Below are 72,089 nucleotides of genomic sequence, written 5' to 3'. Positions count from 1 at the left end.
CAGTATTCTTTGCCAAGAATCTATCCAAGAATTCTCTAAGCGTCTAATCAGCTCCGTACCTTGGTTTTAGAATGAAGGAGGTCTGGTATCTCTTTCTCAGGACTCGATTTCCCAACAACCCGCAAGGGTAGCTTGGAAACACTGGAGCTGGATTTCTCGGCAAGAGAAAATACAGCGTATTTCTCAGTGCGTCTGCTGGAGGGTCGGCTTCCTTCGGCACTTGCTTCTGCGAGTTGTGTCGTGCAGGTAGATAGACGAACTGCTCCAAACCACAGTGTGTTTGCCTGGGCAAGTGTGGGCATATTTATACCTTGAAGGTGCCTAGTTTGACGTAAGGTTGGACATAATAACGTCATCAAAGACTCAGTTCTTTGAAAACTCCATGAGTTCTTGGGTAAATCAATATTCAAGCAAGGGGAAGTCCCTGACTGCTGAAGGCGGGTTTTTCCAAGAAATCGTTGTGGATTTTCGGAACTAGTGGAAGTAGCCATGCCGTATTTGGACTGCACAGGCTAAGTCTAAATATGGTTTTGAATTCTATGCCTATATAAGGATAGGGTGATTTATACCTATATATGGGCATGAATCGGAAAAATTACACTAGGGTCCTAAATTCATATACAATATTAGAAGCCACATCAATGTCGGACTGTGTCACCATTGGCTATATGTTTTTTTTTTTTTTTTTTCTGTCAGCCCCACGAACTCTCCTGTATTTCAAAGTTGTGACAGGACACTAACCTGCTTTTCTTCTTCCAGGGAGCCCCGGCGGCCGGCTGTGTGCTGATCGTCCCGGCGGGCTCACAGCGGCCGTGGGCGCCATCTTGGGGTGGGCTGGTCAGGCGAGTGACATCATCGCCACACCCCCCGAGATCCTGCCCTACTTAAACGTGCCCTATGTGTCGGCGCAGCGGACGAGCGCAGCGGGCGCGACGGATGCGCGCCGGAGTTGCACCTGAGTTAAGCCCGCCTGCGCCCGTCCGCGGCCGACCGGGGCACTGGGCATGCCACTCTGCCCGTCCCCCGTTATACACTAGTTCGGATCTTATCCATCTCCATGATCCTTTACTCCCCCCCCCTGAGTCCTCACTCAGACTTACCTCTCCGGGTTTATTAACGCCTAGAAGAGCCTTTCCTGAAATTTTTGCCCTCTCTGATGCTCCTAACCCGCCCGCTCGGGCTTTTAGGCCCAGCTCCCCCCGCTCCGTAAGGATTCGCAAACCCAAGCTCTCAGTAATTTATCTTAATACTCGCTCCTTGGTGAGCCATCAGCTAGACATATTTCACCTCCTGGGATCTGAGCAACCTGATCTCCTACTCCTTACCGAGACTTGGCTTAATGAGGACTCGTCCCCCGATATCCTGGCGGCTACTCCGCCGGGTTACTACATCCTCCAGGCAAACCGCCCCCCTGGTAAACCAGGTGGAGGCGTTGCAGCCATTATTAAACACTCAATTCGCTTCTCTCTTGTAGTCACCCCTACTATTCACATGACCGACTGTTTGGTGCTTAGGCTGGAGCAGCCAGGCTTGTCTCTTATATGTGTCCTGGTCTATCGCCCCCCCCAGCCTATGCCCAATTTTTCGGCTCAGTTCGGTGATCTCATGTTTCAACTAGCCATCAATAATACGAATATCTTGGTCCGTGGCGATTTTAATTACTGGCCCTCTGACCCTCACGAGACCCCATGCTCTCTAGCCTTTTCCGACCACATGTTGGGTCTAAATTGTTCCCAGCACATACATTCACCGACACACATTAAGGGCCATATCCTGGACCAGGTCTGGACCTCTTGCCTGGATATCTCCACTCCTCTGGTTCTTCCTTGCTTATGGTCTGACCACTCCATGATCACCTTCACTCTAGCCATGCCCCCCACTGTCACTAATGCCCTAGAGACCAATTTTTTTGCTCGCAATTGGAACAGGGCGGATCTTAGTAAACTTACCTCCCTCCTTAGCACATCCGCCCCCTCCAGCTCTGGATCTATTGACACACAAGCCCAGGACTTGACCAGCTGGCTCACCTCCGCTTCCGACTCTGTGGCACCTCTAAAGTCGGTCAGAGCCAGGCGCCGCCATGACGCCCAAAGGTGGTTCACTGAGGACCTTAAAGCCTTGAAACTTGGGCTCCGACAGGCTGAACGGCGTTGGCGCCGGGGCTATAGTTCAGATACAAAACTGAAATTTTCCATCTTACTCAAAGAGTACAAGGCAGCCATATCTTCAGCCAAGACTGTGTATTTCTCTAAAAAAATCCTGGAATCAACCAACAAATCTAAAGATATCTTCTCCATAGTAGAGGAGTTATCTAACCCTAATAGAGTTACCATTGCACCTCTCCCTTCCCAGTCACTTTGTGACTCCCTTAACCAATTTTTTATCGATAAGATAATTAAGATTAAAAACAGTATCACTGCTCAAGTCCTGCCCATCCTCCCTCTACTGGACGCTTCTTGTTTTCCACTTGACTCCTATACCATATCCCAGATCCCTCCCATTTCGAAGGAAGGCTTTCTTACTCTGTTACATAAAGTCTCCTCTGGCTCACCGAGCGATTGCTGCCCCCCCATTGTTCTCCGTGAAGCCTTCACCGTCTGCCCTGAACCCCCCCTGGCCCTCCTGAACAACTCTCTGGCCATGGGTGAGGTCCCCTGCTCTTTTAAGCAGGCAGAGGTGGTGGCTATTCTAAAGAAACCCTCGGCAGACCCCTCGATTATGAGCAATTTTCGCCCTATATCTCTTCTTCCCTTCCTCAGTAAGGTGCTGGAGTCACACGTCACCAACACCCTCAGCTCCTTTATTGAGGAATCTGGTTTTCTGGACTCCCAGCAGGCCGGGTTTAGACCTGCGCATTCCACAGAGGCTGTCATACTCTCTGTTATGGAGGTATTGCGCAGAGGGGCCGACGCTAACATCTGTCAGGCCCTGGTACTGCTGGATCTGTCGGCTGCCTTTGACACGGTCGACCATGGTATCCTTGTCGACCGTGTCAGAAAGGCCGGCATTCGGGGCATCGCCCTTGACTGGGTCCACTCTTTCCTGTCTGACCGCAAACAAGCGGTCAGGCTGTCCCAGTTTTCAGCTGACCAGGTTGGGCTAACCTGTGGCGTCCCCCAGGGATCTTCCCTGTCCCCACTTCTTTTTAATTTATACCTGGCTCCCCTGATCCGCTCCCTCCGCAGCCTGAATGTCACCGCGTTTAATTACGCGGATGACATCCAACTGGTCTTTACCATCGACCCCTCGGATCAGTCAATTTCCACTTTCCAAACCACCCTCTGTTTCATCAGTGATTGGATGAGCTTAAACCATCTTAAGCTCAACCCCGACAAGACCGAGCTGGTTCTTGTCGGGGGATCCCCTAACCCTTGGCAACCTTCCTTCTGGCCGACAAGACTGGGCAGTCCCCCTTGCCCAGTCAACTCAGCAAAAAGCCTGGGGGTCATTATCAGCAGTGACCTCTTAATGAAGTCCCAGATCAGTGCGGTAGTGTCTTCCAGCCATTTCCAGCTTAGGAAGATCCGTAAAATCTCCCGCCTCCTCACCTCCGAGGCCCTCACTCTGGCTTTGCTTGCGCTAGTCATTTCACGAATTCACTACGCAAACGCGCTCTATGTAGGCATCCCTGACTACCAAGCCAAGAGACTGCAGCTGATCCAAAACCAGGCCGCCCGCCTCATTTTTCACCAACCCAGACATCTACATGTTCGTCCCCTCTTGAAAAGCTTACATTGGCTTCCGGTCACTGCACGCTGCAAGTTTAAACTAGGCTGCATAATTTTCAAATCCCTTGCAGGCGGAGGCCCCTCATTTATCTCTTCCCTTCTTCACCCCTATGTTCCTTCTCGTAGCCTTCGTTCGTCTCAGCTGGCCTTACTGACAGTCCCCAGATTTAAGAGGAAGAAACACGGTGGCCTCAGGTTTTCTTGTTTAGCTCCTTCCTTCTGGAATGCCCTCCCTCTCTCTCTAAGGTTACCTTCCCCTTACACCAGGTTTAGATCTCTCCTTAAAACCTTCTTGTTCATTGAAGCCTACAATTAGCCCTCTATCCCTTTTCTTTTCCGCTCTCTCCACACAAGCGCCAAGAAACCTTCAGGTGTTAGCTGCGCTTTACAAGAACCTTTCACATCACATCACATCACAATGTGGCTGACACCAAAAAGTAATCAATTCTAGCATATGATTGGTGGACAGCCGAGAAGAAAGAGTATGTCTGTGTGGTGGGGTGTAACATCCTCCAAGCATCCACCAGCCCGCATCCGCAAGCCACCTAATACCTTGCGGGGAAAAGGAACCGGTAGATCCTGTCGTCTATGTCGATCTATATAAGGAAGCATCCAACACGAGATTAAAGTCACCTCCTATCACCATCTTAGCATCAGGTGTCGTCAATATGGTGCCCATTGCCTGTTTCAAGAATTGTTCCTGCTGGTCATTACGGGCCTAGAGGCATGCTAGTGTGAGGGTTTGTGATTGGAGGGAAAGACGTAATGAGAGCATACGACCCTTGATCTCAGACTGAATGTGCAAGACCTGGTCCTGAAAGTGTGTAGCAAGTAGTATAGCCACTCCCGCTTTTTTCTCTGGACCAGCCGACCAATATTGTCGCTCAAACCACTTAGATCTCCTTCTACCCCAATCCTTTTAAAGAAGGTGAGTTTCCTGCAAGAGGCATACATCACAGCGCGACACCCTCAACTATGACAATAATGCTATTCTTTTAGTAGGAGAATTTAAACCCCTCACATTTAAACTACATATTAGTACCATATCTTATCTATATTGGAAGTCGCCATTGGAGTCTTCGATGTGGCTTGTTGTGATTATGTACTAGAGTTGTGTGGCAGAGCAGGGTAAATGACACATTACAGTGCAATAAACATAAAAAACAAACAAACAGTGAAACAAAACAAACAACAGAACCAGATGGTGCACAACTTGTGATTTTGTGATAGGGGTTCATGTCGTCGGCTGTACAAGCCAGCATCTGACTAATACTGAAGGCGTGAAAGCCTCAGCTGCTGCCAGTTCTTCAGTTGTGTGCAGGTTGACCCAGGGAGACGTCCATCATCGCCTCGGCCCAGTGCCACCATCAGTAGATACCCTTTCAGTTTGCAACGCTCCATACTGGCCTTCATGTTGTAGCTGATGGGTTTCGCCGCAGTCCAATTACCATTATTTTCATTTGTCCGTGTGGTCCGATGACTGTTCCCTCACCCTAAGATGCTGCAGGAGTGCTGAGCATTCCTTGAAGCTTTCGTTCTTAGTAGGTTAGCTTAATTGTTGCAGTGATTTGCTCCCTGCGCCACGCGCCTACCCGACCCCCTCGCGGCCACCTGGGAACTATCCCGCTGTGGCGAAGTCCCTTGCCCCAGTCGCTTGGCAAGATCTCTGCTGCTTCTGACGGTGTGCGTGCCATGCGTGTCTGCCCGTTCCAGGGAAAGACCAATCGAAAGGCGTATCCCCATTTGTTTCGCACTCCCTTTTCCCTCAGAAGTTCTGTAATGGGTTTCATAGGACGTCTGCACTGTAGAGTTATTATGGAGAGGTCCTGAAAAAGTCGTATTTTATTTCCTTTGAAGGATACATGTGGATGATCATGTGTTGCAGACATAATGATCTCTTTTTGTTTGTAATTATGTAAACATGTGAGAATGTCCTGTGGAATGCCAGGTGTCAAGGAGGGCCTACCAGTTCTATGAGTGTGGTCCAACAGTATCTCTTTATCTTTTTTTTTATTTATTCATTTTATTTGTATAGTGCAACAGCTACCCACAAAGGGTTTCCCGGCGCATTTAGAAGATGAATAATTCTGCTACGGACAAAGACCAGCTTAGATGTTGAACAGCCAGGTCTTTAAGGCTTTTCTGAAGCTCATGTAATTAGTCTCATTTCGGGCTGTAATTGGCATGGAATTCCATAGCGTGGGTCCCAGAAAAGAAAAGGATTTGCCGCCCATGCGTGACCGTCTGATTTTGGGGATTATAAAATTCTTGCTGCAGAAGAGCGAAGAGCACAAGAGGGGCAATATGGATGTACCAAATTTTGAAGGTATTTTGGGGCTTTTTTTGTGGAAATTTTATGCATAAAGCAAAGCGATTTGAATTTGATTCGGTTCTCAACTTTTAACCAGTGGAGATCCCGAATGTATTTAGAGGTGGGGGTTGTGTTAGGGATTTTACATAAGAGTCTGGCTGCAGCATTTTGAACTGTCTGCAGCCTACGAATCGTAGCTTTCTTTGCCCCTAGATACAGTACATTTCCGTAATCAAGCCTGTAGGAAGGTGGATACCTGACTATGGTTACCCTAGATTTGTTTGCCTTGTGTTTAGCTGGTTTTCGACTTAGTTGGCCTGGGATCCTGCTAATCAGGGTCCCAGGCTATCTGCTCTCTCTTAAAATGGACTCCATGCACCCTAGGTGCATAACCAAATTGGTACTGGACACCTTGTCAGCCCCTGTACCATGCACTATAGGTGCCCAGGGCATAGGTTCATCCAAGGCCTACCAGGGGCTGCAGCATATCTTTTGCCACCCCTGGCTGGTACTTAAATCGACACAACTGGCTGTTCACACAGCTGGGGCAAGGTGGTGTAATCACCCCTTGCTGAGATATGGTATACCTATATCTAAACCTATATCTGGACACCCATATATACCTATCAGTCACTCCTATGGCAGGCCTTTACAATCCTGGAGGCAGAGTGCTTGGTTTTATGTGAGATGGTGCTCTAGCATGAGCTGAGCCTGTCTGCAGTGTTCGGAACCATTTCCTTACTGCTGTTCCAGTGATACTGCCATACCATATACTCTTAAGTGCATTATAATCCTCGCGGTTAATGCTAACTTTGGTTTGGCTTTATAAAAACATGTCGTGTTTGGTGTCATACATTTTGGAATACTACCCCCTCGCCAGTTCTGGCGACGGGGGTAGCATTCCACCCTTCTAGAGGGAGAAGACATGTTACTGCAAATGCGGTTAATCCTAACCAGAGCCCCAGCATCACAAAATGGATGCTGCTGCCACAGACACATGTCTGACCTCCTGCTGCTGACCGAAACTCGACAGAGGAGGCCTGATCAAAGGATCTCCTGTCACAGGGAGGTGTCACACCACCCCAGACAGGAGATAGTGGATTGTAGCATGGAGGGTTGAAAGAAACTAGACACTGCCTGGGGCACACAAGGTGTCACTGGGCAGATTCCAGTCAAACCGGTTCTGGGGCACTCCAGCCCCAGTCTTGGCGGCAAAATGGACAAAGGAAAGGGGTGTAACCACCCCCTTCCTGGGTCCCACCCATAGGAGGGACCTAGCAGGTAATCCAGCCCCCAGATTTGGAATATAGGTGGGAGCAGTGCCAATGCACATCAGATTATCCTGACTGAAACTTATGAAATGAAACTCTGGACCCTTCGACATCCTACTCGACGTAGAAGACTGAAGAATCTCCCCTGTGGTCAAGGAGTGACCACCCTGTGCAAACAGGCACCATCCAGCACCTTGACGTTTGCTTTGTTGCAGTTCCCGCTGGAACTTGAGTGACAGAGATCAACAAGAGCCAGCTTTCCTGCCTTCCAACAGCCTGATCCACAGTCTATGCAGAGCTGAGACCCGTGGAGGTGACCTGAAGCGTGGGAGCGGCCATCTTGGATAAACCACAAAGCGCTGACCGTGCAGCAACCGAGGCTCCCTCAAAGCTGTGCATTAGAGTGTGAGAAGCTCCAGCCCGGGCAGCTTGTGCACCGAAGCTCACCCCTCCACACTCGACAAGTGCTGCGTGGTGCCCTTTTGCATTTTCCTGCTTGACGTGTTGGTCCAGTTGCTTGCCCATTGGCTAGTGGCCCCTGTACCAACGAAACCTTAAATTGACACCGCTGGTCTGGTTGCTCCAGACTGGCCCTCGCTCCCCTGAAAAGGAGCACCCGCTCTGACCTTGCTGGTTCGAGTGTAAAGCCTTCTTTGAATCCTGCGTGGGTTGCCTTTGCCAAGGCTTGTTGACTCCGATCCGGAAGCCGACACCGCTGACAGCGAGAGCCTTTGTGGGACAGCTTGTGATTCACTCCAGGACATCCTCAGTGCCCCAGAGTCCACGTGGCAGCGGAGACAAGGCACCCGGCATCAACCTGATTGCACCCAACACCGCCTGGTTCCTTCCTGGTTCCTTCCTGGTCACTGGCTAGTGACCCAGACTCTATCCCCTCTGCTTTCAGGTACCCTTCAACTTCGATCCACCCTTGGATCGCACCGGACACTTCTCTTCTGGACGCCTGCAGCATCTTCATCCTCAGGCACCATCGAACTGCGTGACGAAACGCGACACAGATTGGCACCTGTGCACCCGCTTCCTGTGGGTGAGGTAACTTACTAGCGCCGGTGTTCCTACACTGGTACACACCTATAGTGCCTAAGTCTAAAGTTTGGTAGTCCTAGTCCAGTCGGAAGACTCCTTTTGCAATAACATTGTAACTTTTACGCACCATTGACTTTACATTGGTGCAAGCCGTGCTTCCCTCACTGCACCCGAATCCCGCGGGCTACTCCCGTCCTAACTGCTGTTAGTCCAGTGTAGTCCCGGCGATTCACAAGGCCCTAGGCCTTACCCCAGATCGATTAGTGATTGTTATACCACTTTTTTGATATATGGTTTGAGTGGCCACCGGCCTCATTCAAAACGTGCAACTTGTTTATGTTATACTGTGCTTTTATTTAAACGCTTGTGCTTCATTGCTCATAAAGAGTAGTGGGGATTATTCTAAGAATAAATACATATATTTTAATAATATATAACTTGTGTGGTGTCCTTTCATTTGATATTACAGGATTACATATGGTAAAACAGCTGGCTTCACATATCCTCTTGAGTTAAGCCTTTAAGGCTGCTTAGTCCATGCTACCCCTAGGATAGCTTGTCTATAAGGTTGACTTACAACCACCACCATAAGGGATTGTTTGGATTGATACAGGGTGCCCACAGAACTGTGGACATCATACATCAGGCCAACTTCTCACAAAGCCTAGATGTAATTAGTGCGTTGAATACAGTTTTCCTAGTTGATTCTGGCAGCATCCAACAAATCTTCTTTAGAAGTGTGGAGAAGTGTGGCTCAATGGTTAGAGCGGCAGACCCTGATGCAGAGGTCTAGCCCGGGACCAGGGTTCAATTCCCCGCCTCGGCGGGTCTTGGGCTCAAAATTCCACAGACCTGATAATTCTCGCCTCGTGCCTATTCCAATCATGGAGTCCCACTCTGCAACTCTGGGCAATAGCTTGCTTAATTTCCACAACGGCCCCCACAACGCTAAGGATGCCTGGCCTCCACCTTGGGGGTGCCCAGGAGTGGACACCTCACAGGGAAAGCCAGGATGGGTTCCACAGCGGTATTCGTACAAGCGCCTTGAGACCCTTGCGGGTGAGTAGTGCTCTATACAAGTATCAATTTAGAATTTATTTCAAAATGGCAAAGCAGGTAGCGGACGTTTTCACTGCTTGTTGATGCATATTAAGACAATCATCGATAATGATGCCAAGATTACGTGCTTGCATTACTGGGAGTAGGCCCATTTCTTGCGGCCAATGTTGGGGGCCCCATAGCTTTTTGTCTTTGCCCAGTATCATCACTTCGGTTTTCTCACCGTTTAGCTTGAGAACATTTTCTTGCATCCATCCTGCAATTTTCACGTGCCCTTGTTTGAGTATAGAGGGATTATCCTTATTTCCCGAGGGGAGTGAAAAGAGCAGCTGAGAATCATCAGCGTAGGAGTACATTTGTAGCCCAGTTTCTTCCACTACCTTTGCTAATGGGCACATATATAGATTGAATAGTAGTGGACTTAATATAGAGCCCTGTGGTACTCCGTGCTTGAAGACCTGGACATCAGAGCAAGCAGAGTGAGAGAAAACTTGAAAGGTACGTTCCTCCAGCAAAGATTTAATCCAATTTAAAGCCGGGCCTCTAATACCTAATAAATATAGTGTCCTCATTAATACAGTGTGTGATACCATATCAAATGCGGCACTAAGGTCTAAAAGTACCAGTGCAACCGTTTCGCCTTTATCCATCAAGGAGCGGATATTTTCAGTAACTCCCAATAGTGTCGTCTCCGTAGAGAACCCCGATCTGAAACCTGACTGATTGGGAGGCAGCAGATCCTGGGCCTTGGTGAATTCAGTTAGGGAATGGTGCACGTGTTTTTCTAAAATCTTTGAGAATATGAATAGTAGGGAAATGGGTCTAAAATTTGACGGCAGGTTAGGGTCGGCTCCAACCTTCTTTAGCAGTGGGTGAATTATGGAATGTTTCCATTTTTTTGGTACAGTTACCTCTTGTAAGGACAAGTTTAAAAGGTCTGTAATAATAACCATTGCCTTCTTGTCACGTGTCTTAAGTACTGAGCACGGTAATGGATCATTTGGTGACCCAGATTTAATTGTGCTAAGTAGCTCAATAAATGTGTCCGTGCTGAGTTTAGGCCAGTTCTCCAAAGTGTTGCTGGGGCCATGGAGGAGCAACGGATCTGTGTTATTAGGAGACTTAGTGATCAGGGCACTATGTGAGGAGGTGTCTGCTCGATAGCTATTATTCTGAGCTTGTCCTATCCCCTGATATATTTATCCACTTTACTAACAAAAAACGTGGCTAATAAGTCACATTGCTGTTTACTCAAGTCTAGTGGAGATTGTAACGTTTTAGAACCTGCCAGCTCTTTCACCATTTTAAAAAGTGCTTTTGACCGATTTAGTGCCTCCATAATTGTAGAGCACACAAAATCAGCTCTGGCCTTACTACAGAGTGCATGATATTTGTTTAGTTTAGTCTTGTACTCCCTTTTAGTTTCAGATGAGTACGTTTTCCTCCATGTACGCTCAGAATTTTTACACTTAGATTTTTCTAGCTTCAGTGTTTCTGTGAACCAGGGGGCAGGGGGTCGATGTTCTTTACATTTTAATTTAGTTTTTGGTAAGCAGGTATCTATGGCTGTCATAAGCCATTTCTGTACGGCTGTAGATAAGGTGTGGACCGATGATTTCGAACAAGGCGTGTATGAGTTTAAGAAAGTGTTCAAGGCATCAATATCTAGTTTCTTCCAGTTTCTGATAAACTGTGGTTGCTCAGGTGTGTCCCCTGCCCTTGAAATGGCAACTTGAAGTGAAAATTTCACTAGGTAGTGGTCTGACCAGCAATTTGGCAAAGCAAGGAGGGTGGTCATTTCCTTGATATTGGAGAAAACCGGGTCGAGTAAATGTCCAGCACTATGTGTGGGTCCAGTGTTCATAAGGTTTAAATTAAGGGATGCTAGATCAGCAATGAAATCTACGGCTTTTGAGCAATTAGGATTTTCTAGGTGCAGGTTCATATCACCGATAAGGGAGAAATTCGATGCCTTCATAACTAAAGGACCAATGAGTTCTGGAAGGGCTGTCACCTAGTTCGTCGCCGTTCCTGGTGGGCGATAGATGAGTACTCCAGTTAGTGTATAGTTGGGGGTGAGAGCAAGTTTGAATACAGCCGCTTCACAGTTGGAACAGGGTAGCTTAGTGAATTCACAGTTGAATTCCTTTTTAAAAAGGATGGCAATCCCTCCCCCTACTTTTAGTTCCGGGGCGACATGGAGAAACAGGCGTAGCACGTATTCTTCCAGGTGACCAGCATCTGCCTGCAGTGGAATGCCCTTAATTCGTATATTGGATCTGTGGGACCTATTCCCTAAATCCTCTAGATGATGGTTGAGATCTGCATTGTGGTCTTAGAGTTCCATGATTTCTCTGTGACATTCTTCAAGTTCTTCTTCTCTATCATCTCCAGACCTTTCAACTGAGTCCACTCTTTGTTGCAATTCATTCATGTCGTGGCGTAAGTCCTTTACTTCTTTAGAGACTTCTGTACCCAACGCCCCTATGTCATGTTGTAGGGAGCCAAAGATGGTCTCCATGAATCCCCGGGTAACGGGGTCGTTGTAGTGGTCATCCACTCTCTCCGTTTGGCTAACTGAACTGGCGACGAAGCACCTGGGTTCGACCCTGTTTTCTTAGCTGGCGGTTTAGCAAATATATCTTTAATCGTTGCCTCCTTTTTAGGCCTGGTGGATGTCATCCTGTATCTCGCCTACAGACCAGTTCTGGATTGGGGCGGAGCACCTACTAATCCACCGCGTGCAGAGGGGCAGTTCAAAGTAGCAAAGTTGCAGTTGATAAGGTGCCCACCGTCTTCAGGGCAGCTTCACCAGCCACGGTACCACTGAGCTTGTACCAGCCCGGCATCAGCCCAGTCTGCCCGTTGAGAACACCATCTGGGCCTGCTGTCACCCACCTCTCCAATGGGGGGGATGCCTGCACAATAGGGCTCCGCAATAGGTGTGTTATCGCAAAAGTTCCTGTGTGGACTCAAGTAGTTTTTGGCTCTTTGCTATGCTTCTATGGCGGTAAACAACGTTTACCACAAAACTTTTTCCCCACAGGGAATCACAACACGGTCGTTACAACGACCGCGTTGTGATTCCGCATACCATTACTCTGCAAGTCGGAACACCTTCCCTATTGTCCGCACAGACTGGAGTTGGAATAGTAAATTATACTATTCCAGCATCCAGCGCCCCCCCTCCGCAAGTCGTTGTTCCGAATTGCGGAGTAATGGTATGCGGAATCACAACGCGGATGTTGTAGCAACCGCGTTGTGATTCCTTGCGGGGAAAAAAAATGCGGCATTACATCATACATTATTCTATGGCAATTGGAAAGCCTCAATCCCCTTCCCCAAGCTCCCCAGCGCTGGTAATGCAGTCTCTTGGGGCGAAGTCTCCAGTGGGAGCGGAGTAGGTGAAGGGGGGCCAGGAGCACTGGGCCAACCACTGTGTGAGAGACAGTCAGTGCCCCCCCAGCTACAATTGGTTTTGTGTATAGCCAGGTGATCATCATAAAGCAGTCCACTAGTGTTGCAGCCCAAGCGCAGGTCTCCCACACTCCAGATGCAGGAATGACTGTGTGAGCTCCAGATCGCCACTTCGGAGGCCCGACTGTAGCCAGGCCATGCACCGCACCACAACTTCTGACTCCACGTGCAGCCCTTAGAGGTACGCCTTCAGCCGGATTCCAACTCGGAGGCGCGGAAGGCAGAGGATGGGCCAAGTCTCCAGTGGCGTTCCTCTACAGCCGCAGTCCAGGTTCACCGCTCGCCGGGTAGCTTCATCGCAATCCTCCAATCGCCATACTCCTCACACCACCATTTTGGGGTCAAGCAGCGTGTTCTCGATCCCTCCTCAAGTCGCCCGCAGGCATTACTGCTGCTGCCAACAAGACTGGCGGGCCCCGGGATGCTTCCGGCGGCTGAATCCGGTGTCCCAGAGCGTCAGGCCCCCTGGGTCCACTAATGAATAATCGGCGCGGCGTAGCCCCGCAAGTAGGCCACTGCCCGGGTGCCATCTTGGACACACCCCCCAGATCTATCTTTTTAGCTAGGAGCATTTTGCATGTTGAGATTCTTATATTGCAGAAAAAATATTACAAATATTAGAATGCAAACAATGTTGCCCAAAAGCAGGGGCTGGCTGGCTGGTTCACTAACAGTATTTATAAATAGAGAGATAGCTCTGCAATCTATCAGAAGAAAATCAATTAGCATACACACTTTATAAACTTATTTACAGAGAACATATATGCAAATATTTATTTTAGCTATTGAAGCATTGTTTTAGAACATAGAATATAATCGCAATGCTTTTCAATATGCAAAAGCACAGTTCTCTATAGTAAAAAGTGGCCACACGGTGCAAGTGAAGAGAAAAATCCCAAGGAGCCTGAACAAAGTGACCAAATTAAAAATGGCAGCAGACACAGTGGCCAGATTATTTCTTTTGAAGAATTGTACAATAGAATGTGCAGTTTAAAAAAAATGTGATAACAGTTCAATACTCCATAGCTATCATGTCATTCCTAAAGAAGTCCTTACACCATAAATTATTGATGACGTTTTGACCCTAGATGATTTGTGAGGTGATCATCAAGATGGAAATATATTTGTAGTGAGCACGGTGGAGATTAATTAGCATATATCCAGTAGTGAAGCTGCTTGCATGAGGGGAAGTGAATTGACTGGCTGAGTAGAGATGAAGACTGCAGGCCAATGATTTGGAAAAACTGAAAATGAATTTGGAATGGCAGCAATAGTGTCCACTTGGGTATGATGATCACCAGAGAAATAGTCTAGTATGTTTCTGAAACACCACAAAAACTGCTTTCGTCTTCCGATGAATGGGAAAGGAAGGGGAGGCATAGCTGTGACATACCTTGGAGGCAGTGCCCTCCAAGGAGAAAGGCAGTGCAAGTTATAATTGGCAATTTTTGTAGATCTGGCACTGCGTCAAAAACCATGGGTGGAAATTTTGGAATGTTCAAGTACCACTTAAGGAGCTCCCCTTTGATGTAATGTAGTGCAAAGCAGACCCCAACACTGTCTGCACCACAAAAGGGGCAGCTTTGTGCAGGAAAGTAAATCTGCTATCAAGAATTTATGCTACTTTGTGTCACTTTGTGGTATTGCAAAGTCTTGATAAATCTAGCTGGTCCCTTTCAATCAGGTTAGGTTACAGGAATTGTCATACATTTAACTTCTGAAATGCAAACAACACATTTGAAAAATTAGCCAGTCGATATTCCTCTTAAGCAAATGAAGTGCTTGCATTTCCATTGTAAAATGCAAGCAAATACCCTGATCAAATCAGGCGCCAATCAAGGGAGCCAGTGGAACAAAAGAGGAAACCAGGGTGGCCAGGGCACCCTTCTCCCCATGTTAGCTTCATCACTGCTGTATCCCTTCATAGGGATAAGAAAGCAAATGGATTTAAATCAATGTTCCTTGGGTTTCCACCTTGCTTACGAGTGGTAGTGATTGAAGGAAATAAAACCATTGCACTCAATTGTTTTGTACGTCTGTATAAATATATTGTCTAAACCTAGGAATGGGGGGCGTGGCCAACATGGCGGCGTGAGCGGACGTGTTTGTCCAGAGCTCCTGCCGACAGCTTCCTTTGGCACGGGCCCGGGGGCCTATCTTACAGCTGCCGGTCGGTCTGATCGGTGGACCGCACTGCACTGGTCCCGGCGATTGTGAAATTGACCTTTCCGCCGCCGCCGGTGCCCGGGGACCGGGGAACGGCGTTCAGCGGAGAGGGACTGCGGCAGAGAGACAAGGCCGCGCTGGGCGGAGGGCTGGATGAGTGGCCCGGCAGTTTAGCGGGTCCCGCGCACGACGACCTCCAGCGGGGACAGGGGCGGTGTGCGGCTGCTCCGCCCGGGAGATCCCACGGAGGGGTGTTACAGCTTCCCTGCCCGTGACCGCGATCGCAGCCACCCTCCTGACAGCGAGACTCACCAGCGGGGGTCGGCTCACTCATCGACCGCGACTGCAGCCACCATCTTGTGGAGGTGCGGCGGCGCCATCGGTGCGGCTTGGCCCTTCAAGGCACTGAGGGGGTGAGTGCAGCAGACAGGAGGCTCTGTGGGTTGGAGCACCCACTCGGATTCAGACGGCGAGGAGCGCCGTGACTAACGGTTAGGCGCGACGAGCGCAGCAGACTGCTGGGAGGCGCGCACTGCCATTTTGAGCCAGGGGACTGCAGGCACTGCGAGCAGCCACACCTAATGGAGGAGGTGAGGAACGAGGAGCGGTAGGCACGGGCCCTGTATTTCCTGGCTTTTGACTGTGAGCCCGGGGGGCCCATTGGCCCCTGAGATACAAGCAGCCCGGGCAGAGAGGTAGCGAATGGTGGGCAGCATGGCCCAGTGACCAGCGACCGGATCTCGGGGGGAGCTACTAGGGCCAGTTACCTGGGACTGGTGGAGAGGAGTAATCGCTATCCCTTGTGCCACGTGGGCGACGGAGCTGAAGGGCACTGCCCTACAAAGGGGGACTGGGATGAGACTCTGAAGAGCTGCCCCGTGCATACCCCGGGGGCCTAGGAGGTTTAGCCGTGCCGACGACCGTGAGCGAGCGGAGACTGCTCTCATCTGGAGCCCGGAGTGTCGGGGCAACTTTCCACGAGAGGCCCAGAGCTGTGGCGGATTTGGTCTACTTCTGCTGCTGCTTGCGCAGTTATGTCCTCGACGAGGAACAGGAAGGTCGGGACGGTCAAAGAGCTCTTCGCTAAAGCACAGGCGAATCAACGGTCCACGGACATGGCGGCAAGTACACCCCGGTCCGCTGGGGCGCAATCGGAGGGGTCGGAGCCTATCACCAAGGCCTTCCTGGAGTCGCTCTTCACCACCTGATGGGATGATATCCACACCCTACAAAAAGAATTTGCGGCGGAGATGAAAGAGGTGAGACGAGATGTGGATGGCATAGGGGAACGGGTGGCATGTTGCTATGTGTGTTCCTCTTTCTATGTGTGCTGCATTCTGCAGCACACATAGAAAGAGGAAAACCCCCTCTCAGGATTCTTGTTTTGCAGGAAAGTGTCCCTTACTGCACAAAAACAATCCTGCCTATGTTGGCGTTAGGCAGCAATTTGTGTGCCAACGCAGGGGGAAAGGACAGGAATGCACCATATTTCATAAATAAGGTGCATTCCTGCCCTTTCACATTGGAATAGGGCAGCGCAGCAAGAAGACTTGCAGCGCTGCCCTACGCCAATTTGATAAATGAGGACCTTAGTTTTAGCCACACCTTTGACCATGCCCCCATGCTCACAGACCTTTGGTTTGCTAAACACTGTTGAATTTATTTCCCCAATGTAAAATGGATTTGCTGTGGGAATTGGAGGAATTTATGGTTGTCAATAGTTGGCAATGATGAGTACCATGTTTGAGAAATGTTTGTCAGGAAGGGGTCCTTACGCTTAAAATATTTTGACCTGGGGATCATGGCATCAAAACGTTTGAAGACCTCTGCATTAAGGCCTTATTCGGATGTCGGTCAGAAAGCCTCTGACATGGTAGGTTTACACTCTGACCCCCATATTACAATGACGGCAGTTGGAGTGTAAACTGGCCAGAGAAACTGACTCAGTTCTGATGGCTCCAAGGAGGCAGTTGGCCAGTCGGAATGGGCACATAATCCCTTGAGGACAGAGATTCTGCCTTTGGGATTGTGATGTTGGTTGCCGTCAGCCTTTCCATGTCATCCTTTCCGATATGGAAAGTCCGTTGGAAAGTGAATTTGGGGGCCCCTAGCAAGGCCCCTTCTCCCCCTGGCCCTCCGGTGTGGTCCTAGGGGGAACCTTTGGTGCCCCCTTGAAAATCCCTTCAAACTCATATTTCTTAAAGGGAGCTTATGCTGTGGGCGGTTTCTGCCCGCTGCACAAGTTCCCATGAAGAAATGTGAGTTTGTGACTGCACCATGTGTGGTTGAATCGTAATAAGGTGGGCGGAACCGCCGACTTATGGTCAGGCGGTTTACACACCAAACAGTGTCGGTCAGAGGCAACTCTGACGACATCGTAATAAGGCCCTAAATGTATTAGAAAGTAACACTAATATAGTACAATGATACAAATAAAATATATTTAATACATTTTAAAAGAAATATAACTTTTATACTTATTAAAAAAATTAAAAGACACATGTCTATATCTATACATATATATATAGATATAGATATATTTCGTTGCATATATATAATTAAAATATTATTAAACTAATGTTTTACATTTTAATTTTAATGTAAATATTGATTTTAAATGTAATAAATAAACACACACATACATATACCCAATAACATAATAAATTAAAACAAATACCAATTTAATTATAATTAGAAAAGTAAACAACATAAAAAACTATCAATTTACTCAAACATAATAAATATTAAAACTATTATTAATTATAAATAATAAATAAATTAAACTATAAAATTCTACAAATTACATATACTATTTCCTCGCCAGTTTATACATCAGTAGGAAAAATGTTGGACTCAGGAGGGGTAAAATGAACTACTCCCACTCCACGCACTGCAAGGGTATGGAAAATGTTTAATTGCGGAGAGGTAACATATTTTATTCCCACTACAATCATTGCAACAGTTTGAAAAGTGTTGGATAGTGGAGGGGTAACATTTAGTATTCCCACTCCAGTTAACGCAACAGTAGGGAAAGTGTTAGATTGCAGAAAAGTAAAATTTTCCATTCCCACTCCAGTCAGTGCAAGAGTAGGTAAATTGTTGGACTCATGAGGGGTAAATCTAACTATTTGCCCTCCACGCAATACTGTAGGCTAAGTGCTTAATTTTGTAGAGGTCTATGTAACAGTAGGGTACGTGTTGTATTCTGGAGGGGTAAACTGTACTATTCTCACTCCTGTCAGTGCACATTTGAGAAAGTGTTGGATTGCAGAGGGGTAATATTTACTATTTCCACTACAGTCAGAGCAACAGTAGGGAAAGTGTTAGATTATGGAGGGGCAAAATGCACTATTCCCATTCCATTCAGTACAAGAGTAAGGACAATATTGGATGGAAAATGGATGAAAGATAGTCCTTCTAATGCACTCTGTGCAACATTAGAAGCAAAGATAGTCACTTCAACAAAATGAAATACCTTCAAAACAATAATTATTAACTAAAAATATAAATATGTATCTATTGAAAAAAAATATATATACATATATTAAATAAGCTAATTAAAAACTATTTACAATGCTAAATACATATCAGAAAGCAATACAATTAATATTTTACTAAACAAAATACCAAATTATGGCCCTCATTATGATGCTGGGCAGACCGCAACCAAAAGCCGGTCGGTTGCGGTCTGACGGACATTTAGCTATGCATTGTGACTGCCTTATTATGATGCGGTGGTAAAGGCAGGGCGTAGGGGGACCGACTGCTGCTTCATCGAGGGGCTCAAGGAGCCTGTCATGGCAGCTGTCGGGAAGTAATACCCTACAATGGGACAGTGCCTGCTCAGGCACCGCTGTAGGGATTATGATGTCCCTTTCATACAGACTGTCTATGGCTGCCCGACTGCCATTGAAAAGGTGTCGAAATTGGCTTTGGGGGTCTCTAGCAGGGTCCACGTCCCCCAGCGGCCTCCACTATGAGGCCTGGGGGGCATCTGTGGTGCCAATCCCCAAACATCCATGCACCTTATGGCAAGCCCTATGTCGTGCTGGCACAAGGTGCATGAATATTTGATTACATGTCCTTTAGCATTGCGGGTTATGCCCTTTTCCAATCGCCAGCACATGCCGCAATAATAAAGATCATGTTTCCGATCACCGTGCTGGCGGTCGCACCCTAATGCGGCGTATGGGACCTCCGACTCCTTGAGACGGTCCCATTACTACAGTGATGTTGGTTGGACTCTCGTCCGACCGGCATCATAATTAGGGCCTATATTCCCACTGTAATAACAACAAATAAATCCAATCTTATTTAAATTGAAACTGTACAACACAATTTTCACATACAATAATAATTTACAATTTCTTTTACTAGTTTAACATTTGTTATTACTTAAATACCTTTCCAACTTATACCTCTATAACCTACAAAACACAAATTAAACCATTAGATAAATAATAATAAAATGTACACATTTCACATATTTAAACATCTATTACAATATTTTTAATTACCTTTCCACCATTTATCCGTACAAAATAAACAACCTACATCTAATAAATACATTTAAAAAATATTAATTGCATATCTTATTTATAGTTTTCTCAATTAAAATAAGTAATAATAATTAACTAATACATTATTTATATATCATTACCTTCCCACCCTTTACTCCTAAAAATGCAACAACTCACACCTAATATATACCTTAAGCAATATCCTAATTATGCATTTAATTGACATATTTATCATATAAATAATTATTAAAAATTACAATTATAATTTGTAATGAATGTAATTAATTTCCTACTCTCCCTTTAGCTATACAAAAGCAACACAATTTATTATGTAGCACAATTTACATATTTAATTACCTGTAAACGTATTAGTATTAATAATACATTAATTATTAATTCATATAAATCCCATCCTATCCCCCTGTAGAACCCACAACCCGCACCTAAAACTTACATTGAAAGAAAAACCTCCACAATTAACATAAATGTTTATCAATTAAGTAATTTATATTAATTGTGTTCATACACTGCTGCAGTATGACAGGGATGAACGCGCCGTCAGCATGCTGTGTGTATAACTGCCATCTGTGTATACCTTAAATAAATCTTCCTTTCCAGCACCAATATTAAAGATATTTACCAAGATTAAACACTGACAGTAATGTACAAGGTGTTTATAGGCCTGCCCACTGCACATGGAAATTGCGAAACTGTTGCACACTTATTTAAAGAGAAGCAAAATTGTTGTTACTGAAATGGCCTGAGTCATTGAAACTTATACTGGTATCCCCATCTTCAGTGTTGTGATGCTCGTCTGTGTCCTGGTGCAACCATTCTAGCAACAGCCCACAATTCGGAATGTCTGCATTCTTCTGTTGAACATAATAGTTTTGAGACATTGTCTTCCATTTAAAAGGCCAGTGTGACAGTGAGGCGGTCACAAAGTTGCTGCATTTCCTCTTTTGTTAAAGTCAGTATGTCCAATATAAAGAACCCATCCATCAGAGGTCTCAGCCACCTTCCAGCTTCCCAGCTCCAACTCTCCTCCAGTTTGAATACTCACATTCTCATTCTGGAGAACTCAATACACTACCATTCCTGAAAGCCTTGCTTAGCATACCCCAGCCAGCTGCCTGCAGCTGTACTAGAATATGACACATTGCTGTTCCACATTTCACTTCCAATGCCTGAGACTAAACGGAAGCTTTCTTCAAAGGTTGAGTTTCTTGCCATAGGCACTTAACATATGTGCATGACGATCAACTCACATCTACCAAAGAGTGGGTAAGTCGCTTTTAGATGTACGCATGTGGCACTCAACTTAGATGTATTCTATCAAAGGAGGAGAAAGCGTCTCGGTGGGCAAGTCTACCTTTCCGGTAAAATGTAGTCTGCAATCTTGGTTTGTGTTTAGAACAGGCTCTCTCTCTGGAAATTCAGGAAGCAACCGTCTCATGTAATTTGTTTTCCATCTCAAAGTACTGAGATGGACTCTGCTTTTTATTGAGTCACATCTTCATGTCGCTGTTGTAAAGGCATTTATTTAATGACAGTCAGGTAATGGAAATAGCATTTACTTAGAGACCTCTGTGGAGATGATAGATCAGCTACAATTGGTGCACTATAGAAGTATGGACCACTTAAAATCCCCAGGAGAGTTAACCATTTAACCTCCTTTTTGAGAGCTGTTCATTGGCTGCCTACAAGACAAGCATCGGCAAAGCCATTAGGTCAAATTTTTGTGACCTACTAACTTTGGCAATTTTTATTGGCAATGCTGAACAGCATCAGTAAAAAACAGTGATTTGCGCCAAAAAATGAAAAAAAGGCACGGTGTATGGTCACATCATTCTGTAGGTAGAGACATGTGGTCATCATGAATGCATACGACAACAGGATCACGGGGGTGCCATTTTCTTTAATTTTTTATTGACTGATCTATGATAGTGGGTGCCACCTACATTGGTCAATAAGAAAAGAACTGCAACTGTGTGAAAGTGCTTTTGTGAAGGATCAGGAGGAGATTTCGACCTTGACCTAATATATATATATATATATTTAAAAAATATATACTTGAAAAAAGAATGCCAGAGGTGGTGGGTAATGAAGGAGTGGGTGGGGGCAAGTTGTGGTAAGGCAACAACAAGTGTGCAGGGGGCACAAGGGAGAGAGAAACACAGTGAGGATGGAAAAACCCATGAAGGAGACAGCAACACGGAGGCAGGGTAGACAAACACATGGAGTGCGTAACCAAAAAAAATAAGCAGTCCCCTAAATGTGAGCAATGAAAGGACGCAAGTCAGCTAGTCAAGAGAATTGTAAAGAGGCTATGCTCCTGGGCAGGGACAAACACAAGGTAGACAAGGAAAGACATCAAATAAAGAACAAGAAAATGAGAGTGACAATAAAGAACCTTTGTAAGTTCTTGGTAAGCACACATTAGGTCTTGCACAACTAGGCAGCTTGAGCTGTCTGGTAGGCTCGACTCTGTTTAGAGCTTCAACTCACCTAGCTTCATGGTGCCTAAATGCAGCTAGTAGATCCGCTGCCTTTTGCAGAGATCTGATGATTTGTCCCAGCTACAGGTGCCTTCCTCCAGGGCAGGGAAGCTGGGAGAGAGGCCTGTTAAAGTTTAGGAAGGCATTGGAGACCTGTCTATTTTTGTCTGAAATCTTTCGGAACATCTAGTTGGACTACTCTCATCGCCTAGAAATCTAAATGGTGGTTTGAACATAACACAACACAACACCCCAATTAGTCAAATTGATAAAACTGAAAACACTTTCAAATTATCAATATTTAGAAGGTTGAATGAATTGAAGGGTGAAAGAATGACCTGATGGAAAATTGAAAGAATAGGTGAATGGATAGAGGGTTGGGTTGATAACTGGATGAAGGGAAGGATGGAAAGGGGAGAAAACCTACTAGGAGGCTTGTGGCCACTCTCTTGGCTTCGGTCGGTGCTTCTGGCTACATACTTTCCCCCTCCCCCGCCTCTAGGCCCCCCTCATCCACTCCACATCTGCCCCTGTCTCCTCTCCGTTCAAACCTACACGATATGGTACTAAGGGCTGGTTCTAGGATTTGCGAGGCCCTGGGCTAAAAGGGAATGTGCGAGGCCCCTCTAATGTAGATAAGTGGCCCCTTTCAAGGAAACCATTCACAGACACTGTGGGAGGCCCATTGTCCAGCATTTTGCCCCCCCACACTTTTACCTTTCAGCCCACAAGCATTTCTCACACCTTCAGTTCGACAGGTGTGAGAATTGCTTGTGGGCTTGAAGTTAAAACTGTAGGGGTGCCAAAATGCTGGACAATGGGCCTCCCACAGTGTCTTTGAATAGGTCTCCTTGCAATTGAAGGGAGCGTCTCCCTCCCCTATGCCTCAAGACACCATCCCTGAGAGGCCCGGGGAGGGGGGCCCCTCCGAGGGACCTTAATTGCAAGGCAACACCTTTCTTTGAAATGGATCGCCAGGTAAACAACAGGACACACCACCAGTGCGTGGCCCCATGCTGGTGGGCTGAGTGCGAGGCCCTGGGCAGCTGCCCACACTGCTCATGCCTAGCGCCGGCCCTGATGGTACTTCTCGGACGTATTAGAATACTGATTCAGGTCGAAATTGACATATGGGTCGGAATCGAGATTCCTGTAGGGCTCAGAATTAGGCCCTAAATGTACATTTCTTGACGTTGGCAATATATGACTCAACTAGTAAATTTCTGTGGATAAATAATAGGAAAAAAATCCTTTTTTTTTCGCTAATGAGTTGGCAGTGCTAGTGTAAGTGGTCTGACATACCACAGAAATAAGAACGAAAACATATGTAAACGAAACCTTAAATGTATCAGACATCAAGCCAACAGATACAAGAATAATATGCAAGGATGAATATTGCTAATGTAGCAATCAAACGTAGCATGGGCTCTAGGAAATAAATAATAATGACAACACATCAACCTGGAAAATTGCAACTGCTGCAGGCACCAGAAATTAAATAAGCAAATAAGACACAAGAGATATCTGAATATAACTATTTCTGATACAGAAACAGATCAACAGCTTTAATTGGAACAAAATATACATTTATGTGTGAGAAAATCTACATTCTCTAAGGTTATTGTTATGTTTAGTACACTAAAGCATGTCCAAACATATCCAAAGTAGAATTGTGCTATACAAAAAATGTTTTTTGGAGATGGACTTCTTTTTAATCATCTGACTTTGACCCAGAGCAAGAGAAAGAAAAGCAGACTAGGGCAAAAAAGGAGGAAGGTAAAGATTGGAAGCATTGACAAAGGTAGAAAGCAGGGATAAAAAGAACCTAAAAGAGTGATCGACAGTTACTGCGCGTGTATACTGTTGGTGTACAGATCATGAGTTATAACTAAGACAAGACCCTCATCAAAACCAGCATTCAGCAGTGCAGTGACAGGACGTCAGGTGAACATTGTGTCCCTGAACAGAGATTTTTTGCCAAATAAAGCTGTGTCTGGCTAGAACCCTGAATGGCGGGATCAGCTATTGTGTACAGGAGCGAGCATACAGTCTCAAATACAGCAGGGTGTAGCATTGTACACCCCATGTATTTTGCTGCCCAGCTTAACTGATATTAACAACGTTGCTTCTCCGAATATTTACCAGTTCAGGAGCTGCTGAATAATACCTTGCTGCTCTCGCCAAAGAAACACCAGCATGCAGATCTTGTGCCAAATTCTCTATTGGGAAGACAGAGTACTTTGGGTGCAGCCAGCATAAGTGATCCCTCTTTAGGGAAATTAGCTGTCCCAGACCCTCTGGACATTGTCAGGAGTCACAGAAACATTTCCTTAGGGACAAATACTATGTATGTATGTATGTATGTATGTATGTATGCATGTATGTATGTATGTATGTATATATATATATATATATATATATATATACATATACATATATATATATTACCTACTGGCGGTCGCCAGTAGGTATATATAGTTAGGATTTTTTCTCTATGGGTTTTTTGAAAATTCTATGTCTAATAACTTTGGCGTTTGTGGACGGAATTGGCTGAAATTTTCAGGAAAATGGCACATTTTGTTTCTGAGCAGCCCCTGAAAATTTTGGGGGGGTTCGTCAAGGGGGGGCCGAGAAAAAAGGGGGGTCCCAAAACGCGTTTTTCCCATGTTAATTTCCATAGGGCGGTTGGCCTCACTTTTAGCCCGAACGGCTGAATGGATTTGCACGAAACTTGGCAAAATTGTAGGGACTGGTAGCCCGATGTGCCTTTTGTAGGTCTCAATATATGTGCTCCAGTGGATTTTGAGAAATTAACGTTTAAAAAAAGATATATATCTGTAACAGCGGACCGGGCAGCGCTCTGGTTCGCGGACTTTTCGCGCAACGGAGCTTTGTGAAGTGAAGCTGATTGGTTCTCCGGCGTCTGTCAACATTCCAAACAGTCCGTAGCGGCGCCATCTTGTCTCTCGGTAGGATCGAGAGACAAGAGGAGGCCAAAGCGAAGGGGCAAATGACCATAAGGGGGCATAGTACATTGTCGCTCACCCCCTAGGTTTGATGTGGAGGTTTTAAAAGGGCCCCGCGGGGCAAAAAAAAATAAAAATAATAATAATCGAACAGCTGAATGGATTTGCACGAAACTTGGCAAAATTGTAGGGACTGGTAGCCCGATGTGCCTTTGCTAGATCTCAATATATGTGCTCCAGTGGATTTTGAGAAATTAACGTTAAAAAAAAAGTATATATCTGTAACAGCGCACCGCTTCGCGTACTTTTCGCGTTACGGAGCTTTGCGAAGCGAAGCTGATTGGCTCTCCGGTGTCTGTAAACATTCCAAACAGTCCGTAGCGGCCGCCATCTTGTCTCTCGGTAGGATCGAACAGCTGAATGGATTTGCACGAAACTTGGAAAAATTGTAGGGACTGGTAGCCCGATGTGCCTTTGCTAGGTCTCAATATATGTGCTTCAGTGCATTTTGAGAAATTAACGTTCAGAAACAAGATATATATCTGTAACAGCGCTCCGCTTCGCGGAGATAAAATTATATGTGTATTACCTAGCTGTTGCTTTTGTTGATTATTTTTTTTATTTTTTTATTTTTTAAGGATTGTTTATTGTGTTTCATAATTTATTAAACTTTCTAACGCGGCGCGTCATATGACGCATTACGCGACAACGCAGGTCCAGAATATAGTCAAAATGTCTCCACCAACCAGCGGACGGCACACAACCCCTTTCAGCAGGCTAAATAGTTCTGTTAAATGACAACAGAAGGGACAGGCAACAAGAACCATCAGTCAAAGAGGGGAGGGCAAGTTCTTCTCTACCGGGTCACGTTGGAGCGCTACCGGAACTGATCGAATTGGTAGTCTACAGTGTTTCTGGATGTTTCAGACTGAAGCTGGCGTTAGCATGAGAGCACCACCATTTCGTAGCTCCGTCGTGGCCATTCCACAAGCAATCATGCTAGGCGCTCCCCACCAGAAGCCTGCGGGAGTCGGGGGCCCCCAAGACTTTTGTAGAATCTTCAAGGATGAGGGGACGCTTTCGAGAATGGAGCCCAAGCTCTAGCAGACAAGCGTCCGAGTTCCAAGGTGTCGCAGGCCCATTTAGTGGACCACGCCCAAATCTGAAGAGATGGCCGCCATTTTGAGAGTCCTGTGGCAGCCGCCTATCGCTGCACCGCAAGAGCGGGAGCAACTCAAGTACATGGTGAGCGAGACGCTGTAGTCGAAAGAGCGGGCGGTAAACAGCTGAATAGCGGAAGAGGCACAGTGTAGCAAAAGCGGGCTGAATGGCAAATGAAACGGAAAAGGGGTGCCCCACTACAGCGTGTCTTTAGGTGAAACGGATTGTGGGACAAGGTGAAGAATGGAAGAGTCACCAAAAGGAAAAAAGTTCCGCTTGACCCCGGGAGCCGGCCACCTATGTCGGGGGCGATCTCAGGCCACACCAGGGCAACACGACTTGGGGAGGGGGCCGGAGCCAAGCGCCCCCTCCGAGTCCGCGACATGACACCGTCCCTCGGGGGCCTCCGTCAAGCGGTTCAGGGTGGCACCGCATCACAACAGCCCCCACTTACTTTAAGAATAGTGAAGATGAAGCAATTGCAAATAGGCTTCAGACAATGTTACAAGCACTCCTCAAAACTTTGAACTTTCAGAGTGCATGAGTTGGGACAGCGAGGGGTGATTTGGTTTCTCGGACTGTTTTTCTGGTCTCTCACCACTGGCATACTTTAACGTTTTCTTGTTTCTAGGACATTAATAGGTTTTATCATTACGTTATGTTATCGTTTCTTTGTTTGTTGTTTAATAAAAGTTCATGTTCATCAGTGGCCTACTGATTTTCGTTTTCCTATTTTTTTCTTTCCAGGTTGTTTCATGGTAAAGTTTCTGTTAACAGGATACAGTGATCACTTCGTTATTATTGCATATGTCCTTTTCACTAGGGGTGCTCTCTGGTCGGGCCAGATGACGTATCTCTAGTAAATGGTCCGGGTGAAAAAGGTGCATCAATCAGTGGGGAGTAGATAGGCATGACAGATTACAACGGGGGAGAAAGGTCCGCATTACGTACCCTTTCACTACTTGCAAAGATTTTCCTACGTTTATTTGCAAACAGGGAATACCTCCAAAAAGAACTAATTCCCAAACAGTCAATGTTCGGACAATCAATCAATCAATGAGGAATGAAATAGGTACAACGTGTTAAAGGCTTGCGTTACCTACCCTTCACTATCTGCAAAGGGAGAGAGAATATTCCTATTCTTCCTCGTTTGCAGGTAGAGAAGATCCTTAAGAGAATTAACTTCGAACAATTCAATGCTCGATTGAAAAAATCAACAAGGGGTACTGTGAACACAAATGAACGCCGCTTATGTACATACGCATTGCTATTTTCAACAGGTTGTTCCTAATGTTTCTATTTTAGCGAGGTCAAAAAGAGATCCCATTAGTGGCCTACTGATTTTGCTCGATTCCTTTTGTTTTTTTACACGATTTTTCGCTATCTGCAAAGACTAAACAGAGTATTGCGACTCTGTGCTTGTTTGTAAATAGAGAATGAACCAAAGAGAACAATCAATCAAATGGAGAGAGAAGCAGGCACGACGTATTACAAAGGGGGCAAAGGGCTGCGTTAACTACCCTTCACTATCTGCAAAGAGAGAGTACTCCTAATAGAAATGAGGGGTGGGGGGCAGCATTCAAAGCAGATCAGTGTGCATAAACACAAAAATGTTTTTACTTACCACGTACTTGACATTCGACAGCTTATGATATTTGCTATTAAAAAACCATTGAAATTCACTGAAAAAACCATAGGTTATAGACCATATATAGTTAGGAATTAGCATTTACAAAACCTTGAAAATTCACTGAAAAAACCATAGGTTATAGACCATATATAGTTAGGAATTAGCATTTAAAAAACCTTATTTTACTCACACAAAACCATTGAAATTCCATATATAGTTAGTTGCACTAACTATATATCGCGCACCCGCAATCCACTGCTGATCATGTCACATATTACATCATTCATGACATGGTCAGTGACATCACTGATGACATCACTGATGACATCTCAAATGACATCACTGATGACATCACTGATGACATCTCATTTGACATCATTCTTGTGCTAATACGATAAACCTCTTCAGACTCTAATATAACCTTAGATACACTCAGTGTAAACAGACACTCACACACTGCCACTTATCCATGGAGTTACTCACACACCCAGTCAGTCATGCAAAGAAACAATCTCACCTCCATTTCTTCAACTATACAGTTAAACACACCTTACTTATTGAAACATATACTAACACATATTTACTCTCTTATACAATCCCTGATACAAGTTCACAATGATCGATACAACCACTCACTCATTCAGTGGCTCTCATGCACAGTTATTTATATATGCCAACTCTCACATGTACTGTGTTTTACATATGTACTTACTATGACATGTAGCATTGAGATATCCATTCACTCATCAATACACTCATGCACACAGTCAACTGCCCATGTAGCTGTTTCCACATGCACTCTTGAACTCATACACCTAGTGAATAAACTGCTCACACATCTATGCATAGAGTCACACACCTTCCAGCCACCCCCACACAAACTCAATCTCCCATAGAAATACTTGGGCAACCAATTAATAACATATATAGCCTCTCGTATAGCTAATGATCAACACATGCAGCAGTTTACAGAACAACAGACATAATGATGCACAAATTAAGACAGTTTAGTCACTAACCCATGCATTCAGTGAGACACATTTAATCACTCACTCATACAGTCAGTCATGCACCTACTAAATCCTTCATCCAGACACTTATACATCCACTCAAGACATATTTTAACTTTACAGAAAAATACAGTCACTGGATGTTGTCATCAGTGATGTCATCAGTGATGTCATTTGAGATGTCATCAGTGATGTCATCAGTGATGTCACTGACCATGTCATGAATGATGTAATATGTGACATGATCAGCAGTGGATTGCGGGTGCGCGATATATAGTTAGTGCAACTAACTATATATGGAATTTCAATGGTTTTGTGTGAGTAAAATAAGGTTTTTTAAATGCTAATTCCTAACTATATATGGCCTATAACCTATGGTTTTTTCAGTGAATATATATATATATATATATATATATATATATATATATATATATATATATATGCAAAAAAGGAGAGAACTCTGGGTAGTTTTCAAGTTTAGGCGGAAAGCAGCTCCTGTTAGAGCGCTCTCAACGCCATCGATACTCTAGATCTGCTCACCTCAAATGTCTGCTTTTCTATCACAGTCTTTAAGCATAGGATTAGCACAGTGCCATCCTTGCCGAGATAGAAAAGGACAAAGTATTTTTCCATTTCTACAGCAAAGTCTTTAAGCATAGGACTAGCACAGTGCTGTCCTTGCCGAGCTGTTTGGCAAAAGCCATTTATCACTCCAGGCACAGTACAAAGCCTACAAAGGTAGGACATATGTAGAAAGAGTAAGAAAGGCGCAGAAAGAAGCAAGAGAAATGCAGAAAGAAGCAACAGAAGTCCAGAAGTCCGGAAAGTTGAAGAAAGGTGCAGAACGAAGCAAGAGATGTGCACAAAGAACCAACAGAGGAGCAGAAAGTGTCTGTTGCAAAGTCATCCTGTGCCCCCAACGTTTTGCTGACGGGTACTGGAGGTAACTGACTCTGACTAACCGGGCCTGGAGCCAGTGCTATGCTGAAAGGCAGTTAGAATACAGTGAAAACAACTACATATATTAGGGAACACTCGGCGCTGGGGTACCCCTGTGATTAACATGACCTCCCCTGTAAGGCCCTAGTGCATAATAGAGCAGGGGGATTAAAACTACCTCTAAGAGATGCAGAAGGAGGCAAGATAAGTACAGAAAGAAGCAATACAGGTGCCGAAAGAGGCAAGAGAGGTACAGAAAAAGCAAGTGAAGTGCAGAAAGAGGCAAGTGAGGTGCAGAAAGAAGCAAGAGCAGTGCAGAAAGAACCAACAGAGGCAAAAGGGGTGCAGAAAGGGAAGGAGAGGTGCAAAAAGAGGCAGGAGATGTGCAGAAAGAGGCAGGGGGGGCAGAAAGAAGGAAGAGAAGTACAGTAGAGGCAGTTAAGGTGCAGATAGAAGCAAGAGCAGTGCAGAGAGAACCGACAGAGGTGCAGAACGAGGGAAGAGAGGTGGAGAGAGAGGCAAGAGGGGTGCAGAAAAGGGTAGGATGGGTGGGTGCACAAAGAGGCAAGAGAGGTACAGAAAAAGGCAGGGTGGGTGCAGAATGAAGGAAGAGAAGTGCAGAAGAAGCCAAGAAAAGTACAGAATGTGGCAAAAGAGGTACATAATGAGACAACAGGGGTGCAGAAAAAAGCAATACAGGTGCAGAAAAGAGCAAGTGAGGTGCAGAAAGAGCCAACAGCGGTGCAAAAAGAGGCAAGAGAAGTGCACAAAGAGGGAAGAGAATTGCTGAAAGAAGCAACAGATGTGTAAAAAGAAGCAAGAAAAGTGCAGAAAGAGGCAAGTGAGATGCAAAAACAGGCTGGAAAGGTACAGAAAGACGGAAGACGAGTGCAGGTAGAGACAAGAGGGGTACAGAAAGAAGAAAATGAGGTGCAAAAAGAGGCAACAATCGTGCAGAAATAAGTAAGAGGGGTTCAGCAAAAGGCAAGAAACGTGCAGAAAGAGGTAAAAGAGGTATATAAAGAGACAACAGGGGTGCAGAAAGAAGCAAGACAGTGCAGAAAGAAGCATGGAAAGTGCAGAATGAAGCAACAGGGGTGCAGAAAGAGGCAAGAGAAGTGTAGAAACAGGCAAAAGAAGTGCAGAAAGAGGCAAGAGAATTGCTGAAAGAAGCAACAGAGGTGAAGAAAGAAGCAAGAAAAGTGCAGAAAGAGGCAAGTCAGATGCAAAAACAGGCAGGAAAGGTACAGAAAGTGGGAAGGTGAGTGCATAAAGAGACAACAGGGGTGCAGAAAGAAGCAAATGAGGTGCAGAAAGAGGCAACAGACATGCAGAAAGAGGCAACAGACATGCAGAGAAAGGAAAGAGAACTGCAGAAAAAGGCAAGAAAAGTGCAGAGCGAGGCAAAAGAGGTACATAAAGAGACAACAGGGGTGCAGAAAGAAGCAAGAGAGGTGTGGAAAGAAGCATGGAAAGTGCAGAATAAAGCAACAGGGGTACAGAAAGAGGCAAGAGAAGTGTAGAAAGGAGCAAATGAGGTGGAGAAAGAGCCAACAGAGGTGCAAAAAAGAGACAAACAGGTGCAGAAACAGGCAGGAGAAGTGCATAAAGAGGCAAGAGAATTGCTGAAAGACGCAACAGAGGTGTACAAAGAAGCAAGAAAAGTGCAGAAAGAGGCAAGTGAGATGCAAAAACAGGCAGGAAAAGTACAGAAAGAGGGAAGACGAGTGCGGAAAGAGACAACAGGGGGGCACAAAGAAGCAAATGAGGTGCTTAAATAGGCAACCGTGGGGCAGAAGAGGGAAGAGAGGTGCAGAAAAAGGTAAGAAAAGTACAGAAAGAGTCAAAAGAGGTGCATATAGAGACAACAGGGGTGCAGAAAGAAGCAAGACAGGAGCAGAAAGAAGCATGGAAAGTGCAGAATGAAGCAGCAGGGGTGTAGAAAGAGGCAAGAGAAGTGAAGAAACAGGCAAGGGGAGTGCACAAAGAGGCAGGAGAATTGCAGAAAGAAGCAACAATGGTGTAGAAAGAAGCAAGAAAAGTGCAGAAAGAGGCACGTGAGGAGCAAAAACAGGCAGCAAAGGTACAGAAAGAGGGAAGACGAGTGCAGAAAGAGACAACAGGGGTGCATAAAGAAGTGAATGAGGTGCAGAAAGAGGCAACAGACGTGCAGAAAGAGGGAAGAGAGGTGCCAAAAAAGGCAAGACAAGTGCAGAAAGAGGCAACAGAGGTACCTAAAGAGACAACAGAGGTGCAGAAAGAAGCAAGACACGTGCAGAAAGAAGCATGGAAAGTGCAGAATAAAGCAAAGGGGTGCAGAAAGAGGCAAGAGAAGTACAGAAAGAGGCAAGTGAGATGCAAAAACAGGCAGGAAAGGTACAGAAATAGGGAAAGCGAGTGCAGAAAGAGACAACGGGGTACAGAAAGAAGCAAATGAGGTGTAGACAGAGGCAACAGACATGCAGAAAGAGGGAAGAGAGGTGCAGAAAAACAAGAAAAGTGCAGAAAGAGGCAAAAGGTGTATAGAAAGAGACAGCAGGGGTGCAGAAAGAAGCAAGACAGGTGCAGAAAGAAGCATGGAAAGTGCAGAATGAAGCAACAGGGGTGCAGAAAGATCCAAGAGAAGTGTAGAATGGAGCAAGTGAGGTACAGAAAGAGCCAACAGAGGTGCAAAAAGAGGCAAGAAAGGTGTAGAAACAGGCAAGGGAATTGCTGAAAGAAGCAACAGAGGTGTAGAAAGAAGCAAGAAAAGTACAGAAAGAGACAACAGGGGTGAAGAAAGAAGCACATGAGGTGCACAAAGAGGCAACAGACATGCAGAAAGAGGGAAGAGAGGTACACAAAGTAACTGATGTTTGCAGAATGAGGTCATGAGAAATTCAGAAAAAGAAAGAAATGTGAGAGTGGCTTGCACACCCGGATACGCTGACTCTGAGCACTATTTAAAGACACATTGGCTCCATTGATTAGCAGATCCCCCGAAAGAGATTGCAAGTGGGGTATTGGATACAGTGTGATTGCGCTGGGCTATATAGCGTATTGTAGTAGCTTTCACGTTTAAACAGCACCCTTGCTGAAGTTACCAGAAGGTATATACCAGAGGTGATCTGCATCAAGTAACTGAAGGCCTGCAGCATGGCACACGGGTGGTGCGGGGGCTGAGGTAGGAAGCGCGAAGGTGGTCGTCAGCACCCTCCCCCCCCTCGCCTATTGCCTGCTCTCACCTTGCGGGGTTCCACACTAAATCCCTCTTTGTCGGTTAGTGCGGTTGTTCATACTGCCTGTATGAAAAATACTTGCATTTTCATTGGTAGAATTGGTTTTGGGGGATCTTGTCTGTTGACCTTTTACCACTAATTTCACTATTCTAAGTCTTTCAAAGTCATTATTACATTACTGTTGGATCTTTCCTGCCCCTATCACCCCTTACACCTCTACTTACCTCTGCTGTCATTGGTCTCCCTACTGCAACCTCCGGAGCAACACCTGCAGCCGGTTTGACATAAGCAGAAACTCTATTGAGAAGCACGGGCGCTAGGCGCTGACGTGGTACCCTGCACTCGTCCCCTGTGCTGCTGGGGGTGTATGTTTGGTGCTGCCTTATTGCCCCCGTGTGCTTGTGCTAACCCCCAAAGCTTGGTTCCTGCAACCGATCTACTTACATGTAAGCAGTATGGATCCAGGCAACCCCTGTCTCCCTTGGAATGCATTGAGCCAAACTCCGACTTTGACCTCTGCACCTAGCTGCCCATGTGCCGCTGGTGGTGCAGATTTTGTACTCACCTGACCCTTTGCCCTTGCTGACCTTTTGTCCTGAAGAATGGAACTGTAAGTGTGATAATTACCTGTATGACGGCCTAAGTGTTTTACTCGTAGCATAACACTGAACTGTTGTAAAAATATTCAAAGTGTCAACTTTTGAAAGTGAAAAGTTTTTTATTTAAAAAATCTGATTGTGAAGATCTAAACCTTAAAATAAAATACAAAGTATATTTTTCTAAATTGGTGTGGATATCCTTTTTGAGTCATGTGTCTATTATTGATCAAGGTTGAGCAATAAATGTCTTACGCTCCTCTGTGTTAGGCCTAAGGCTTCTCTCCCAAACTTCAATGAATAGAGCATTTTGGGTTTTACATAGAGCCCTGTACACTTTTGGTGGAACCCCTGGACTATGTGCACTTTATTACCACCTAGTGGCAATATCATATACAGAGCCAGATTCCTACACTTTTTCACATAATTCACTTTCAAAACTCCTCTCACTTTACAGTCAGAGAAAAAAATTAAACACCAATGCTGCAGCAATTAATTAGAAGACATAGCCAGATATTTGACCTCTGTCTGTGAAGCACTTTCAAATGTGAAAAGTTAAACACAGAACTTATAGCCATCTTTATTTTTATCTAGGACTTTCCCGAACCACCAAAAATGACACAAAGTGTGATTGAGGATGACACCTTTTCATTGTGCCATTCACCTATGCCTACGATCAAACACCAATGTGCACAGACACCCATAGAGCCCACTGCTTTAGACATAGCTACAAGTTGATTATTTTTGACAAATGGATTGCGTGATTCATACATACAGAGAACCCTTTCTTTGTGATACTGTTAAATGCCCAGGTTTTAGACAGGAAACCTGGTGACTCGATACTGAGGCCTGCCTGGAGCCCACCGAGGTGAGATATCAATTGGAATTTGCTCCACTGCCCTACATCATATACAGAGGTATCTGAGAGGGGCAGACCTAGACCGGGAGGCTGAAGGAGAGGCATGTGGCAGCACTGATGGATGAACGGTACACGCCTGGGACCTGTGGCTTGTGGGAGGTGACCCTCTGGGCGATGCTGCCTTTGTGGTAGTGAAGACCGGATGCCATATGACAACACTAAGGATCTACTGGGACAGGCCGGCATGTTAAAATGTAAATGAAGACTTCGGCTGGAGGTGGCTATTCTCCTTACTGCTGTGCTCAACCAGAATACCCATTGTTGTGCACTGAGGAACTTTGACTACAGAAGGTGCTCGAGACCGATGGAAGGATGCCTTGATCGGCTTGCTAAACAGAAACAGAGCATTGCAGTCACAGATGCCCAAGGAGGTAGGAATTTCCTACAGCAGACCAATGGCTTTGAATACTCCTAGGTGTAAAAACGAGTGAGAGGCACTCTACTATACTGTGGTGCATAGGTAAGGGTCTGATTATTTGGGTCCGGTGCCCTCCCCCTTACTCCCCTTTATTTTACAAAGTGTATCCCAGAGTTGGTGGTGGGCTGCTCCCTTCCTGGCCTGACTCAGTACCACTTCCCCAGCTCGAGCAGGGGATGGCAGAACAATAGACATCCTGTCACAGGGAGGTGTGACCTCCTCCCAGACAGGATTTAGTGTATTAGGGCTGGGTGGGCGTGCTTGCCAGTGACTGAAAGTCTGCATGAGGGGCACATTTGGTGTCCCTGTGCATAGTCCAGTTCAAACCAGTCCTTCGGAGCTGTCGGCTCCCACTCTGGTGCGAAACTGGACAAAGGACTTGGGAGTAACATCCCCACTGTCCAGACCCTCCCCTGGGAGGGTCCCCCTGAATCTTGCCAACCCTCTTCCCTGGGTACTTTAGGGCTTACCTAACTGTAGGGCCCTAGATTCGACGTGGACAAGATTCTGAACCAGAAACCACTGAACTTCGACCATCTGGACACTCTAGACTTTGCTGGACTTCGTTTGGGCCCAACTTTTTCTCCCACTCAGTCTGCTGCATCGTCTGTGCCCGTGCACCATACCGGATTGGTTCAGGACCTGTGGAGCATCAAGGACAACCGAAGATATCTCCCTTGGAGTGAAGGAGCCACTTCCCTGCATTCGCAGGCACCGCAACACTGTAGTTTGGTCTGCTGATCCTGAGCTCCTATGGACTCTGAATGCTTCAGCAACACAGGAGGTGGGTTTCTACATCCCTCAAAGTCCGAGCTGCCTTCTCACAAAGTTTGCGGTCAGAATCCCTCGTGGGGGCCTCAATACCCGAACTCTTGTACTTTGTGTACATTTGCAAGTGCATATGCTTTTTGGTGTTTCCTAAACAAGTGCATTGGGCTCCGAGTAGCCCCAGCCTCTGGCACCATTTCCTACCAAGTAAATTGACCTCCTTGCACTGAGTACTCCGGGGGCCGTTGTTTGATGAAATCGCTTGAGGTCCCATCGCGACTCCTGTTCCTCCGGCCTGTGGGTCCACTTGTGTGTCAACTCTGCTTTTCATGGGCTCCCCTGGTTGTTTTAGGCTCACCCTGACTCCCCTGTGTTTGGTGAGTTTCCTGGACCTTGCTGGTCCGACAGGTACATATCCTTCACCTTCTTCGTGGGTTACCGTTGCCAAGGCTTGTTGGTGCTCCCACCAGACACCAACCCCTCAGCACGCAACATCCTTTGTGGGACAGCTTGCATCCGGCTCCTGGTTGTCCTCAATGTCTCCAGGTCCCTGCAGCTGCTACAAGGACTCCATCAACCAACCAGAAGCACCCAACATCGGTGGGCATTCGTCTACCGAGCCCCTGGTCACTCCTAAGTGACCCAGACTCTGTCCCCTCTGCTTTCAGGTACTTTTCGACAAGAATCCACCTTTGGATTCCAATTTGCACTTTTCTTCCTTTCAGCAGCAGCTCTTCTTCGAAGTCCTCCATTGGGTTTGATTGTGGTTTCCGACACCAATTCAGACCTATGCACCTGGCTTTCCTGGGAAAGGTAACTTGGGCACCCTGGTATCCAAGGGTGTGGTGGCTCTCCAACCTCCTATCTTCCACGGGGTTTCTTTGAAGTCCACTGGGAAGGGTCCTTAAACTCTAAAACTTCAACTGCGACTTTCCCATAGAATTGTACGCAGCACGCAGTCGTGTTCCCACACTGCACCTGTCCTCCGTGGGGTCCTTATCTACTCACCTTGGGTAGTTCCTTGGGGTCCCAGCGATTCTATGTCTTCTCGACCCTGTCTTGAACCGAGTCGTGGTTCTTATACCACTTATTTAGTATATGGTTTGGTCCCCCCCCGAGTCCACTGTGTATTAGTGCTATTTACTGTCATTTCTGTGCTTAAGTATTGTGTGCTTTGTGATTATCTCTGTGTAGGTGATACAGTTTTTTTCGCCTGTTTTGGAATGTTTTGTGCGCATTTTGCATTTATGCGCAGAAAAGGAACAGCAGGCCCAGACTATAGGTGTATACCTATGGAGGCAGGCTATGGAAGGCCAGCTGGTATTAAGTAATTACAATCCGCCTTGAAAATCGTTCCGCCTACTCATTACTTGCTGCTTTCTCCCATTATTGTGCTTGTGTGTTTATATTTCTCGCAGTGGACCAAAAAAATAATGGAAAAGCAAAGGAGAACAAGTCCGTATAGAATAGAAGTAGCACAATATTATCTGGCGCTGGACCTGCTGTCTTTAAGGTTTTCCCAGTGAGTCCTTTTTCACTGGCCCAACAGTTGCAGTACCTAGTTTTTTCATCAAAATGCCCCTAGTTTTCCTAAATTTCTTTTTCACCTATTTTATTTTTCCCGCAGAGCGTCTCTTCTGCCTGTATCTCCTTATGGGGGGACTTGTTTAACTTGATGAGATCACATAACCTCACACTGCTGTCCAGTTGTGGTCCAGCTGTTCCTCCCCTCACCTCACCTCCAAGTTTCCCGATCTGTAGTGGGAGGGGGAGGGAGAAGAAGGACCCTGTGTGGTATTTACATCATACCAGAAGCAGAGGCAGTAGCGGAGTCAGCGTTCAAAGCCAGGACTGAAGTTGGCCTCAGGAGCCGATAGGCCAAGGGCTCTACACAGTGGACTGAAGACACAAGTGACCATGGAACGGTAAAGCTGTGTGACACCCTCTCGGCAACTGAGGGCCAGTGGAGTCAGCGAAGTCAGCGGAGCCAGGACCGGACCCGCCAGTAGTCAGTCAGTCAGTTGTCAGCCATCCTCATCCTCGTTAATGGCGAGATGGTGCGACCTTGCACTCAAGCAGTTCTCCCCCATCAGAGCCGGTGTTGAAGACGTACGATAGCAGGATACCAACTGTCTGTCTGCATCGGGTGGTCAGAGAGAGACTGGAAGCAGGAAACTGGAAGTGGGTGGGGCATAGGGTGAGCCTGCCGGCTCTAGCTGCTACTTGTGTGGGCCACACCTGCCATCAAAAGCTTGACAACACCCCGTGTAGGTTATACTGTGTTGTACAAGATAGTAATGTATCAATAAATACATGTTTTTATACCGACTGTGTGGTTCTCCTTTCATTTAACCAACACTTTAAGGTTGCATTTTGGTAAAACAAGCTGCTTAACATTCCTTCAAGACTAATCCTGAGTGCTGCTCTCCACAGCTACCACTTGGATAGCTTTCTAAGGTTATGTTTGACCTCTTAAATCACCATTAGGGTTGTTTGGACTGGTGCAAAGTGCCCACTTTAATTATTGGACTACATATACCAGGCCAACTTCTCACATTGGTGTGCAGCGATTGGGATTCAAGCCTGCATTGTTTTAACAGATAAATCTTTGTATTGATTAACTGAAAAACCACTAGTACTAGGTACATAAAATACTAGCTTAGAATAAGTAAGTTCTACTGAATTTAGGATTGGGTAAACCAAGGGTCTAGCACACCCTTTCTCTGACCTCAGAGAGTTTAGTTCCTACTAGGTTAGTAGGTGCAACACTTAACCACACTTAGTATGTCTATTAAACGAGATGCCTGTGGCACTCTGCCTTCTAGATACAGTGGTGTACAATAGGGGGGGTTATACCCAGAAGAGGTCAGAGGGACCTGGGTTGAATAGTAATATGAGGAAGGGGTCCCAATGAGATGGACAACACAAAGTAAAATTGAATAAAGACAAAGAATCACTTGAACATGAAATTAAACCTCATTGTTTTAATCACAATGGGTAAAACATGGTTAATCACAACATCAGTCCATTAATTTGTGAGAAAGGTGGAGCAAGGCCCCGGAGGGAGGGAAGGGACGTGATATCGTGAGGATACAGTGATAAGGAAGGGTTGGTAAGTGACAGAATAATCAGTATTTCCAATCGAATACTTTTGATGGTTACAATATAAGTACAAAACAAAAACGAAAATAATCCACTTTAAAATCAAGCAAAATCGTACTCCAAACAGTACAATGTATGAACATTTGGGGCGTGGAGTCGATGATTAGGACGGGTAGCTGTCGACGTTTCGACCCTCTCTTAGGCAGGAAAATTTGTTATCCTTGCAATGGGGTCTTCTTCAGGACGAAAGAAGGGGCAGACCACCTAATTAATGTATACAAATACTGACATTATTCAAAATATCTAAAATGTGAATTCTAATCACCATTAATTAATGAGACAAGCACAGGGAAATATATCGCATATATGGACGGGAAAACATGCATGATCATGTCGTTAATATAGATTGGCTCCACCGTGGTTGGACTAGGAATAAAAAAGAGTGCGCTAGGAAAGTCAGTTGTCCGATGCCAAGTGGTGTAAGATTGGCACGGTAGTATCTAACAGGGTATAAAGAGTCCAACATTATCGTGTGAGGAATTGATCCTAATGAGCCCCATCGTGATCGAGGGGACTTGATACATAGAGGGTGCGTCTGATGCTGTTGACCCGTCACCCGAAAGATGTGCGCTGTGCACAAAACGTTTACCAAGGACTGGGAAAGGGGTGCATGCCATTACCTTAGTCGAGTAATATTCGGGTTTGGTATCGATCTAGGACCACGAGTCAATTAGTAGTGTACCGTCAATAAAAGACATCGGACTGATGTTCCTAGGATGAGGCCGGAAAATTAGCGTTAAAATGTAAGGCAGACACACTTATTAACAGTAGTTCTACACGATGTTTAGAAAAAACTCACCCCGTCGGACTAGTCTATGCACGTGGGAATTGGGATAGAGTGCCGGATGAATCGCCAGATGGATGTCGGCGGGAATCAATTAGACGCTCCTAAGGGGCCAGTATATTCGCATTAGACTGCATATCCTTTACACATTGTAAAAATATCAAAAATGTGGAACAATGGGTCGAGACTTACCCCGTCGGAGTATCAAGTCACCGAGGGAGCAGGAGCCGGAGTAATTGCCGGATAATTCTTGAAGGAATCTGGGCGGGAATCAAGAGAAGGGGATGTTAAGGGAAAAGCGCTACCACATTAATGAAAGTGAGTGCGCTGGGTATGCCCGTGAAGAACGCTTACCGAGGGCTGAATGAATCAAGCCAGCGACGGATCCAAGTCGAGTTCGCAATGGCGAAACTCAGTTCCTGCTTGGATATGTTGCCAGGGTAACGCGATCACGTGGTCGTGTGCTCGTCAATGAAGCTGGAGAAAAGACTCCGCTCGTGACAGAGAGTAGAATTGTGACCCACTGCAAATCCTAGTATAAAATCGCCACCGTTGGCAAGGGAATTTATCAGGGATATGGAGATTACAAAACCGATAAGATGATTTGTCTATTAATTCAGTGAATTACTACAGATTGACAGAAATTCAGTGAATTTTGCGAGTGCCAGTTTCTAGATACACTTAATATCGTGTGAGGTACAGTGACCAAGAGGAAAGCATTATAGGTATTTAGTGGGGTGATATTACCATCGTACACCCAATTCATTCATGGAAAGTAATAACCAATAATTGTCACGTTACACACACGTAATGACCACAGGTTCAAGATTGAAGAATTGCATAGGTGCCCATTACTGTATACAATGGCGTACCTCTCACAAGAGGGTAAAGGCCAATTCTTGTCGGCTATAAAGCACATTAATCACATTCAGTGTACATCATTAATTATGCGCCGGTCGGCGTACCTCTTCCACGAGGGTAAAGGCCTTGGCGGTTGTAAAATACATAATTACTGCATGGTAGTATGGTAGCCAATTGCGATTGAAGAATTGCATAGGTGCCCATTACTGTATACAATGGCGTAACTCTCACAAGAGGGTAAAGGCCAATTCTTGTCGGCTGTAAAGCACATTAATCACATTCAGTGTACATCATTAATTAAGCGCCGGTCGGCGTACCTCTTCCACAAGGGTAAAGGCCTTGGCGGTTGTAAAATACATAATTACTGCATGGTAGCCAATTGTGAAAAAGAGCTATCTTGTTCATTCAAACCTTTTTCAATGGAGTCGAAGAAAAACGTCCATTTTAGTTCACGAGTGTTTAGAATGCATGCAACATTACCACCCCGGGGGCCCAGGACAGCCTTTTCTATCACAACCCATCTAAGGCTATCTGGTGGGTGTGCGGCCGTTGTGAAATGATCGACCAATGGGGCTCCTTGAACAGAGCATCTGATTCTGCTCATATGTTGAAGTATGCGGACCTTAATTTTCTGCTGGGTTTGTCCGATATATATCAGTTGGCAAGGGCATATTATCGCATAAATTACATTCGAGGAGTTGCAGTTGGTATGTGCCTTTAACTGAATTTTGCGTTGGCAATGTTGGAACTCCTTCCCTTGGATGGTGGTATCACAGGCTTTACAATTGCCACACTTAGAGTGGCCAGTCACTGGAGGTAGGTTCCATAGGTTGGTAATGGTAGGATCCTGAGGTGTGGGTAAGAGGGATCTCACCACAAAGTCTTTTACGCTTTTAGCTTTTTTAAAAGCGTGTAGTGGTTTGGCAGATTGGTTGATGTCCTCTGCGATCAATTGCCAATGGTGATTTATAATCTTCTTGATTTCATTACTCCTGGTGTTGAATGTAGTAACACAGACAATCCTTGGTTCTTGTTGGCTCATGTTGTTCTTGGGCGATAGTAGTTCTTCACGAGGATAGAACCATGCTCTTTTTCTGGATCGTTTCACCAAACGTTTCGGGTACCCTCTAGTCAGCAGACGGCTGGTGATCTCCTCAGACTCCGTCAGATAGTGTTCTTTGTTGGAACAGTTTCTGCGGATACGCAGAAACTGACCGAAGGGCAGATTGTCCCTGAGGGCTCTGGGATGGTGGCTGTCGTAATATAACAGGGAGTTCCTTTCCGCTGGTTTTCTATATAGTGTCGTCAGTAAAATCCCTGCATTTGCATAGATGGTTAGGTCTAGGAAATTGATCCTGTGATTGTCAGATTGTATCGTGAATTTCAAAAATTCGGATTGAAGGTTCAGCCAGTTAAAAAAGGAAAGTAATTGGTCTGGGTTGCCATCCCAGATGATGAGGACATCATCAATATAGCGCATCCAGAGACCGAGTTGGTCTCTGAATGGATTGACTGGATTTAGTATGGTGTCTTCCTCAAAGGCGGCCATGTACAGAATGGCTACATCTGGAGCAAAGGGAGCCCCCATCGCTACCCCAGACGTTTGAATGTAAAATTTGTTTTTGAAAATGAAAAAATTCTTGGTCATAGCAATCCGGAGTAAGGACACAATGAACTCAGTCGGAACTTGGACTGGTGCCTGACGTCGTTGTAGACAGCGTGTGATAACGTTAAGGGCTTCACATTGCGGTATGGATGTATAGAGCGACACCACGTCGCATGTCACCAACAATTGAAGCTCTGGGTTGAAGGGGGAGTTTTCAACAATGTTGATTGTGTGCATCGTGTCACGTAGGTAGGTGGGAGTGGACTCAGCCAAGGGTTTAAAAAAGAAATCAATATATTTGCCGAGTGGCTCAAAAATAGAGCCACATCCAGACACGATTGGTCTACCTGGTGGGTTATCCATGCTCTTGTGGATCTTGGGGATTGTATATATAGTAGCCAAACGAGGGTGTTTCTGATTCAAAAAATTGAATTCGGATTCAGAGAGGAAGCCCATGTCTAATCCCGCTTGTGTTATTTCCAGAATTTCTTGGGCTATTGCTCTAGAAGGGTCAGCTCGCAGTTGTTGGTAGCTGACTCCGTCATTCAATTGTCGAAATATTTCTGTTTCGTAGGCAGTCACGTCTTGAACAACAATTGCTCCCCCTTTATCCGCCGGTTTGATGACCACTTGGTCATTGTTGGCAAGTGATAGTAAGGCCGCTTTGTGTTCTTTGCTGGTGTTATAACGGACATATGTTTTGGTCTGTAGAAGTTGTTGAACATCCCGCCATACTACCTCTTCAAACGCCAGAATCTTGTTTGACATAATGCTATTGTAAGGAACGAAGGTAGATGGAAGTTTTAGGCCGGTCACTGATGGTTTGGTTCGTGGTTCTGAATTTCGGAAAAAGTATTTAAGCCTGATCTTGCGAAAAAACTGATAGAGTTCTGACCGGACAGTAAAGTTGTCGGGGTTATTGGTGGGAACATATGATAACCCTTTCTCCAGTACTTTGGTCTCATTGTCACTAAGAGTCTGTCTCGATATGTTGACAACAGGGCTACCGGTCAAAGGAGCCCCACCTAGTAGTTTCATTTCTAGAGGTACCTTGGAGACCTTCACCATCTGTATGTCTTGTTGCGGGTAACTCGCTCTCCGTGTTGATCCGGCTGGAACTGAACCTGTTTTTGTGGTTGACCACGTCCTCCATCCCAATTGCCTGTATTGGGTTGAAAACCACGTTGGTTGCCTCTGGGCCAATGGTTTGCCCTGCCCCGCGGTGGGCGCCATGACCAATGACGCTGGCCTAAAAAAGGATAATGTTGTTGCTGTTGTTGTCCGTAGTCGGGGCCGTAGAATTGATTACTGGTACTAGGCTGTTCCTGTTCTCCTTCAGAACTGTACGAGGAATCCGAAAAGGTTTGGTAGTTTCGTCTGACCCTATATGATCCTCGACCACGATTGGTAAAACGGCCCTGGTTGTCCTGGCGGAAGTAATCTTCCTGCAGGTACGGGTAGGTCTTTTTCTTATCGTACAATCTTATGTCACGTGCTAATTTCTCTAATTTGCGATTTTGGGTTGTTAAATCAAAATCCTTTAGTGTGGCTTCAAGGTTGTGAAGAGTTTCCTTGGCGTTTGTAAAGTTGGCATCCGCTGCTATCTCTGTTTTGAGGGCCTTAATCTCGGCGCTAATCACCCGGACTTGGTCGGCGGCAGTCTCCACTCCTAAGACCATCCAATGCCGAGAGCAATTGTTGGCGACGTGGCTAAACCCTTCCTTGAACTTGGGGACCTCTATGAATATGGCTGGTTCTATCTTGATCTGAAGCCCAACTGGAATGATGTTCTCCTTTAGATACCGTGTCAGAAAGTGACCATGCCATCTGGTGCGGACAAGCTTCTTTTCTAGTCGCTCTAGACGAGAGATCTTCTCTTTAAGTGTAAAGTCAATGGTTGGAATTTCGTCGGAGACAAAAAAATTGTTTGGATTTTCCAACAGTTTGTCTATATAATCCTCAGAGTAGGACAAAAGTTCCCTTTCTACCATGATGTGCTTGGTCCAACTTAATTGGACATAAGAAAAAACCTCGCAGAATAGTGTCTGCTCGAAGTAGTGTACAATAGGGGGGGTTATACCCAGAAGAGGTCAGAGGGACCTGGGTTGAATAGTAATATGAGGAAGGGGTCCCAATGAGATGGACAACACAAAGTAAAATTGAATAAAGACAAAGAATCACTTGAACATGAAATTAAACCTCATTGTTTTAATCACAATGGGTAAAACATGGTTAATCACAACATCAGTCCATTAATTTGTGAGAAAGGTGGAGCAAGGCCCCGGAGGGAGGGAAGGGACGTGATATCGTGAGGATACAGTGATAAGGAAGGGTTGGTAAGTGACAGAATAATCAGTATTTCCAATCGAATACTTTTGATGGTTACAATATAAGTACAAAACAAAAACGAAAATAATCCACTTTAAAATCAAGCAAAATCGTACTCCAAACAGTACAATGTATGAACATTTGGGGCGTGGAGTCGATGATTAGGACGGGTAGCTGTCGACGTTTCGACCCTCTCTTAGGCAGGAAAATTTGTTATCCTTGCAATGGGGTCTTCTTCAGGACGAAAGAAGGGGCAGACCACCTAATTAATGTATACAAATACTGACATTATTCAAAATATCTAAAATGTGAATTCTAATCACCATTAATTAATGAGACAAGCACAGGGAAATATATCGCATATATGGACGGGAAAACATGCATGATCATGTCGTTAATATAGATTGGCTCCACCGTGGTTGGACTAGGATTAAAAAAGAGTGCGCTAGGAAAGTCAGTTGTCCGATGCCAAGTGGTGTAAGATTGGCACGGTAGTATCTAACAGGGTATAAAGAGTCCAACATTATCGTGTGAGGAATTGATCCTAATGAGCCCCATCGTGATCGAGGGGACTTGATACATAGAGGGTGCGTCTGATGCTGTTGACCCGTCACCCGAAAGATGTGCGCTGTGCACAAAACGTTTACCAAGGACTGGGAAAGGGGTGCATGCCATTACCTTAGTCGAGTAATATTCGGGTTTGGTATCGATCTAGGACCACGAGTCAATTAGTAGTGTACCGTCAATAAAAGACATCGGACTGATGTTCCTAGGATGAGGCCGGAAAATTAGCGTTAAAATGTAAGGCAGACACACTTATTAACAGTAGTTATACACGATGTTTAGAAAAAACTCACCCCGTCGGACTAGTCTATGCACGTGGGAATTGGGATAGAGTGCCGGATGAATCGCCAGATGGATGTCGGCGGGAATCAATTAGACGCTCCTAAGGGGCCAGTATATTCGCATTAGACTGCATATCCTTTACACATTGTAAAAATATCAAAAATGTGGAACAATGGGTCGAGACTTACCCCGTCGGAGTATCAAGTCACCGAGGGAGCAGGAGCCGGAGTAATTGCCGGATAATTCTTGAAGGAATCTGGGCGGGAATCAAGAGAAGGGGATGTTAAGGGAAAAGCGCTACCACATTAATGAAAGTGAGTGCGCTGGGTATGCCCGTGAAGAACGCTTACCGAGGGCTGAATGAATCAAGCCAGCGACGGATCCAAGTCGAGTTCGCAATGGCGAAACTCAGTTCCTGCTTGGATATGTTGCCAGGGTAACGCGATCACGTGGTCGTGTGCTCGTCAATGAAGCTGGAGAAAAGACTCCGCTCGTGACAGAGAGTAGAATTGTAACCCACTGCAAATCCTAGTATAAAATCGCCACCGTTGGCAAGGGAATTTATCAGGGATATGGAGATTACAAAACCGATAAGATGATTTGTCTATTAATTCAGTGAATTACTACAGATTGACAGAAATTCAGTGAATTTTGCGAGTGCCAGTTTCTAGATACACTTAATATCGTGTGAGGTACAGTGACCAAGAGGAAAGCATTATAGGTATTTAGTGGGGCGATATTACCATCGTACACCCAATTCATTCATGGAAAGTAATAACCAATAATTGTCACGTTACACACACGTAATGACCACAGGTTCAAGATTGAAGAATTGCATAGGTGCCCATTACTGTATACAATGGCGTACCTCTCACAAGAGGGTAAAGGCCAATTCTTGTCGGCTATAAAGCACATTAATCACATTCAGTGTACATCATTAATTATGCGCCGGTCGGCGTACCTCTTCCACGAGGGTAAAGGCCTTGGCGGTTGTAAAATACATAATTACTGCATGGTAGTATGGTAGCCAATTGCGATTGAAGAATTGCATAGGTGCCCATTACTGTATACAATGGCGTAACTCTCACAAGAGGGTAAAGGCCAATTCTTGTCGGCTGTAAAGCACATTAATCACATTCAGTGTACATCATTAATTAAGCGCCGGTCGGCGTACCTCTTCCACAAGGGTAAAGGCCTTGGCGGTTGTAAAATACATAATTACTGCATGGTAGCCAATTGTGAAAAAGAGCTATCTTGTTCATTCAAACCTTTTTCAATGGAGTCGAAGAAAAACGTCCATTTTAGTTCACGAGTGTTTAGAATGCATGCAACATTACCACCCCGGGGGCCCAGGACAGCCTTTTCTATCACAACCCATCTAAGGCTATCTGGTGGGTGTGCGGCCGTTGTGAAATGATCGACCAATGGGGCTCCTTGAACAGAGCATCTGATTCTGCTCATATGTTGAAGTATGCGGACCTTAATTTTCTGCTGGGTTTGTCCGATATATATCAGTTGGCAAGGGCATATTATCGCATAAATTACATTCGAGGAGTTGCAGTTGGTATGTGCCTTTAACTGAATTTTGCGTTGGCAATGTTGGAACTCCTTCCCTTGGATGGTGGTATCACAGGCTTTACAATTGCCACACTTAGAGTGGCCAGTCACTGGAGGTAGGTTCCATAGGTTGGTAATGGTAGGATCCTGAGGTGTGGGTAAGAGGGATCTCACCACAAAGTCTTTTACGCTTTTAGCTTTTTTAAAAGCGTGTAGTGGTTTGGCAGATTGGTTGATGTCCTCTGCGATCAATTGCCAATGGTGATTTATAATCTTCTTGATTTCATTACTCCTGGTGTTGAATGTAGTAACACAGACAATCCTTGGTTCTTGTTGTTCAGCCCTCGGTAAGCGTTCTTCACGGGCATACCCAGCGCACTCACTTTCATTAATGTGGTAGCGCTTTTCCCTTAACATTCTCTTGATTCCCGCCCAGATTCCTTCAAGAATTATCCGGCAATTACTCCGGCTCCTGCTCCCTCGGTGACTTGATACTCCGACGGGGTAAGTCTCGACCCATTGTTCCACATTTTTGATATTTTTACAATGTGTAAAGGATATGCAGTCTAATGCGAATATACTGGCCCCTTAGGAGCGTCTAATTGATTCCCGCCGACATCCATCTGGCGATTCATCCGGCACTCTATCCCAATTCCCACGTGCATAGACTAGTCCGACGGGGTGAGTTTTTTCTAAACATCGTGTATAACTACTGTTAATAAGTGTGTCTGCCTTTCATTTTAACGCTAATTTTCCGGCCTCATCCTAGGAACATCAGTCCGATGTCTTTTATTGACGGTACACTACTAATTGACTCGTGGTCCTAGATCGATACCAAACCCGAATATTACTCGACTAAGGTAATGGCATGCACCCCTTTCCCAGTCCTTGGTAAACGTTTTGTGCACAGCGCACATCTTTCAGGTGACGGGTCAACAGCATCAGACGCACCCTCTATGTATCAAGTCCCCTCGATCACGATGGGGCTCATTAGGATCAATTCCTCACACGATAATGTTGGACTCTTTATACCCTGTTAGATACTACCGTGCCAATCTTACACCACTTGGCATCGGACAACTGACTTTCCTAGCGCACTCTTTTTTAATCCTAGTCCAACCACGGTGGAGCCAATCTATATTAACGACATGATCATGCATGTTTTCCCGTCCATATATGCAATATATTTCCCTGTGCTTGTCTCATTAATTAATGGTGATTAGAATTCACATTTTAGATATTTTGAATAATGTCAGTATTTGTATACATTAATTAGGTGGTCTGCCCCTTCTTTCGTCCTGAAGAAGACCCCATTGCAAGGATAACAAATTTTCCTGCCTAAGAGAGGGTCGAAACGTCGACAGCTACCCGTCCTAATCATCGACTCCACGCCCCAAATGTTCATACATTGTACTGTTTGGAGTACGATTTTGCTTGATTTTAAAGTGGATTATTTTCGTTTTTGTTTTGTACTTATATTGTAACCATCAAAAGTATTCGATTGGAAATACTGATTATTCTGTCACTTACCAACCCTTCCTTATCACTGTATCCTCACGATATCATGTCCCTTCCCTCCCTCCGGGGCCTTGCTCCACCTTTCTCACAAATTAATGGACTGATGTTGTGATTAGCCAAGTTTTACCCATTGTGATTAAAACAATGAGGTTTAATTTCATGTTCAAGGGATTCTTTGTCTTTATTCAATTTTACTTTGTGTTGTCCATCTCATTGGGACCCCTTCTAGATACAGTGAGCTTTCGTTGCAAGAACTGAAAGCCCTGTCTGCCTCTAGAAAGTTGAAGACGGGGAGAAGTGCCAACACTCATCGCCTAGTAGAGGTGTTACTACTTGATGACTTAAGGAAACCCCAGCAGATGAACAGGAGAGAGTCGGTGGGACAGGAAAAGAGGGTAGGTCTGGAGGTGACACCTTCTATGACTTGGACCAGATATGATACTAAGAATCCTCATGCATAATAAATGAGGTTAGTTTCAAAGAAACCAATTAACATTTATTAAGCACAGAACTGTGTAAAAGGTCAGCGCTAGAACCGTTATGTATAGCAAGGTAGGACAATGTAGGCGAAAGGTCGCTTTACTACTTAGGCCTAGTTCATGAAACATAACAATATTAATTTCTAAAAACACCGACACACAGGGGTCCATCTCCGGCACAAAAAAGATGAGAGCTGGTGTGTGAGTGCACATTCACCCATAAAGTGTGAGCAGACAATTTACACCAGGATCGTTCCTCGCCCTGTGGTATGGAAAGATAGGAAACACTATTGAAGATCACCCACTATTGGTATTATACCCCCACCCGACTGGCCAAGTGGAAACCTGCCAGTAACGGCAAGCATTGGTGACACTGTGGACATCAAGGGACTCTAACTCACATCCTATGGCATTGCCCGAAATTTCAAACGTTTTGGTCAGAGATAATAACGGACCTCAAGTACATATACAATACCGATCTTCAACGGCTATATATTACTGGACCTCTTCAATGCATCAACTTACCCACTGTGCTCGTCCCTGGATGAGCTCTCACTCTGGCCCTCTGCATGGCGAAACAGGTCACCCAGGGTGAGTGAGGGACAACTATATACCAATAAAATTAGAATGGTTAATAGGCTTTGGCATCTCCTGGGCATGGAAAAACAAACAGCAGTGATAGAGCGGAAATTACCCTTATTTGACAAAACGAGAGGACTGTGCCCGATATCTATTACATGAATTTAGGGAATTGATCTGCCCGAGGTTCTTGAGGGTGCTTTGCCTTACACAGTCATTGCAGAAGCCATTAAACATTGATGCCCTTCCAGCAACATAGCTTCACATTGCTAGACAAACTGCTTAACCTACTTTACCTTTGAGGAATGTTGAGAGTTATCACTCACTATTGTTGATGATGTTCTATATTTTTCTTTATTTCCAGTGTTCCCTTGCCTTGCGCCTTTTCTTTTTGCTACTAGTCTTGTGACCACTGGCCGTGAATGTAAGTGCAGGCAATTTGTAATGTTCATGTACCTTCCTTGAAATTTTATGAAACAGATTTAAACCATAAAACGGCTATGAACTATGTTAAAATCCATAATAAGCAGAAACAAAGGGGCCAAAACAAATGTATAATAAATGCACACCAACTCCCTTTGAACGTGGGGAAAATGTGTGGCTTAGCTGAGTTTACTAAATTCTCCAAAACAAATGCAAGATTGTTAGAGCTCGGAAAGGCGCTTATCTCCCTGCCCTTTTTTGAATGCACCATAAGAAGCCCATTTGCTATCATGCATTGGGCTTGATTTTATCTAGATCTATGGGGCGAGCACACAGATTACAATTGAAATCAATGGCTAGTATAAGCTTATTTCAACCAATGCCCTGCTCCACCAGAAAGTCAATAGCCGGGCATTTACTGTGGAGGTACTTAGAAGCCCCGGTTGGGCCCTGCTTTCGCATTATAAATGTTGAGCAACGCCACATATATGGAGCCGTGGACATGCAGCGTTAATGCCTGAAACAAATATTACTGCCAGTTAAGATCTTTAGCTTGTCCATAAATCCAATTCCACAAAAATAATTTGTCCCCCTTTAGCCCTCGCCATCGCTGTCGCTGCTGCTGGCAAAAGATAAGTCTTGCATCATTCTAGGAAAACAAGATTATTTACTTCCTAGGTTTCTTGCCAACAGATGACAGAGTATGTCCTAACAAACTGAAGAACCGGGTTTTAGAACCCAGCGGCGCCAGGGACACTCCCAAAGTCTTCAGGTTCTCCTGTCTTGGCAAACAGAGACACGGAATACTTCTAGGTGGTGTCAGAGATCAAATTTATTAGCTGCAGCTAGTAACAGTAATCTCCGCAATACAACACGGTGTACAACTCAAGAAACTGTTCAATTTCATAGAGCAAGACATCAGTATTTATACACAATATTCTCATTATAAATGTACACCCACTGCGCAAAATTCTGACCAATAGGACACATTTTCTCACTGAGTATCATATTAACAAAAACCCAATTTACAGTAACCCAACCCAAAAGTTAATTATTAGGAATGTCCCAAATTCAATTTCCACAAGCCGGACAAACCCATAATTGAAAGCACTACCCATGTAAAGGAAAGAAACAATTCAGATGCTGATTAGGATAAGATATGTGCAAGGAAACTAAAAGTTAACGAGGTCCTGAACATTGATTGGCAATCTCAGACAAGAATCAAACCAAGGGAAATTGGCTTCGTGAAGGGTCAGTTTCAGGTGAAGAGGTCAGCGTCCTGCAGTTCACTCACAAGTCAGAAAGGGCAAGTTAATATGTACATGGACAACGAAGCCCATGCAACTTTGTTCGTTCGTTTACTTCCAAGACCTACGTGAGGGCAACATAAACTGGCGTCTCGAGCAACGCAAACAAAATGGAGTCCGGTCCCGAAAACCATGGAACATCAGACCCTCCTTTTGCCATTACGTAGGCAATGACCTAAACTCACGTCAATCTGAATCCAGGTCTATATCTATTCTCATCAGGTCATCGAGGTGTTGCTGTAACATCATCTTATTATCCTTCGCTTCTCTCGGGACTGGTCTTCTCACACAGATTGTAGCACAAAGACTACAAATGGCGGGACCACACTGGATGCATAAGCAACACGAGAAAAGGATCGCTAAAGCCATACCAAGGAACGTTAGAATCTTCCATCCCCATTTGGACAGCAGTTCCCAAAACCTTCCTATCAACGACCAGTTCCCTTCGTCTACATGTATAGACTCAGCAGGCTTATGTAACCTCAAGATGGCTTGGTACACTGTCGGGGCGTTATCTGGTATGAAAACGCAGCAACTAGACCCGATCAATTTACATGCTCCACCTCTATCTGCAAGTATAATGTCTAAAGCAAAGCGGTTCTGTAATGTCATAAGGCGATCCGCTTGAAGCTCGGCTGTAATATTGCTAAGGGCACCTGCAGTCTCATTTATAGTGGCCTCGACCACTCTCGTAAGCTGACGAATATTTCTACCATTAGCCATAGGACCCCAAAAGGGCAGGAAACCCTTAAAGAAGTCTCCAACTTCTTGTCCTGCAGTATCTTTCTCATCGATAACACCTCTACCATATCTTGTCTTATGGTAATTAAAAGCAGCTGTGTATGTAGGAGGAAGCAAAAATGCCACATAACATGTGCCTGAAAAATCAGAAGGCAACCATGTATATGCTCTATCATAACAAACAAAATACATGCCTTTGGCTGGCACGAACGGTGGAGATTTCTGGGATGTATAGACATAGGTGTGAACACACACACTCCTACCAAACTGAGCTCTCGGATTCTGACCATTGCCTTGCAGACAAAGATGACCTCGGTGGGGTACGATCCAAATTGGAGGAGACCTTTTCTGTCTCTCTTTCTCTGTCAGACTAATGCTATATCTCGTCTTGTTCCAACAATATATGCTTGTACCTCATCTTTAGGGATAGTGTTATATGCATCAATATCTCTGACCATATCTACTATTCCCTGTATCAAGGCATTATTATTCGCACTATCTTTGACAGAACGTACAGGAGATGCTTCATTCGCCTAGATAAACATTGACTGGAGTGCCCATGCTAACCCATTAGGCGAAAAAGGCAAAACCAAATATGGCATTCCCTTATCAGTCGTATGTGGCATAAGACCACACACCCAACAATTTGTGGTATTTACAACTCGCTGATGCTGATGTAACATCTGTATAAACAAATTGTTCACAAATTCTAATCTTCGTGTCTGTTCATATTCAGGCAACGTATGAAACTCATGTGGGAAAACAGTAGGAAAAGAAAGAGTAGTTTGGGAGGTAGATGCAAATGTCTGTTGTGATGCATAGAAAATCCAACCCACACAAACCAACGTAATGTTCAAAAGTATAAGAAATCACATTATTAAAAACATTTGCTACGAACCAATATACACATTTTTGCTCTGAAATCAAATCTTTTAACACCCTTGTTGAACTCAAAAGACTCCATCCTCTAACGTGCTGCTCACGGCAATTTTCCCTCTTCACTTAAGTGTGCGTCAAGATCGCACTAACGACCCTGAACCGCAGACCTTGCGTCAATACACGGCTCACCCCTTAAGAACTTATACCGTGACCCTGCAGCTGAGTCCGGATGGTGACTCGAAAAAGTAAAAAAAAAATCTTGATCTGACAAGGTGTAATTCACTACATAAAATGTTTTAGATTTATTTGTCCATTTCAAACGTCCTTTTTCGATCTCAGATTGTAGCGCTCTTTGCCAGGCACAGTCTGATCCTTAAAGAGGAGTTCCGGATTCATTGTGTCAAGGACGGAGGCACAGCAGCTTGCAGAACATCATCATCCTCGCGTTCTGACTGAGTCCATGTCCAATGTGCATCACTAAAAGAAAAGGCACAAATCTGGGAACTTTCTGACAATCTGTGTCAGCTATACCATCCCTCACCCACTGATCATACGGTAAAGGCAACGGAACTTTTTTCGTATGGGTGGCATGCACCCACTTCTTTTTACCAGCTACTCTAACAGCAGTCCGGGTTACCAACAACACCAGAAAAGGTCCAGTCCATCTCGGTTCCAAGTTCTTGGATCGCTGAAAATTTCTGATTAGAACTGAATCTCCAGGTTGGATAACGTGCCCCGGATCTGTAGTAGCTGTCGGCAAACTGTCATAGACCTGTTGGTGGAGAACAAGTAATTTAGCAGTCAAGTCATGTAAGTAATCCACCAACATAGGGTACTCAATACTGCTGTATTCTTTTGGACGAGGCACACCCTAAACATTCGCTGGACAACCAAACACTATTTCGTATGGGCTAAGTCCCACACGAGAATGCACAGTCGTACTTGTTGACAAAAGAGCCAACGGCAAGGCATCTGGCCATGTAAGACCAGTGCTCGCTTGAATCTTAGTCAGTTTCAGCTTTAATGTGCCGTTATAGCATTCAACAAGACCTGCTGACTGGGGGTGATTCGCAGCGTGGAACTTTTGCCTTATCCCTATTCCAGCACACACTTTCTTCATAATTTGACCCACAAATTCACTTCCATTGTCCGACCATACAATTCTCGGCAAACCATACCTAGAGAAATACTCTTTGAGCAAAACCTTGGCTGTAGACAAGGCAGTAGTATCCTTTAGAGGGTAGGCCTCTATCCATCTGGAAAAGGCGCAAACAACCACAAGGACATACTTCAGGTTGTTGCATCTCTCCATGTGAATGTAATCTAGCTGTATCACTTCAAATGGATACGTCGGAGGAGCAAAATGACCAGCTGGAGTTGGAGTTCCCTTGCCAGGATTATACTTCAGACAAATCATGCAATGCTTCACAACATTCTCAGCACATTTCGGAATTCCAGCATTCTGCCATACTGGAGCCAACAACTTACATATCCCTTTTGCACTGATATGAGCCATTCCATGTGCCATAGTAACCACTGGGAGCACATGCGCATCAGGCAACAACCATCGCTGGTGTTCTGACAACTCAACCCAACAACCTGTCGAATCCAACTTACTCGTACTCTCTCTCCACGTACTCACTTCTTTCTCCGTAGCTACAGCCTGAATCATCTTCACACTTTCTATTGTGTCTTCACACATTCCACTTTCCACAACCCATCTTGCAGGACCTGCCACGTACATACGGCTCATCATGTCTCTCGCCGTTTCCTTTGCAACTTCATCTGCAAACGCATTCCCTCGACCTACATCATCCACAACTTTCTTATGCGCACTACACTTCACAATTGCAATCTGCTTCGGGAGAGTGAGTGATTCCAAAAGTTTATTTTTTATTTTTTTAAAAAGACTTTTATTGTACCTTATTACCAAAACACAGCATTTGGCCTACAACCCAATGCAAGGGACGGCCGCGAATTGAATCCAAATCCACAGTCAATCGACCTGGCAGAACAAATGTCTGTAAGTAACAGCATAATGTCACACCAAGTGAACAGTAATAACGAATGTCATGTAGTACCATCATATAGGATACAATCAGTCTCAGTTTTTGGCATAAACAAGAACAACTAAGTACCGCAACAACCCCCCTCCCTGAGCCCCCAAAAACCAAGCAGGTCATCAGTCAATTATGCAGCATAGAACAGCAGAGCAAGATAAAAGTCATCCAAGGCCTAAAGGAGGTATCATAACACTTAGCAATCTGGTGATGAAGTTATACACAAAGCAGAAGTGTTTTGTAACGGAAAAGGATCTATCCCAGAGATCCGAGTGCGGGTCTAAGAGCTACCAATGCAACCCTACTATGGATACCTTCCTTATTAGTAGACGCATCCTATGTCATTCACACAACCCGACATTGGCCTTCCAGACAGTCAAATCACCCATCAAGCTTTCCAGCCTCCGGCCCCGCACAGCGTAGGACATTTTAATGAGCATCCTGCTTAGATAACATGTATGCGGTGTAAGGCCCCCAGACATCACGTGGACGTGAAACTGCAGGTAACTTGTTGTATCTTGAGTTTCCCTGCTGCTCAGCTAGTATGCATGAGATGTGGAATGTTGATGAATGGAATGTGAATGTGTTGTGAATGTCAGTTGGGTGAGGGCTGAGCAGCAGGACAGCTGCTCTTGATGGGGTTAACTTGATAACTTAACATCATATATCTTAATAAAGTAGCATATAATCTATCATGAAGAATCCATCTTCTTATTGATTACTTCATTTGGCGATTGTTGTGAAAAGAATCTACGCGTGCAACTAAAAAGAAGCTGATTAGAAAACGAGAAACGGACTGAAACAGAGTAGTGAAGTCAAAGCTAATTGTGACTGAAACCGGAAGAGTTTAAAAAAAAAAGAAGAAAACGAAATCTGGAGGTAAATGACTTTAAACACTGACTAAAAGTATTTGTGGTAACGCGATCTGGCACTCAAACCCCATCAGTGACCCTACTATCGGTCGCCCGAAAACCCAGTGTGCCAGATCTTCTAGCGATAATAATAGGCTTAACACCAGCCGATGAGTAATTTGCTAGTGGTTCAAGGGCTGGAAATCGTGCATCTGTGCAGATTGAAGGATAATTACCAGCTGCTGTGTGGTGCCAATGTAAAGATCAAGCCTCGGAGAGTGAAATACATGGAAACCAGCAGTTACCTAGTTTGTTTATGTTCGGAGGCGATAATCGAGCCTCAGCTGACTCAGGTGATAGATGACTGATAACCATCGATCTGTGCGACCTGTCTGTGTATAATAAGGAATTAACACCAGCTGCTGTGTACTGAGATTATTATTGTTCAGGGGCAGAAAATCGAGCCTCAAGGGAAAATATGTGAAGGCTGTTTATGGTGTTGAATGTGACTTTTGCCGTGATGACAACGGTGAGATGCTTGAAGTTACCGTGAAAAAGGAAAAGGAAGAAAGAGGGAAAATTTCAACAATGTTCACTGTTTGGGAGAGAAAACGGTTACAGTTTTCATTTAAATATTTATCACGAGACAGTAGATTGCAGGTTTACCTCATCTGTAGTCTTAAGCGTCATTCAAAGTGACGACACTCCATTCGCCTCTGACGCTCATGAGACATTGTTTGGTGCGTGTTTGTGCCATGAACCAGCCGGCACGACGTAGATGTGCGTGCATCCATTTTGAGACGAGGAAATCCCAGTAAAGTCAACAGTTTGATACCATGATGAGGTTAGGAGTATGCCTCCGCACTGTGTGGTGTATCAGGTAATGGATTTCCTTTTATTTAAAGCTAGTGTTGCTAGAAGGAGTTAAGTGGAGCGTTTCGGGGTATTATTAAAACAGTGAATATCATCTTTAAAGAAACGAGCAAAAAGGTGTTATGTGAAGGATGTCATCACAGGATTTACATTGGAGATGAACGATGCTCAGCAGATATCAGTAGCGCGTTGTCAAAGGATAAGAGCCCAGTCATGAAGTAAAGAGGAATAGTTAATGGCGATACCAAGCTGCGAACAATGTGATTGATGTTATTAGACATGTGTTCAAGTAAAGGATGCCGGTCCGAGAGTCAAGATAGAGTCATTATTGGAAACGTTTTGGAAGCAGAAACTTCGGCCTAACAGACATTATGACAAGTTAAAAGTCTCAAGAATTGAACTGGGTTGGCGGACGCAGAGAGTACTTTCAGTGCTTGTTGAAGACGAGGAGGAGAGGCCAACATCGGAAATAAGTTGTAGAAGCACTTGAGTGGTGTCATGTTGTTAGTCCACTTAAGGGTTGTGTATGAGTGGAGTCAAGATGTTTGGCCACTCTTTGTTTGGTGTTATGTATGAGCTGTTTGCAGAATGGTTTGTTCTTTCATTATTAGTGAAGTTTGGTAGTAAGTGATAGTGTCACCTAGAGCTGTTTCACAACAAATGTTGTGTGTGAGTTGTATCAAGGTGTTAGACAACTCATTAGCTTGTGTTTTAAAATGGGGTATGTGTATGTGATCACCCCTTGTTAGTGTTGGTTGGTTGTAGGTGTTCATGTCACTCAGAGCTGTTTCACAACTAATGTTGTGTGTGAGTTGTATCAAGTTGTTAGGCAACTCATTGGTTTCTGTGTGTGGAGACTATGGTGTATGTAGTCACCCCGTATAGGAGATGACTATGCTGTATATAGTCAGTTTTTTTTTAAGGTATTGAGTGGTGTTTGATACCCGTCGCATGAATGAGCTATGTGAGTGCTTGTTCTTGGTCTTAGGTGTGCATGTTATTTCCCGACGCATGAATGAGTTATGTAAGTGCTTGTTCTGGGTCTGAGGGATGCACGTTGTTTTGTGGCGCATGATTGAGCCATGTGAGTGCTTGTTCTTGGTCTTAAGTGTGCATGTTGTTTCCCGACGCATGAATGAGTTATGTAAGTGCTTGTTCTGGGTCTGAGGTATGCACGTTGTTTTGTGGCGCATGAATGAGCTATGTGAGTGCTTGTTTTTTTTGTCTGAGGTGAGCATGTTGTTTCCTGATATGTCTGTTCTTAAGGTTTGTTCCTCTGTGTCTCCCTTGTTATACTGGTCTGGCCAACTGGTATGATTTGTGGCATATGGACGTAGGATGTGGGTTAGTTGTTATTTCAGGAAGTGATGTTATGCTCTCTTCAGACTGTAGTGCGCGAGATGAGTTAAAAATGTATTGTATGCACTATTAAAAATGTCATCCTTTTTTATTGCTCAATGCAGTTGCTCCCATAACGAAGGGAGATATGTTGTATCTTGAGTTTCCCTGCTGCTCAGCTAGTATGCATGAGATGTGGAATGTTGATGAATGGAATGTGAATGTGTTGTGAATGTCAGTTGGGTGAGGGCTGAGCAGCAGGACAGCTGCTCTTGATGGGGTTAACTTGATAACTTAACATCATATATCTTAATAAAGTAGCATATAATCTATCATGAAGAATCCATCTTCTTATTGATTACTTCATAACTCTTCATAATAACAAGTCAGTTGATCTCGACAATATGCCATATCACGCAACCATTCTTTGATGACTGGCGCTCGTCTTCCACCCCAACACACAGCCACCTTACGCTTAGCAATCTGCAGTGCTAGCACAACCAAGCGTCTCTGGCCAGCCGGCACCCCAGAGGCCATCCCCAGTAAACATAAGCGTGGGTCAGCAGCAATTGCAATTGACGTCATTTCAGAGAGCGCCGTCGTTACAGCCAACCAGAACTCATGCACACGAACACACCCCCAGGCCAAGTGGAGAAAGTCCGCGCCCTCCTGTCCGCACCTTACACAATCAGACGATTCTCGCAGACCATACCGAAACAATTGTACAGGCGTGTAATACCATTGGTGTAAAAACTTATAGTGGAGTAGGCGTAAATTACCATTAGCTGCAAAGCCGCCAGTCGCAGAACAACATTCAGCCCACTCCTCATCAGTCAACGGTTCAGTCAAACAACCATCCCACCTGGCTTTAGCAGCCACCCCGCCTCCACCCTCATCCTCCTGTGACACCCGATACAGGCGCGATATCAGTTTCACCCGATCCGTCGTCGTATAGAGCAACTGTAAGGCACCCAGCACCGGCGGCTCATCCGGAAAAGTAGGATAAAGAGCACGCAGCGCAGCCCGCAGTCGGACATATACAAATGTGCCCATGGTTGTGTTAGACACCCGCGCCACCATATTCTGCAACGATAGAAAACGAGCCCCCGGAAAAACATCACCCATAGTGTGTATCCCGGCGTCCTGCAGCAATTGTAAGGCTCCCATTTCACTTGAGACCGATATATCTGTGTGATACAGTAATGGCATACCCGGGGCAAATAGCGGCATTCTATGCGAACGCTTGCCTAAGTTCTCCCATGCCTTACTTGTACATTGTACCGTATCCACTTCCCCTCTGTCAAACACCGTATGCGTATTCACGATCATCGCCTTTAAAGGCAATGGATGCACTGCGCTCGCTTCTAGTGCTACGTGCGGTGTAAACGGCGGCGCCGACAGCCAGTAGATAGCAAAATGCGCCTGAGCGCACAGATAATATAGTCGCATGTCCGGCACTGCATAGCCTCCCAGCTCATAAGGCTTAATTAATATATCCCATTTCACACGCGGCTTCTTTATGGCCCATGCCAATGTAATTAACAAGGACTGCAACTGTACAAAAAAATGCAACGTCAGGGCGATAGGTACATTCACAAAATAATACAGAAATTTGGGAAGGACCACCATTTTGATCAGCGACACCCGATCAGCAAACGTAAGTGGCAAGCGAATCCAGCGGGCCACCTGATCCTCCAATTTGGAGATAGCCACACCATAGTTTGCTCTAATCACCTCCTGGGAGTCCCGGTGCATCCAGACCCCCAGGTAACGGACAGGTTCCGATGCCCATGCCAGCGGAAATTCCAGTGGGAACGGCTGCGTGACATCTGTAAGAGGCAATAGTATGGATTTGTCCCAATTTATAGACAAACCAGAATAGTGCGCAAACCTAATGAATTCTCGCAGTATTCTTTCAAAATTTTGAGCAGGTTCCCTCACATACAACACCATATCGTCGGCGTACATTGATACCGCCAGAGATCTGAGAGGGAAACGCAGTGCAGCGTCCGCATATCTCTGTCTCAAAATGCACGCCAAAGGCTCCATCAGTATCGCGAACAGTAAAGGTGATAGAGGGCAACCCTGCCTAGTCCCCCTCTTCACCTCAAATGGTGCAGACACATGACCGTTCACCCGTACCCTTGCCATCGGTTTGGTGTATAGCAAAGTGATCAGGGATGTAAAAAAAATGGTACTCCCATGCGATGCAGTATTGTGATCATATATCGCCAGGCAATGGAGTCAAACGCTTTTGCAGCGTCTAAAAGCACCGCTACCGCAGCGAGATCGGGTTTAAGAAGATGTAAAACAGCAAACAGCGCTCTCAGATTATGTGTTGTGGAGCGAAGAGGCACAAACCCGGACTGGTCCGGCAGCACCATATTCGGTAGCACAAGTCGCAGTCTGGTTGCCAGAACCTTGGCTATAATCTTAACGTCCGTGTTCATCAAGGACAGCGGTCGATATGACTCGCATCTATCCAATGGCTTGCCCGGTTTCGGTAAAGCCACCAGCAATGCCTCCCTCATCGTTGCTGGTAATTGACCCTGCTCTAAGGCTTCTTCCAGGACCATCGCCAATCGAGGCAGTAGTAAATCAACATACTCCTTATAGAATTCAGATGGCAAGCCATCCGTTCCAGCAGCTTTTCCATTCGGCAGAGCTGCTATGGCGTCTCGAAACTCCCCCTCCGTGATGGGTTCCATTAAGAAATCTTGTTGTCCCTTCGATAGCCATACCAATGCAATGTCTTCAAGATACCGCGCTATCTCTTCCTCCCCCGCCGTCTCTCCATACTCATACATATTCTCATAGTATCGCACAAAGCAATCCAGTATTCCTTTCACATTAGGGACAGAGGACTCACCATCCCTTAGTTCCTGTACACTACAGTGCTTAGCCCACGGTTCCTTAATTCTGTCCGCCAGTCCGCGGCCCGGACGGCCTCCCTCGCCATAATAGCGAGCCCTGGACCGTTTGGACAGAAATTGAACCTCCTGCTCTGCCAATTCATTATACTCCATGACTTTCTGTCGTATAGTGGCTAAGAGAGAGGCAGCCGGCTGTTGTTCATAGCGCCGCTCAAGGCTTACCAATTCACACTCCAGCCTGTCCAAGGAACCCCTCAGTGACTTGAGCACCTGCGCCTGCATTCCTATACACGCTCCCCTTACCGTCACCTTAAAGGCCTCCCATACCGTTCCCATATCATCAACAGAGCCAACATTCCTGTCAAAAAATTCTTCCACAACTGTCCGCAGTTCCTCACGCATCACCTGATCTTGTAAAACACCAGCCGGCAGTCGCCATGCAAATGGAGCAGGTGCGTACGATGGCAACCACACTTCCATACATACTGGAGCATGATCCGACAGAGTTCGAGGCAGATGGACAGTGTTCATCACCCAGCCGCTAACATCCCGTGTCACCAACCAATAGTCCAGCCGCGACCACGTGTCATGTGCCGATGTGTAGCAAGTACCCTCTCTCACCCCCTGATGCTGCAATCGCCACACATCCACTAACCCCAGGTCAGTCATTCCATTTCGCACTGCCTCAGCTGCTCGCCTATGCAGGGATGATCGATCTTCCTTCCTGTCCAATACTGCATCCAATGTCACATTTAGATCCCCCCCACATATTATCGCTGAGGGTGGCAAAGCATATACCTTGTTCCATAGATTGACATAGAATTCCGGGTCGTCAATATTTGGACCATAGATAGTGACCATGGTGACCAGGGTACCACAAAGTTTCCCATGCAAAATAATATACCTACCCTCGTTATCAACTTCCTCGTATAAGGAAACAAAGGGTACGCCTTTTTTTATGAGAATCATCACCCCACGGGCATAGGAGGAATAAGTCGACGCCAATCTAGTACCCGCCCATTGCCTAGCCACTGTTTCCGCTGCCCGCCCTCTCAGATGTGTCTCCTGAAGGAAGGCCACCTGCACTCCATGTCTGTTCAAAAAGGCCACAACTTGTCTCGTTTTTTGCGGGCGATTCAATCCCCTCACATTCCATGTAAACCAAGTAATCTTGCCCCCTTCAACCATAGGGTCCCCCCTTCCCGAAATCTTGTAGCACATTATGCGAGCTCACCCACATATACCAGGTGCAAAGTAAGAGGTAATAGATCCAACACCCCTCTGCAAGCATCATTCTGTAGTTATAGCCGTGCTCCAACCAGAAAAGTCGTTGCTCATCCTCCCGACCTCCAGACTCCCCGCTCAAGCCAAACAGACTAATGACCCAGACCCAGCATCCCCAAACAACCCCTGCCCACCCCCCACTCACTTCAGCTCCCCCAACCTGCCAAAGCTGTCCCCCCCACCCCAAACCCCATGCCCACAACCCAACTGCAAACTTATAGTGGGGTCCTCCCATATGCGGGGGCATAGAGTCACACAGCTCCGTCATCAGAGTGAACGGGAGAGGACCGAGGTCTTCAAATTAACTGCCCACCCCTGCCACACTTGCTACATTTCTCCACCCTTATCAGGTTTCTACAGCGTAACTGAAATTAATAGTATAGACTGTGACACATACAAAGTCACCGCATAGTAAATTTTACTGCTACAACAGTGCGATCAACAGTGTGCGTCAGCAATCATCCGGCTATCAGCTCAAACGTTTCAATTGGTAGAACCCCTATTCATGACAGTAGGATTAGAAAAACATTTAGAATATGCAGTTAGAAAATCACTCATAGCAGAAAATGTCAACTAAATGGATTGCGTTCCCCCCGATAATCAGACCCGCACAGGCCTCCATCCCATAACCACTCAAAAGCCAGACAGAGCAGAATTTCAACTGATAATAATGTCCCAGCAGAGTGCAACGGCAGTTCGGTCAAACTGAGGTAGGTTCCCTAAGATGACTGACCCACCAATATACACGCTAAGAGTCTATGTCGTCTTGCAGCTCCTCCTCCGTATCCTGCACCGCAGCAGCCTCACGCTTTCGTTTCTTTTGTTTTTTAGCATAATCCATGGCCGCCTTCGGTGAAGTGAAAATTTTGTTATCAGAAGGAGCCCCAATCCTCAGGCGAGCCGGGTACAGCATGGCATATTGTATTTCTTCCGCTCGGAGAAGTTGTTTCACCGCGTTAAATTCTTTCCGCGCCGTTTGCACTGCCATTGTGAAGTCGGGAAAGAATTCTAGTTTATTGCCCTGATGTTCAATGGTGTCCTTTTCCCGTGCAAGTCGTAATATAACATCCCTGTCCTTATAATTGAGTATACGGGCAATTATTGGGCGTGGTGGCGCTCCAACCGGCGGCTTCTTCGCCAATGAACGATGCGCACGTTCCACTATGAACACCCGGGACAAATGCTCAGCCCCAAATATGTCGACCAGTAGTCTCTCCATAAAGTCTTCCATTTTGCCCACATTTGTGGATTCCGGCAGTCCCAGGACGCGGATGTTGTTGCGCCGGGATCTCCCTTCCAACTCCTCATTCTTAGCTTGTATGACCGCCAACACCCGTTCCATATTGAAAACCTTGTGGTCGCCGTGGAAAGGCCGTCTTCCGTGGCCGATACCCTCTGCTCCACCTCCCCCATCCGCTCATTTTGCCTGTCGAATTGCGTAGCCATGTGATCAAGTCTATGGTTGACTGCCTCCATAGTGCCCTCAATGGACTGCAATGTCTTTTGCATAGCCACCAGGGTGGCCTCCAAATTTGGCATCCCCCCCGAAGCCCCCGCCGTTTCAATGTCTGAGGGCGCTTGCGAGGCATTCATCGCCGTTTTTTTAGCCTCAAAGGTAATCTTGGGTTGATTCCTCTCTGGCCTGCCCATTGTAGCACCAGTCCGCCACCACCAATGTCACAGCGCCGATAACCTCGACAAGATTCAAAAGCGAGGGAAAAATATCCCGCCTCAGCAAGCAAGCATCTGTTGCAATCCCAATCAAATTTCAAAATTAATGGCGCAGACAGAACCAGTGCAGCAGCAAATAAGGCCTCAATGCCACGGGTGATTCACCACCAGCAACCAGCACAACTCGAATAAAAGGCCTCAGATCGCACCACAAGGCTCCAGCTCCGTTTAACAGGTCTCAGGCAGGTAGCAAGGCCCCCCGCGGCCCTCGTGGACAGGGATTGCTGTCAGCACTGGCCGCTTCCACACTATCGCCGCGCAGCAGGCCTCCCGTTCCTCAGCAAAGAAGGCCTCAATGTTACGTGAGACACACCGCCAGCAACCCGTTCCAACTCCTATTTGCAGGCCACAGGCAGGTAACTAGGCCCCCCGCGGCTCCCGCGGCCAAGGATCACTGTCGGGTCTGGCTGCTTCCACTCTATCTCCGCTCAGCAGGCCTCCTGGTCCGCCCCCTACCCCCGCCAGCCGCGGCTCGCACAGCGCAGCCCAGCACGGCCCTGCGCCGCCTCCGCAGCCCCGGACTGTCCCAGGCCGCCGCCCCACTCACCGCCACCAGCAAGGGCGAGCGCTAGCACCGGAGTCCGCCGCTCCGCACCGTCTCGGTCCAAGGTGACACCGCCCGCCGCCAGGCGCCGTTGTCCTCTCCTCCGCTAGTGCACCGCTCCGCAATCCGCAGTGGCTCTCCTCAAGCGTCGGACTCCGAGCTCACCCAGCAGCCGCAGGACGCCTCAGACCGGTCCCTGGCTCCACGCGGGAGATCCGCCCAGCATCGGCACTTGTCACCGGAGGTGGTTTCGGCTCTCAAACAACCGCTGATGTCGCCTCTTGGGCTCAGGCAGACACTGTGTACAAATCTGCGTGTGGCAAAGGCAGGATGTCAGGATTGATGCAGGATATTAACTCGGCCCGGCGGAGCCTCACAGATGTGCGGCCATCTTGCCCGGCGCCCTCTAGCGCCCCCAGTGATTCCAAAAGTTCATTCACTAACTGCCCATGTTGAATTTTTGTGCCATGGGAAGTAAGGAATCCTCTTTCTCTCCACAAACGTCCAAAACTATGGGCAACACCAAACGCATACTGGCTATCAGTATAAACATTCACTCGCTTTCCCTCTGACAACACACACGCTTGTGTCAATGCAATCAACTCTGCTGCTTGCGCAGAATTCTGTGCTATGCGTGCTGTCTCAACAACTGTATGTAAAGTTGTGACGGCATATGCTGCAGTCGTTTCACCATTCGGAAGCTTGAAACACGAACCATCTACCCATAAGGTACCATCGACATTCTGCAGAGGAGTATCTTTTAGGTCAATCCTAGCTTTCGTTTCTTCCTCTGTACGAAGAAAACAATCATGCTGTTCTTGAGCATCCGTCTCTGTAGAGATTGGCAACAACGTAGCTGGATTCAACACATTGCATCTTCTAATGTGAACATGACTAGCTAAAAGTGTCAACTCGTAACCTGAAATACGTGCACTAGTAAGGTGCTGTGTCTTGGTCCTGTTCAATAAAGTATCCACTGCATGTGGGACCATCACAATCAACATATTATCCAATACCAAACCAGCAGACTGTCGGATAGAAACAGCCGCTGCCTCTGTAGCTCTCAAACAGCTCGGCAACGCCTTAGCAACTGGGTCTAACGTAGCTGAAAAATACGCACATGGACGCTGCTTATCTCCGAACTGTTGAGTCAACACTGACAATGCACAACCTTCTCTCTCTTGAACATACAACGTGAAAGGTTTACTGTAGTCCGGAGTACCCAATACCGGAGCCGAACACAATGCATCACGTAATTCAGAAAAACTTTTCTGACACTCATCAGACCAAGGGAGAGGATGCGGAGTATCTTTAAGAGTCAGCGCCAACAGAGGTTTTGCTAGCAGGGAAAAATTAGGGATCAATTGTCTACAATACGAGGTGATACCTAAGAAAGCACACACTTCTCTCTGTGTGGATGGCACACTCATTTGCGCAATCGTTTGAATTTGTTCTGGGGTCAACCTTCTTCCCTCCTTCGACAAGAGATGACCTAAGTAGGTTACTTCTTGGCGACAATATTGCAACTTTGAAGGTGACACTTTATGATGGAGGTCAGACAAATACCGCAACAGAGAAAGAGTAGCCTCTTTACAAATCTTTTCGTCATCAGCAGTAATCAATAGATCATCAACGTACTGGATAAGAGTAGCACCAGTAGGCAACACAAAGCTATCAAGCTGAGTTTTCAACGCCTGACTATAGATGGAGGGACTTTCAAAATAACCTTGGGGAGCTCTCTTAAAGCGGAAGCTTCGTCCTCCTAATGAGAAGCCAAAAATATCCCTACTCTCCTCAGCAATCGGAATGCTAAAGAAAGCATTCTTCAAGTCGATGACAGAAAACCAGGCTGCTGAAGCAGGAATCAGAGTCAACAAAGCAGTGATATCGGGAACAACAGGAAACTGTGGCACCACAATCTTGTTGACCTCTCGAAGGTCGATCACAAACCGGTACACAGGTGGCTAAGAAGCATCAGTACGCTTAAGGACAGGCAAAACAGGACTGTTACACACGTTACCTCTCGTTTCTTCAACCACACCCTTCTCAACCAAATCATAGACGATCGCTAGAAGAGCTCTCTCGCCATCGCTAGAGATTTTATATTGGGGAATACGAGGTAGCCTAGCATTCGATTTGAGGGTGACAACGTAAGGTGGAATCTGCAAAAGACCAACATCATTAGGACCTGTAGCCCAAAGTGTATCAGGAAGAGAACGCAATTCCAGTGGAAGACAATCTTTAGACAAATACATCGGAGAAATCACTTTCTTACCTAGGGTAAGATGTACTCCCGAAGGAGAACTATGTAATGTCGCATACAATCTTTTCAGCAAGTCCAAACCCAACAGATTCTCATTACAACCAGTCGTTAAAATAAGAGGAGTTTCCAATTCACAAGGGCCAATAGAAAGGGTCAAAGGATTAGAAATGGGTTACAAACTGGGGCGCCTGAAAATCCTACGGAAACATTGGTCAAGCCAGACAAAGGTGCGCCAGGAGGTTTAGAGTGCATAATAGAACTCTTCGTTGCACCAGTATCCAAAAGAAAAGGTTGTACCACACCTGATGTAGTCACTTCAACATAAGGTCCACTCTGATCTACTGGAACTGACACTACTCCCTCTCTTTGCCCAGGGCTGTCCTAACTATCATTATAACTAGCACTCTCACTATCGACATAATAATCATCAACATAGTACTGTGCAGACTGACCAGTCGGAACATTCTGTCTGTCAAAGTAATTCGCAGAATTCTGTAGGGAAGAGGAATGCTCATTCTGGGGTAACACACCACGTCCCCTACCCCTAGGAGCTTGCTGGAAACCACCACGACCTCTCTGACCAGATATGCCATTCGCACGCTGTAACAGAGCCGGGCAACTATTCTTAAAATTACCTTCCTCTCTACAATAAGCACACTGATTAGGTCCAGGAAATAATCGCTGAGCATAAAGCTCAGGTTTCTGTAACAATCTCGGGAACTGTGGAGGTTGCTGAAACTGAGGCTGATTCTGACGAGGCGAATAAGCTTGCTGCAAAAGAACCTTCTTCTTTAGATCTTTAGTTTTCTTCTCTGCTTTATCCTTCTCATCTTTATCCCTATTCTCATAATATTGTGCAGTAGCCAATATCTGGGCCGACGAAGAAACAGCCCATGAACTCTCAGAGTCCTTTAACTTATTAGAAAGTTCGGGAAGCAAATTAAAGACAAATTTGTCCACGAACAACCTTTGACCACCTTCCGTACTCATGTCCTGACCACTATGATCGATAAACGTTTCCTCAAACCTAGTGAAGAAATCAGACACACTCTCGTCTTTCTTTTGTTTCATGCTGCTAACTTGTCCCAATTCACTCGCAAAGCAGGCATCATAGTTTTCATTAGATTAATGATCCTACCATTTTTAATTCTGCAACTAAGGGCTCAGTCAGGGCGGCAGTCCTTCATAGCCGTTGGAAAGCGGGAAGCCTCGCAGAAAAGACCTTCGGTCCACGTCGACATGCAGAGGTCAATGAAGTGGCGGCCTTCCTCCAGAATTTCCTCACGTGGCTCCTCACGATCCTCGGGCTTGGACCGGTACCGCTGAAGTCGCCCCACCGTTGGGCGTCAACTGAAGAACCGGGTTTTAGAACCCAGCGGCGCCAGGGACACGCCAAAAGTCTTCGGGTTCTCCTGTCTTGGCAAACAGAGACACGGAATACTTCTAGGTGGCGTCAGAGATCAAATTTATTAGCTGCAGCTAGTAACAGTAATCTCAGCAATACAACACCGTGTACAACTCAAGAAACTGTTCAATTTCATAGAGCAAGACCGGAGGCTACCATTATGCATATAACTTTTAATGCAACTCCAAACAGCCGCATATGTCACAAAGCAATAGTTCCAATGGAACATTCCTAACAAAACAATTCTAGTAAGCACTAGGCAATCAGCCTCTTTTAAATGCGGCTCCAAGCAGATAAGTCATGCTTTCTCTTACTCTCTTCTGACATTGTTTCTTATGTTTTTTATCACTACTTTTAACATGTATGTATTTACTATTTATGTATTTACTTTTAACATGTATTTACTATTTACTTTTAACATGTATTTACTCTTAACAGGTAGGTATTTACCCTAATACTGTTACCTTCTCCTAATATTAGTTGGTAAAATTGTAATGTTTACTTAAATTGCTTACTGTCCTTCACTCGGCACAGATTGCTTTCTTTCAGGCCTTCCGGAAGGCTTTGTTTCCTTCCCCTTGCCTGTTCGGGCCTCCGACCTCCAATTTATGGAGGTCGGCTTCCCCTCGATGTCTCTGTTCTTTCCCGTTTCTTTCCTTCACCTAAACTAATTACCGATTGTTCTTTCCAATCCCGGCTGGTTTTTATTTGCCTTTATGTCCCGTCTTTGCCGTTCGAAAACCCGAAGAAAGGCCCTTAGCAACACACGCGCTGCGTGTTGTGCCTGCCAACTTGCTTTCCTCGGACCGCGGGCTCACAATGAGCGTCTCCGAGCAACCAGCTGATCGCGATCGGGAAACTGCCAGTTTTTCCGACGCGATCAGCTGATTTTCACAAAGGGCCTCGCTTTGCACACATTTTAAGGCTTTTTTAAGCTAAGAACTAGCTTAATTTAAACAGATTCTCAGTCCATTTATATCAAATATTCCACATATTAAAAAAAAAAAAGGGGGGGGGGAATACTATTTAATTCATATTTAAAAAAAAAAAAAGAGGAGATCAGGAGAGAATTATTTATTATTTATTATTATACCTTCCTTCTCTTATCCATAATGTCTGATTCAGACTCAGAACAAGACAATGTTTCTCTCCCCAATATTGACAATGAGGCATTTAAATCTCTTATTCATAGAGAAATGCGATCTTGTATGTTCTCTACACTCTCCAAAGTCATGGCATCTAAGAGATCCCTTTCTCCCGAAGAGGAGGATGAATTTCAAGAGGGACTCGATAATGATAATGACCTCACTGATCTAAGGGGTAAAAAGACTAAAAAAATTAAAAATATTGACTCTACCCCTAAGAGCACTATTTCAGGTCCTAGTACCTCGGGTGTCCCCAGCGGCACAACATATCAAGGTGTCCATCGCGGCACAACAGATAAAGGTGTCCACCGCGGCACAAATTTTAAAGGTGTCCTCAGCGGCACAACCTATCCAAGTGCTCGAAATAATGATTCCATCTGCCATGATGATTTTGATAACCTTGTCCATGATGACTATAATGATACTACCTCAGATTTCCCTGATGAATACATCCTCGATTTGGATGAGGATGACCAAGATTTTGAATCTATTGATGATAATTTACCCTCCTCCTCAAAGGATAGCATCTTAGACCCTCTTGGTCAAGAAATGTTTTCTCCTCTTAACATTAGACATCCTAGGAGCTCTGATTGGACTCCTTTGGAACACGTTAGCCAATTTATCACCAAGTGGATCAGGAATCCTCTTGAGAGAAATACTCGCAACCTCTTACGGATGCAATGCTCAAGACCTTCTATTGAAGGCAAAGTCTGCCAAACACCCAATCTCGATCCAGAGTTGATAAAATATCTCTTCAAACTCGGTAGGGATCCCAGGAAGGGTACAGAGAGATCCCTTAAAATTTGTCAGGACCGAGTTCTTGATATCTTAGGCCCCCCTCACCAAAATTATTGATGCCGCTGAAGATAGTCACATCAATGGCTCAACCTTAGATACTAATCTTATCCGTGGTTGGAGTCAAAGGGCACTAGTCCTTTTAGGAAACGCAAATGCTGGTCTCAACTCCGAAAGAAGGAGGGTTGTGCTTACTAAAATTAGCCCAAAGTTGAGCGACTTAGCTGATAAAGAGCTCTCTCTCAATCCTAAAGGGCTACTTTTTGGTGAAGACCTAATCAAGACTCTAGGTAGATATGTGTCAACCTTTACTGCCCTAGATAGAGCTCATCAGAATATGAAGAAAGTCTTCAACCCCAATACTAATAACCTTTTTGGCAGGGCCGGAAGAAGGGGACAATCTTTCGGACGTTTTAATCGTAGGCCCTACGGTAGATCCAGAGGCTACGACACTAGAGGCAGTTACCAATCCTCCTACTAATCTCAATTTTACCCTTCAAGAGGAAGAGGCTTCCGTTCGAGAGGTTCCAGACCAAGAGGAGGACCTAACGACAACAACCCACAAAGTAAGTGTTTCAATTCCTTCTTCCCCTCCCACGAAAGTGGGGGGCAGACTGAAATTCTTTCTCCACAACTGGAAACTTATCACTGTAGATCCATGGGTTCTGAACACCGTTACCGGTTTTACAATAGATTTCATAGATACCCCAATCCAACTTTCTTTCCCAAGAGTAATGTCTCTTTCTCCAGATCAAGAACTGATTATAGAAGAGGAGATTTCTTCAATGCTCCAGAAAGGCGCAGTTATAGAAGTCTCCATGGATTTTCTGAGGTTTGTAAGTACTCTCTTTCTTGTGGAAAAAAAGGACAAAGGTTGGAGACCCGTCATAAATCTCAGGGAACTCAACAAGTTCCTTGTTTACAGACATTTCAAGATGGAAGGTATCCATCTTTTGAGAGATCTCTTGTTAGAAGGAGACTGGTTAGTCAAACTAGATCTCAACGACGCCTATTTTACCATCCCTATGGCCAAGGAACATCAATCCTTCCTACAATTTATTTGGAAGAACTGACTTTATCAATTCCAAGCTCTTCCCTTCGGTCTCTCATCAGCCCCTTGGTGTTTCACCAAAGTAATGAGAGCTGTTGCATCCTCTCTAAGAGAGAAAGGGATTCGTATGATTATTTACCTAGACGATATCCTTATCATGTCTCAAGACTTTACTCAAATTCTTCAAGATCTCAAAGTTGTTATGGATCTCCTAGAAAATCTCGGCTTTATTGTAAACAAAGAAAAGTCAATACTGTCCCCCTCAAAATCCATGGAATTCCTAGGTTTCACCGTAGACACCTCCAATTGTCTTCTCCTTCTTCCCCAGAAGAAGATTTCCAAAATCAAAAAAGAAACAAGACATGTCCTCAAACATCAAAATCTTTCCTTAAGAGAACTGGCCAGACTCCTCGGTCTTCTCTCTTCCTCCATTCAAGCCATCTTTCCAGGCCCTCTGAATTATCGAGCCCTCCAAAGGTTAAAAGGAAAAGCCTTGAGAACAGGTCTCTGGTACGGAGACCATGTTTCCCTGAATCAAGAATCTATTTCAGAACTAACCTGGTGGTTGGAGAATTTGGATGCTTGGAATGGCAGAGCAATATTCGGTTCAACACCAGATTTTATTTTGGAATCAGATGCGAGCCTTCATGGTTGGGGTGCCTGTCTCCTAGATCAAAATACTGGTGGAATTTGGTCTCGAGAGGAGTCTTCTCACCATATAAACTATCTGGAACTGACTGCGGGCCTTTATGCTCTAATGAGCTTCAAACACTCTCTTCAAGGCAGATCAGTAATTCTAAAAATTGACAATATTTCAGCTGTTGCATACATAAATCGTCTGGGTGGAACAAAGTCGAAGGACTTATCAAATTTATCCAAAAAACTTTTGTCTAGAACACAAAATATCTTTAAGAGCAGAATACCTTCCAGGATTCCAACCTTTCTGCAGATTGGAATTCCAGATTCCTCTTAGATCATTCCGATTGGAAACTCAACACCTTAGTTTTCAGATCCCTCAACTATTTCTGGGGTCCCTTTCAAATAGACCTTTTTGCGAGCAGACTGACTTTTCAACTAGATCCTTATTACAGCTGGATGCCCGATCCG

The sequence above is a fragment of the Lissotriton helveticus genome, chromosome 2_1 (genome assembly GCF_964261635.1).
Source record: "Lissotriton helveticus chromosome 2_1, aLisHel1.1, whole genome shotgun sequence".
Classification (NCBI taxonomy): domain Eukaryota; kingdom Metazoa; phylum Chordata; class Amphibia; order Caudata; family Salamandridae; genus Lissotriton; species Lissotriton helveticus.
This window is presented reverse-complemented; position numbering follows the sequence as displayed.